The sequence below is a fragment of the Phragmites australis genome, chromosome 4, assembly GCF_958298935.1.
Source record: "Phragmites australis chromosome 4, lpPhrAust1.1, whole genome shotgun sequence".
Taxonomy (NCBI): domain Eukaryota; kingdom Viridiplantae; phylum Streptophyta; class Magnoliopsida; order Poales; family Poaceae; genus Phragmites; species Phragmites australis.
In genome coordinates, this window is record NC_084924.1 from 41,304,656 (window position 1) to 41,375,133 (window position 70,478).

Sequence of the window (70,478 nt, forward strand, 5' to 3'; positions counted from 1 at the left end):
TTACTGCCATCAACGTTACATGGCCCTACGCCATCAATCATGCGCTGTGTAAGTTGCATCAGACTCAAGTTGCTGCAAAGCCTGTTGATCTTTTTTCAGATTTATTTTATAAGAAAAATAGAATCTAAAAACCTTTAGAATATATGGTCTGGTAGCCCGTGATGGGTGAGGCAGAGTTCAGCCAACAGTGCTCATCTGACATATGCATCTGTCTAGTTCACTTAGAGCAGCTCCAACGCCCTTGCCAGTCAATTCGCCATCGACATATTTAGCGATTGATCTAGAAAACAGGGTTCCAGCAGACTCATCATCTGAATCGGCATCCTTGTAGACTGATCATCTCGCCTTGCTCGGTCGGCCAAAACAGCGTCCCCTCCTGGCTCACCATCGTATCGTTTCTCCCATGTACAGTACCGGATGAACAGTGCTGAGATTTTCTAAATATCAAAGTTGTGGACGTATGTTGTTCCAAAAATAAAAAAATTGTATGTATTATATAATCTACGTGTCTAATTTCTAAAATTATTTTCATCCCTAAATTATATGCTGAAAAATAGCCGTTGGAATAAAGCTATTAAAAAAATAGTCGTTGCGAATAAAATATAATATATAATATATGAAGAGTGGGATTTAACTAGTCTACTGGAGCGTGCAGAAACATGAAGGACGAATTTTTTAAAGTAAATAACCAAATGAAAATATGACTTAGTAAAATTTAAGTCTTCTGCTGAAGTTACTCTTAGCACGATAGTAATACCTTCCAATCGAATGAATTCCAGAATGTGCCTACCAGGACACCTGGAAGAGGACTGGAATAATAGTTGCCCCAAAAAAAACTACAATTCGTTTATCTGCACGCGCGCGCCAGGCCTCGCGTGGATGGCCCATGGGTCGGTGGCGAACTCCTCGGAGAGGACCCACGCCTTCTCGGCCCGTACGAAGGACTGCCTTACAACGCGGGCCTTCAGCGGCGCGGCCGTCCGGCACGTCGCACCCGCTTTGGACACCGTTCCGGGCCTCCGGCAAGCCGGTTGGGTAGTGCTACACTGCTACCTGACGACTGAAGCAGCGGCGGCGGAGTCTCCGCTCGACTCAAACGCTGCTTGCCGTGCTACAGACCCCAGCGGCGGGGCCCAAAGACCTCGGGAACGGAGAGCACGGGCAGGTAGCCGGGTCCGGCATGTCCGTTCGCGCCGTGCCCATCCCCACGCCGTCTGCCACCCTTCTTCACCTCCCGGCTGCGTCGATATCGCCTCACTTGGAAATCTAAGCTTCGGGAAACTTGATCAACGCCGCGAAACGTACTCGCCACTTCCTGACAGTGATCGCGTCGCATGAATATGACGGCGGCGAGGAGGAAGAAGAGGCTCTTCCCGCTCAGACTACGGCCGCTCCAGCCGCGGCGCCTCCTCGCCATCGCCTTCTTGGCCGTGACCCTCCTCTTCCTCGTCCTCGTCCTCCTCTCCGTCACCCCTTCCTCGCCACGACCCCGCCGCGTCGTCGTCACAAGATCCTCGTCCTCGCTGCCGCCGTCTAGCTGCGGCGCGGAGAGACTCGGGGAGCTCGGCGATATGATGGTGTCCATGCTCCCCAAGGGCCTCCCCTTCACCGTCTTCGTGCCCTTGCTGTACTCGTTCCGCCGCGTCCTCAGGCTGCGGCCCAACTGCAGCGCCACCGCCGAGGAGGAGGCGGCCGGCGACAGCGACACCAACACACACGTTTGTTGTTGCAGCTCGTCGAAGCTCAACAGTACCGTTATCACCCTGGACACACGCGCGCTAGAGAACGCTGGGTTCAGAGAACCCCGCAGCAGCCTAAGTCTGACGAGAAATCGACAATATTCAGGCTAGCTACAGAAACTGACGCTGAGACTCTGAACACAGGTAAACTCTTGGTGCTGCTCTCCTCAATTGCAGCGTTTTTTGGACTCTATTAAATAGACAAACGAACAAGCGAATACATGGGCCATTTGCCCAATTCTTCAGCCACGATCTCCCGATATGCCATCCCATATCATCGGTTCGTGGCCTTGATTGAAACAAACTAACAGAGCAGCTAACTTTCAGCTAGAAAAAACTACTGACCGATTCCTACGGGTCTGACCTCAAGACTATTTCCTGAGCTCAACCTTTATTCCAACGAGCTAAACTAAGACATGATTATATATTATAACAAATCACCCCCTTAATCATGACTTTCTCATCTCCACTACGCCCATCTTCTCCCGTAGCTCAGTGAATTTCACACGATCGAGAGACTTTGTCAGAATATCAGCAACTTGTTCTTCAGTGCAGATGTGCTCTATGTCCATCTTGCCTTCATTGATACACTCTCTGATGAAATGATATCTAGTGTCAATATGCTTACTTATATCATGATGTACTGGATTCTTGCGGAGCTCTATTGCATATTTGTTGTCAACCAACAGCTTGAACTTCATTGGTTCGGTTTCAGTCAAATCGCCAATAAGCCTGCTCAACCAGACTCCCTGAAATGTTGTTGTGGCAGCTGAGATAGTATGACAACAGACCGAGGTCGGTCATGCTGAACATATTCTTCATCTCCTGCTTGAAGGTGTTGATGACGCCGATTGTTGATCCGGTGATGACAAGATCATCCACATACACCCCCACAAGAAGAAGATCATCACCTTCCTTCCTCCGGTACACCGCATTCTCCAACAGACTTCGCCTGAAGCCGAGCTGCAGCACCACTTCATCCAATTTCGCGTTCCAAGCGCGCGGCACCTGCCTTAGCCCATACAAGGCCTTACGCAGACGACACATTAGATGCTCTTGCTCATGGTGGATGAAGTCGGAGGGTTACTAAACGTAGACCTCCTCCTTCAGATCGCTGTTGAGAAATGCCGACTTAACGTCTATATGATGGACTTGCCAGCCGGCGTGCGTGGCCAAAGCCAGCAGAACGCGGACGGTTTCCATCCGAGCCACCAGAGCAAAAACTTCGTCGAAATTGATTCCTTGCTGCTGTGTGTAGCCCTTTGCGACCAACCGTGCTTTGTGCTTCACAATGTTGTCGTGAGGATCTTTCTTCAATTTGAACACTCATTTGAGCCCAATAGCTCGGTTGTTAGAAATTGCCAGAGATACGACGCTTGCACGTCGTCGGCAAGCTTCCTGGAAGACACACGCACGCGAACACAATTGGAAACCAGAGAAACGCACGAATGTGTGCTGCAATGCGGCAGCGTTTTCGGGACTCTATTGCTTGAATATAAAGGAGGTTACAGACTCGACATCGTCGTGGCCACAGGCTCTCCGACGGGCGCGGCATGCCGTTCGCACGTTCCAGCATGCCGCGTCAACCGCTATGACTCTGCTCCGGCATGAACGCGCATGCCTCGAGCTACAAACGCGCACAACCAATTGACATGATCGTGCTCTGAACCGAAATTGAAACAAACAAACCCAAAACTCGACGCTAAGCGCTCAAGACTTATTCTAACAATTCTCCCCCTAATTCTTGACGCGCAACACTACTGACCTGACAAGTTCTGAAGTCCAATCTTCTCGCAAAGATCCTGGAACTTCACTCTGCAAAGAGACTTCGTGAGAATGTCCCCAAGTTGCTCTTCTGTCCCGATGAACTTCACTTCGATTTTTCCCTGTGCTGCATACTCCCTGATCAAATGAAACCTTGTGTCTATGTGTCGACTGCGATCATTCAACACTGGATTCTTGATGAGGGAAATAGCAGACTTGTTGTCCACCCTTAGCAATGGCATGCTCACTTCTGAATTCAGGATTTCAGCTAGCAGCCTTGCCAACCACACAGTCTGACAAGCAGCAGTTGCAGCAGCAATATATTCAGCTTCACAACTTGACATGGCCACCACTCTCTGTTTTGCAGATTGCCAACTAACAAGACTATCACCAAGGAAGAAAATAACACCAGTAGTGCTCTTTCGGCCATCAATATCTCCTGCTAAGTCACTATTACTATACCCCTCCAAACTTGGTTGTACTCCTTTCTTCCTTGGGTAAAATAGACCCCAGTCACATGTGCCAGCAATATATCTCAGAATGTGTTTCAATGCTAGCAAATGATCCATGTGTGGCTCTTTCATGAACCTACTCACATACCCAACTGAATAAGCAAGATCAGGGCGAGTATTGACTAAATACCTAAGGCCGCCAATCAAACTTCTATAGAAAGTTGCATCCACAAGAGGACTGGTGCTCTGCTTACTGAGTTTCAGTCTGGGCTCCATTGGTATCTTGCATGGATTGCATTCGGCCATCCCTGCCTTCTCCAAAATCTTCTTAGCATAGCTGCTCTGACTGAGGAAAAACCCATCTTCATGCTGTTTCACCTCAATGCCAAGATAATAATGTAGCAACCCCAAATCACTCATCTTGAACAATTCAGTCATCTCCTTCTTGAATTGTTGGATCCCTTCTCTGTTGTTGCCAGTGATCACAAGATCATCTACATAAACCCCCAGTACCAGGCGCTCACCACTATCTCCTCTGTAGTATATAGCATGGTCTGAAGGACACTTCAGAAAACCCAGCAGAGTCAAGCTCTCATCCAGCTTCTGATTCCAAGCTCGAGGTGCTTGATGTAACCCATATAGTGCCTTGTGTAGCTTAAACACTCGATGCTCCCTTCCGGCTCTCACAAAACCAGGAGGTTTTTCAACAAACACTTCTTCCTGCAGATTTCCATTCAAGAAGGATAACTTGACATCCATATGGTGTACCTCCCAGCCCAGATGAGCCACCATGGCCATGATCAGCCGCACTGCTTCCAGCCGTGCCACAGGCGCAAAGACTTCACCGTAGTCGATGCCATGGCGTTGGGCATACCCCTTTACAACCAATCTCGCCTTGTGCTGCACCACTTTTCCCTGCTCATCTCGCTTCACTTTGAACACCCACTTCAAACCGATTGCTCGTCGCCCTTTGGGGAGCTCAGCCAGCGACCAGGTCTGGTTCTCTTCAATGGATTGCAGCTCTTCTTCCATCGCCTTGCGCCAACACGGCTGACATTCTGCATCCGCCAATATATCCGGTTCCTCGGCGCTCACTGCGTGCAGCTCGCCGTGGCCCAGATTGTGGATTGCCTGCCCCGGCAGTGTCACCTTCCCGAGGATGTTCTCCACGGTTCGGAACCGTAAGGGCGCGTCGTCATCGTGGTCGGCATCCAGCTGGTCCCCCAGCTTTGTAGGTGGCGAGACCATGTGTACTGGAGTGGACGCCGTGCCACCAGCTCCCCCGGGCGTTTGCGGTGGTGACGCCGGCGCCGCCGCAGGTTCTTCTTGTGGTTCTTCCCGCCCGGTGATCACCATGTACTCCACTGTAAACGTGTCGCTGGCATCAGCCTTGCCTTCATCTTCATCGTCCCAATTCCACTGAGCATCTTCATTGAACATCACATCTCTGGTGATGTGAACTCGCCGCGTCACCGGATCATAAGCTCGGAACGCCTTGGAGCCTCGTTCATAGCCGATGAACACCATGTGCCGACCCCTGTCCTCCAGCTTCTTCAAGTGGGGCATCGTGTTCTTCATATAAACAATGCATCCAAATGTGCGGAGATGATGAACCGATGGCTTCTTGCCATACCAAGCTTCAAATGGTGTCATACCTTCCACACTCTTCGTCGGCGTCCGATTCAGCACATACACAGCAGTGAGCACAGCCTCCCCCCAAAACCGATTCGGGAGCCCTTTCGCTTTCATCATGCTCCAGGCAGTGCCCACCATGGTGGCGTTCCGCCGTTCCACAACTCCATTCTGCTAAGGGGAGTATGGCGCCATTGTTTGCCTCCGCACGCCATGTTCCAGACAGTAGTCGTGGAGCTTTGCTGAATTGAACTCCCCGCCATGGTTAGTACATAGCGCGCCCATCTTCTGTCCTGTCTCCGCCTCGGCCATGAACTGAAACTGCTTGATTGCTTCAGTGGCTTGATCCTTCATCTTCAACAGAGCTACTGACATGAACCTGCTCTTGTCATCCACCATGAGCAGAAAGTATTGATTTCCGCTTGGTGTGGCTGGCGTGATCTTGCCGCAAATGTCTCCGTGCACCAATTCCAGCACTCGCCCGACGCGGTACTGAGCTTGATCTGGGAACGACGTCCTCCTCTGCTTCCCTGCCAGACAAGCTTCGCAAAGTTGATCCACTTGACTGAATTCAGGAAGTCCGCGCACCAGATCCTCACGGGCCATCCTCCTCATTGCCGGGAAGTTTAGGTGCCCCAGTCGTGCGTGCCAGCGCCAAGCCGCCTCACTGCCTCGCAGTGCCAAGCACACCGGCCGTGCGAGCTCAACAGAGAGCACATACAGGTGGTTTTGGGCACGCTTCACCTTGGCAAGCAGGCGTCCTCCCAGTTCACGAATCGTCATCACTCCGCCATCAATCAGCACCTGATAACCTCCCTCGTCGAGTTGACCCACACTCACAATGTTCGTCGTGACCTGGGGGATGTAGTAGACACCGGCGAAGGAGCGATACTCGCCGTTCTTGCAGACGAACATCACGGTCCCGCGTCCTTTGATCCGCGCGACGGAGTCATCGCCGAACTGCACCGTTCCACAGACTTTGGTGTTCATCTCGACGAAGGTGGCTCGCGACCCCGTCATGTGGTTCATCGCTCCAGTGTCGAGGATCCATCGCTTGGCGTCGCGGTTCTCCTCCGCTCTCCCAAGCTGCACGAAGACCTTCTCCTTCCGGATTTGGGGCGGGGAGCGCGCCGACGCCTCCACAGGCCTGATGTCGAGGTTCGGGACCAGGCACGACACCGCCCGCTCCTGCACAGCCTCACATTTCACCGCTCCGGTCGTCGGTGTGATCGCCGGGGAGTCCTGTACCGGTGACGAAATGGGGATTTTGCCGACACTCGCTCGCAGTAGCAGTAAAGCAGCCTCCTCTTCATGGACCACATGGGCCTACTCTTTCTTCGGCTTCGACCTGCACTCCCGGGCCCAATGCCCATGTTTTTCACACCTCCAGCACTGGTCCGAGGCCACTGGCGGCCCGCTCGACAACGATCCGCCGCCATGGCCCATTCATGGACGCCCATTCGAACGCCCCCCTTCCTCGACGCGCGAAGTTCTTGCCTGAGCCGCCGCTGCCGTCATGATTCTCAACCTCGCGCCGTTTTCTCCTCGCATCCCATTCCTCCTCCGTCAAGTACAACTTGCCATCATGTTGCACTGTTGACGGTGGCGGCTCGAACGCATCTTTGGCGGCCTTCAACCCCCCCGTCGCATCCGCCAGCGTGAGCTTGGACACATCAAGCAGCGTCTCAATTGCCAGCACGATCTGATGAAATCGCTGCAGCACGCTGCGGAACAGCTTCTCCACTACCTTGGTCTCCTCCACAACCTTGCCGAGAGTCACCAGAGTGGCCACCATGCCGCTCAGTCGCAGAGCGAACTCTTCAACAGACTCACCATCCTTGAACGTCGCCGCCTCGAGCTGCCTGCGCAGCTGTTGGGCGCTCGACTTCTTCACTCGGTCATCGCCAACTCGCATGGTCTTGATAGCATCCCAGACTTCCTTCGCCGTTTCTTTTTCGGCGATCGCGGACACCATCTCTGGCGGCACGGCGCTGCACAAAGCATCGAGCGCCATCATGTCTTCCTGAGAATCCACGCCTCCTGTGTCGACGGCGGCCCAGAGCGCCTGGGCCCTGAGCTTGACCTTCATGAGGAGTGCCCACTCGGTGTAGTTCGTTTTGGTCACGCACCACCCGCTGGACCACGACGCCATCCTTGGCGCCGCTCCCCTCGCCTTTCCCGTCGCCGGCCATGAGCGCGTAGTCGATTGCACGGTCTCGATTCCAACAGCGGTACCTTGCCGCGATCGAGCTCCCCCCCCCCGCAACCGGCTCTGATGCCACTTGTTAGAAATCGCCAGAGATACGACGCTTGCACGTCGTCGTCGAGCTCCCTGGAAGACACACGCACGCGAACACAATTGGAAACCAGAGAAACGCACGAATGTGTGCTGCAATGCGGTAGCGTTTTCAGGACTCTATTGCTTGAATATAAAGGAGGTTACAGACTCGACATCGTCGTGGCCACAGGCTCTCCGACGGGCGCGGCATGCCGTTCGCACGTTCCAGCATGTCGCGTCAACCGCTATGACTCCGCTCCGGCATGAACGCGCATGCCTCGAGCTACAAACGCGCACAACCAATTGACATGATCGTGCTCTGAACCGAAATTGAAACAAACAAACCCAAAACTCGACGCTAAGCGCTCAAGACTTATTCTAACATCGGTGTCCCGTCGGCAGCTGCGCAAGCTCCCATGTCGCGTTTTCGCCAATTGATTGCAGCTCTTTCTTCATCGCCTGCCGCCAGCAACCTTCCTTGAGGGCTTGCTCAATGTTCGCCAGCTCTTTAGCCACAAACATGCACAAACCATTGAAATCCATCTCGCGTGCATTCAGAGCGTCGTCGATGTTCTGAACGGTACGAAAACGGAGCGGCACTCCTTCAGTGTCGAGTGTTTTCTCTGTTGGCGGTGTCAAACTAATCGGCCCGCACAAATCACCGTGCACGAGCTTGAAGATGCACTCGGCGCGGTAAAGAGGATGCTTGCGGGAACGCCGTTCGGTGCTGCTTGGCCAATGAGCAGCCACCGCATAACTGCTCGACGTGTTTGATCGCTGGGCGCCGGGACGTCATCGACCATCCTTTTGGCTGTGAGGTCGTGCATTGCCCTAAGGTGCATATGGCCGTAGCACGCATGCCATCGCCACGCCATGTCATCGGCCTTCGCCAAGAGACACATAGGATCGGTAATGTTCAGCCGCAGGGTGTACAGCCGATTGCCACCACGCCTCACTTGCGCCAACATCAAGCATGTAGTGTCAAAGATGGTGAGCACGCCGTCCTCGATGACCACCTTGCAGCCATTTTCGCACCTGTAAGAGATGCCTCCATCATTTGACCATCTGTCGTACCATCACTAGGAGCATCATCTTTCTTTTCCACCGATCCATTTTTAGCCCCTTTCGTGTCTCTTGTTGCCTTGTCGTCGTCTCCATTCTATTCCTTTCCTTCGTAATATGTGTCCATATGTTTTGTGGCACTATCAATGTTGTCCTCCTCAACTTCAAATTTTGACTCAAAGTACAATGACCACATCCATTTGATTCAGAATCGACGCAGGGTTAAGTGCTGCCACATAGTATCTTCCGAATGTGTTGTGTTTGGTAGCCACCATGTCTACCTTCTGCATAGCACCAAACATGGTACAATTTCCCACAAATTTGGAACTTGTTCAGCGCTTTCGGAAGCCCCAGAACACGCATCCACACTTTTGGTAGTAGAAACCCTCTTGTGCCATCACATACTCCTCAAACATTAGCTGGACACCAAGCTCTTTAATTTCAGCACCCCCATATGCCATAGTTCTTTGGAGCTCAGCCTTTGATAGGAAAGGCACCACAAAAGAATTATTATTGTGCTCCTCAACCTCCCAAACCTATTTACCAGGTACAAGACGACGGAGGTGAGCAATGAGTTGGTCGGTTGTAATCTTGCTTCTCACTATCTTTATCAATGCTGTCTTGTGATCATTCTTCACATCTGAGGGCGGGACATGCAAAATGTGATAGAACTCCAATCCTTCTGTTGTGTATCCAATGGAATGTGCGTTTATTTCTTGCAGATAATGAAAATCAAGTTCTATTTTCTGCAAAACATTAGTTTTTATGGCCAGGAAAATGTTTGTAGAGGATGTCCCCATTTGGGCCCTTTACTCATTGCCCTTCACATTGACAAGCATAGATGTAACAATGTCATTTTCTAACTTCGAAAATAATCATTCAAATTAACTTTCATATCAGAACACACTAATTAGATGGATTTTTGAACTTCCAACCGGATCAATCAAGTTTTAGGCTGAGCTTGTAGTTAGATCGACAACTTTCGCTGCATTGCATAGATAACTCACAACCCAAGAAAGCCATCTAGAAAGAACTTTTTTCAGTCTTCGGCAAAATCAAGAGGCTTCACTTGGTTAGACAACTTTCCACAAAATCTGAAGAGTTCAATTCATTACGACGCAAAACAAAAGTAGAGGAGACTCACATTGACTTACCTTTTTTTATATTTGAGAAGATTCAGATTGACTCAGTTTGATTTTATAGAGCTGTATCGCGTATACAGCTAAGCGGAATCATATTTATTGAAAAAAATAATATTTGATTAGTTGTATCTGTCTAGACAGCCTGAGCTGAGTTTCTATTTGTTTGATCGAATCTGAAGCCGCATGAGCATACGTAAGAGTTTAGATTGTGATTAGTTATTTGTATGAAGATGATTTTATAACACTAAAAAGTGAGCTCGCATGTATAACTATACGAGTGGATATAAAAAGCTATACCAGTCAGACCAAACTGCGGAGTGAAGCTCAAATTGAGCTTCACTCTCAGACCAAGCTGAAGACGTATATTTACATCTATCGAATCAGGATAGAACAATTGATGAGACTAACCAAATACACTTATCTTAAAATTATAAGTATCCACCGAGCTAGCTAAGTAAAACCAACCACGTCCTTTGAGTGTGAGCGAGAGAAAACTCAGACAAGTGGCGTTGGGCCTGACCGGGCCGAATCTGTTCAGGTCTGCCCCAAATACTGGGCCAGTAGGCCGTAGTACAGTGAGGACTGCATCCCACCGATTGCCCAGTGGGCCTCCCTCTTCCACTTGGGCTGCTTCTGGATGCCTCCGTGGTGCTCAGCCGCCCGGCCCTCGTGGCTGCTGACTCTGTCAAGCTGCGCTGCCGGCTGCTGCTCACCTGCGTCCGCCAGCTCTTCCCTGACTCGCGCGCGTCACCATGGAAGTCGAGGAGGACGACGACCCTGCGGCGGCAAGCGCGTGGCCGGGTTCCCCCAGGCGCCGCCACCTCCTCCAGTTCCTCCTCCACGCCTCCAAGGTACGCATTATTCCCTGCCCTCCGTTCCCGAGCCCACCCACCCAACCCCCCAAAACCCCGACCGAGCTACACCTCAGCTGCTTCCTCCCGCGATTTCCTTGCAGCGGCTCGACCTCCGGCCCATCGTCAAGTACTCCGCGCTGGCGTTCTTCGCCGGACGCTTCCTCCCCGCACTCCCGAGGTGATCGATCATTCTCCGATTCTTGTCTGGGGGGACGATGGTTCTTATTTCTTGGCCTGGTCGCGGCAGGAAGATGGGGTTCTGTGGCGCGCGAAACGGAGGAGCCGTGAGGTCCTGGCTCCTCGAGCCCCTGAGAGACAGCAACCTGGAGCTCTTCGCGCTCGTCGCCGTGTGGATCGCCAGCAAGGTGATGTCGTGAACATTTACTTGTGCAAACGCTGTGTAATTTCTTGACATGGGCGGCAGTATCACCTTCCTTTCTTTCTGAAATTCTTTGTTCAGATCCATGATGTAAGGCCGCTCTCCGCGAAGAGCCTCAAGGCGCTGGGAGATCGCATCATCGCCGACCAGCATTTCACATGTCGCGATTTTGCTGTGGCCGTGAGTTCACAATAAATTATTTTCTTCCTTTTTTTAATGCTTACTTGTCGTGACTGAAGTTGTTTGCTTTAATGCCACAGGAATTGGTGTTCATGGAGGTAAAGCCTGGCTAAGATTATAACTGGACAAGATGTTAACTCGTTGCTGCTCAACAGTGTTATGTTCTTCTTGTTTGCTGTGTGCCTGTGTGATATGTAGGTAGTGGAGTATAACATTGGATCTTCAAGCATTGCTTTCATATACCTGGAGGAGCTTCTCATTCACTTCAGGTTCTTTGGATTGTTTACTAACTTTTCTAATCTGTAACCAATTGTTAACACTGTTAAAGGCAAACTATGAAATTTTAAAGTGTGCATGGTTGGAATTTATATAAAGATCTTATTTGTAGTGAACGACAATTATAGTGATGAAATGTCTCGTCTCTAAGTTCACGTTTTTCTTAGAGCATCTCCAGGAGACTAGCAATAAGCCGTCCCTAATAAGTTGTTATTGGGGGAGCCCCAATAACATTTTCAGCACTAGTGGGAAAGCTGCTTCAGTAGACTACCAATAATCCTCTTCTCCAATATTTCATTTCCTTCTATTTCTCTTCCCTTGTGCATATGAACTCTATTTTAACTCCATTTTCACATCATAATAATTCAAACTATTATGTTTCAAACACACACAATTCAACAACATTTCAAATCCATACTTTTTCAAATTCAAATTCAAACTTAATTTGCCCAAGAATTGAACCAAATTACGCCACATATCATCCCAAATAGTTCATCATCATACCACATAGTGTATCCAAAAGCAAAAGATCATGAAAACACAAAGTTCATCCCAATTGCTCAAACATAGAGCACCACACACTCCCACTCCCACTGGCCCCAAAGTTCCCATTGCCTCCCATGTTCCTGCCCATCCACCTGCCCATCTTTGATGCCAAGATATGACGACACATTGCATCCACATATGCTCTCTGTTTTTCATCAAGGCCATTCATGTCCATGAACATGATCTTTTGTTCTTACTCCATCTTCTTGGTGAGGATCTCTCCGCCAAAGACCCTCAACTTCTCCTCCTCAACGGAAACCTTGCGCTCCTCATAGGCCGCCTTGCACTCCGCCATGGCCATCTTGCGCTCCTCATAGGCAGCCTTGCGCTCCTCGATGGCTTTGAGCTCCATCAACCTTGCTTCCTTTTCTTGTTTCCTCTCATACTTCATGTCCTTCCTTGTTGTGATCATCTCTTGAAGCGCCTCCTTGTAGATAGCACCCTCTCCTCCTCTCTTCAACCTCTCTTTCTCTTGCTTCCTCCCTGGAGGCCTCTTCCTCATTTGCGCCGCCGAGCTTGGAGTGGTACTTCTACCCTCCCCTTATCATCATCTTCATTAGCATCAACATCTTGCTAAAGTGGGTCGCACGGAGGAGGTGAAGCGGGTCGGGATGCCGAGGGAGCTGCCACCTTTGCCTTCTAGGCCGCCGGCTATGTCTTCCGCACAGCCGCCTTTCGCTCGGTGCCAGGTTGCGCGGGGAGACGTGGCTGCCGGCCGGAGGCGACGGCTGGCATTGCAACGGGGGCGGGGGACTCCAGGAGGTGTTGCTACATGCCGTTGACGGGCTGCCGCTCCTCCGTCGTGGCCAGAAGCGTGTGCCGGCCTTGGCGGCGTTGCGGTTGCCCTGACGGCGCTTGGTAGTCTCCTGGAGGTGCTCTTAGGTCCACATCCATGGTCCATGTATGAGAGATTACACAACAGACAGGTGTGGTGACTTGTCACTAAAATGTATTCCGTTCAGTTTCTCACTGCGGAGAGCAGCCTGTCTAGCTTATTATGGTGCAATTCTTAGTAGAATGGCTTGGTCCAGAAATTCTAAAATGTGAGAAATTATTAAAAATAATCTCATATCATGTTTCTTATTTTCACAAGTGAATCTAACAATACAAATAAGAACACGGAAGGGAAGACGTCCCTCCGGTGTTTCATTAAGTTGGGTGTGATCCTCTAGCGAATCTAACAATACGGAAAATGAAAAATGTACATTATGTTCGTTTGCCATTTTGCACCCAATTCCCCTAGACTGTTCCATTGAATGACTTGTCTAATGATTCTGATTACCATTTCTTTTCTCTAATCCTACAGACTAATGGCCACAAGAAGTATCACCAACCACTAGGCAATATTAAACCTGTATTAACATTACTTTACCATAGTTGGAGAGCAGTGTGGAAGTACTAGAGCATCGATTAACTGCTGCTACTATTTGCTTGTTGTTGACTTCTTGGTCTAAATGAAAGATAAATTATGTTATCAATTAATTTGCTGCTTATTTTCTTCTTCACTATCAGGGAAATATCAAAATTAGGTGATCTTTTGGATCTGGATGTGTGCATGGAGATTTTGGATCTTCTGTATGAGACTGAAGATACCTCGTTGCTTTTTAACTCTCCCTGTTCACTTGCTGCTTCAACTCTTGTATGTTTGCTGCATTCCCATTGCACGTATTTTCGAAAGGGCTATGCACCAATTTAATGCCTGACACAAGTTGTCTCAATTCTTTTCAGGTTGCTGCATATGCTATATCAGTTCCTAAGCAGACATGGGAGTTTCCAATCCTTCCTTGGGGTAAGCCATTAGAAAACTCCAGTTTATTAATGCATGGTTTAATGCTTTTTGTGTACTTGCAATAAAAGGAATCACATTAATAGATGCTTAGAATTAGATGATTTTGATATCTAGTCAAACAATGAGTATCGATTTAATTCAACTTCAGTTAACACTGGCTGTTCCTGGAGTTCATATAGTATTGATGTATGAACAAGTTATCTTTAATGGATTAGGCCTATGGGGCGGTACATTAATACATCTGCATTTTGCAGTCAGATTTGCTACAACATATGATGAAGAGGAAATCATGAAGATTGTTCTGACAATTCTCATGCACGTGCTCAAACCGGATGAGATCAAAGACAAGGACAAGATGGAATTCGATGTCTGATGTTTATTGCGAATACGGTAGAGCACAAGATTGTGGCCCAGTTTTGCCCGTTGTGAAGTACTAACGCCGTCTAACTAAGACTGCTATACATGTTTGTAGGAGATACTGTAGCCTGGTTTTGTCCAACAGTTTCGAGATTAAGATGTCGAATACAGTCCTGTGAACTGAACCATATGGTATTTAAAGGAATACACCTAAGCACCTCGTGATGGTATTATGTATTGAACATATGTTGAAAAATGATGCCTGCTAATCAATCGCGTAAACATTTCCAAGAGTAATGCCTTCACATGGGAGCTCAGCATATATGACCAATGTAGTGGTGCACTGGTGCTGGATCGCTCCTGGCTCCTGCTGTTCTGCCTCTTTGAGCTCTCCAATGGATGTACCGTTGCACCCTCACGCCTAGGTGCACTCTATGAACTTCATGGAGTTTTTTTTTCCTTCCCTTTCTGCAATGTGCTATACCACTTGACAATTGTGAAATAGCGTGATATAGTGATGATACGCTGAGGTAATGGAATATGCTGATGCAATGTATTAAGTTTCTTAAGTAGCTAGCATATCAAGATACAGATGGGCCATCACCTCTCATTGAGATCAGCTGTGGTATTCAAGATATTTGTTTGTTTCCCTAATTGAAAGGAAAGACTGGTGCACCAAGATTCAAGGCCTGCCGAATTGTCGAGTGAAAGATCATACATGGGGTCCAAGGAGTAGTTGATGAGTAAGGGTCAGAGTATTGCTACAGCGTACAACAGGCCATATGAAGAGTCAATATTCTCAAGCCAATGAGAAGCAGGAAGCAAATATGCCTTCGAGTTTATTGATCTATCAAGCATCAAATACTTAAAAGTTTCTCTAGCAACTTCCAGTCATCTTTCGGCTCTCCGTGCTGTACCCAAGGTCCTTGAAGGTTATCCATGAACATCTGGTGCCAAGTCCTTGTCCAACCATGTAACTAGCTACAAGCCTACAATCTAGTTGCAATTGTTTAGTTGACACCATGCTTGGAGCTTTTGCTCGAGAATTCCAAGCACAATCTAAACCCAAGAAAGATTAAAATTTGGGATCAACAGTATCAGTTCGTAGCTATTACGCTATATGGCTTCCTGATACTTCAGTTGTTTGCTTTACTAGTATTACATAAAACTGAATCGATTTAAGTTGCAACATCCAACCAACAAACCAATCTCTTGGTTGTTTCTTCACAATTCCACATCACTTATCAACGTCATCTCGCGCTGTCCGATCGTTCCGCAGGAGCTCCCACGATGGCGTCCGCTTCAACATCCTTAAACCGGAGCCAACAAACAGAGCACTTCGTCAGAAAGAAGAAGAAAGTGAGCTTCCGAAGCGAGGATTCTCGTTGTGAGATCGGGACGGATCACCTGAAGCTGGAGCCTGCAGACCGGAAGCAAGGGCCACACACGCTTTTGAATTGCAGCTCGTGTGTCCCTCTCGACTCTGCTTTTTTCTCTCTCTCTCTCTCTTTCAGTGCGAAGAGCTTGAGCTGAGTGGCTTCAGACATTGAATTCTCATGCCGGATGAGCATGCTTTGTGTTTACAGGAGGAATAATCCATCATGACCTAGCGGCCTAACCTTAGGATTTGGCCATTTGTAGGCTTAATGATAAGCCGAAATCGGTTCATGTTAGCTTGGAAAGTACCAGTGAAGTAAAGTAAAACTCAGGATAATCCCATTTGTTTGTTGATGAATTTTTAACTACTGAAGCATTGACTAGTCTTTTTTTGTTTTAAAAAGAGTAAATTGCACAAAACTATAACTATTTTACATAATAACACAAAACTTATAGTTTTGTACACCAATTTCATACATAACCCGATTTCCGTTATCCATGCTATCGTAATTCACTGTTTACTGGTGTTGTTCATCAATATAAAAATCAGTGGTCTTCTATTTCTTTAAAAATCCTATTCTTTTAAGTGTTCCATAATCCATGTGAAACTCATTTTAATTGAATTCACTCAAAAAGGCTGTGTAGAATTTAAACTAAAATTCTCAAAAAAAAATGCTATTTTTATAACTTCTAACAATAGTTAGGGACTCAAATAAAATTCTAAAAATCTGAAAACATTAACTAATATTCTTATTATATGATAAAATAATTCTTTAAATTATTTCTAGCCCTAGGTTATATGGTGAAAAAGTGAGTTACTTTGAGCATTACAAAGTAACTCACTTTTTCACCATATAAATTAGGGATGTTAATAATTTTATAAACTATTACATCATATAATAAGAATATTAGTGAATTTTTTATATTTTTAGGATTTTATTTGAGGCCCTAATAATTTTTAGAAGTTATTAAAGTAGCATTTTTGGAGAATTTTAGTTTAAATTCTATACATGATTTTTGGGTCAATCCAATTAAAATAGGTTGCACATGTATTATAAAATACGTACAAAAAGTTTTAGGATTTTTGGAGTGAACAGTAACAATAACAATGGATTTTGACGGCAAAGATAATATGTGTGAAATTGGTGTACAATTGTAGTTTGTGTTACTAGGCATAATATTTATATTTTTGTGTTACAAATGACACAATAGTTGTAATTTTTTTGTAATTCACTAAAAGAAACTGTTATTAGGTTGGCAGAATGTCATGGAGACCATGATTTTGGTTGATTCTGTTAGTGTACTGTGTAGTATTTATACTGTTTGCCTTTGAGCAGAGACATAATTGCCTTACTTCTTATCTCCTTTTCATGTCTTTAATTGTATCCAAAGCATTATCTGAATATTGATAAAGCCAAGATGTTATGTCACTGTACATTGTCTTGAATGCGAGTGCTGATTTTTCTGATTGGTGGTGTTGCGCTTTATGTTATTTTCTAGTGAGGGGTAGGAGTAGCTGAGTAGGAGATCTAATAAATGCAACAAAAGGAAAATTTAGAATTTAGGAGTTTTTTTGGCCGAAATACAAAATAAATTCTTGAAGGAAATGCAACTTCAATGGTTTTAAGCAAAGTGCTTGGAACTTAAAGCTTGAAAGTATATTGTTCTGGAAGTAAGGTGTTGAGATGCCCCCCCTTCCTGCATGCATTACAATGCAAGAAACTCATCTGACAGGTGCAGCCTGTAACTAACTACCCATTCCATGCTTGTGTATGATAAAAGAAAAGGCCTCTACTGGTTAATCTGAATTTTGAACTGCCACTGCATGTGTTAGCTGGCTGCAGGTTCATACTTTAGACCTACAAAAGAAAAAAAAACTAATTCCTCACCTTATACTATCCACGAACAAATGGTCATCTAATTATTGGCTAGTGCAAAAGAAATATAACTGCAATATCCAACGAAATGATCCGAAGTTCTGAACTGTCTGAATTATGTACTAATCATTGCAAAGGGGTCAGATACATACACAGACATTAGTTTTTTTTTTCAGTGCTTGCTCATTGTCATGCTGATAACTCCATGAACTAACTACAGCTGACGACATGAAAGGTTTATCTGAAGCAGTTAGGCAGGCAGTCACATTTCTTTCCTTTTCTCTCATTTGACCTGTATTTTCCCAAGTGTAAATTGCATGCATGGATACACAAGTATACAACAAACCCAGCTACCAGTGCAATAGCAGTGTGGCAAGTTGCTAACAGTGACGCAAGGTCTGCTTCTGCTAGTTATGTACCAGTGCCAAATAAATAACAGCAACAGTCTGCAGATAATCAATCAATAACATATACTAACGGGCCAAGCATTGGCCGCCTCTCAGAGCATCAAGTTATTGTAGATACTGTAGCAACATAGCTCCGCCGTCCGATTAGATCCAACGGTGATGCTCTCCCTCATCTCAGCATCCTTCTCTCGCTCTCTCTCTTGGCGGCCGGCGGTGAACGATGCGAATGACATCTCAAGAGTGGCACTAGCAGCTGCAGCATCTCACGTCGAGTCTACCGCGGAGCAGAAAGTCAGCTTCGGACACCAAAAAATTGGCAGTGGCGAGCTTGGCAAAGTCTTCCGATCGGGCTCATGGCGACAACGTTCTGCAGCGACTCCTAGCCAAAGATTTTTCATGCAAGAGCATTTGTAGATTTAGAATTTAAATTCTCCAAAGGTGGCTACTTTTAGAAATTATATCAATTTTTAAGGCCTTAAATATATTCCCAAAAAACTAGAAAAATTCACTAATATTCCTCTCATATAGTGTACTAATTTCTAAAATTATTTTCAGCCCTAGGTTAATAGATGAAAAAGTGAGTTCCTTTATAATGATCCATTTAATTATATTTATTAAAATACTCATGAATTCAAATTTAAATTCAAACAATTCAAATTTGCACCAAATTCATTAAAATACTCATGAATTGCATGTAAACATGAATATGCATGAAATTCATGTACTATTTTGATTTCAAAATGAGATTGGTATTTATCCAAACCAAACATTAAGATAACACATGCATTTTTATACAATTAGATTATTTATAAATAATTATTCTTCAGCTAGACGAATCAAAGATACGTATACCATGAACTATTAGTAATATCGCTTATCCTAATTCATACATATAGTGCTGTGCTCCTTGAAAATATAGGCTAGAGATGAGAGATTGCACAGAAACTACTTTTGTGCAGAAAAAATGTAAAACTGTTATGCTGTGTTTTGAGATTCAATTAAATCTCCATGGGCACAGCTTAGCGCGTCAATCTGCCTAGTTGGCTCCAAATCTGCAAGAAAGTTTTGCCCATTCGAGAGGAAATGAAAAACTTTTGAGCAAATTGGGTTGGAATTATGGTAGGCCCTTGAAAAGATAATGAAAGGACCATTTGTTAAGCAACCAAATCAAATGATATGGGGCTCGGATTGGAGCCTTTGAATTGCAGCTGATTGCTCGAGGGGTCCCAGTTACATCAATAATGATGGCTTTTCTTGACCCTATCATGGAAAATTTTGGGCAGAGGGGGCTCATGCAATACAAAGGCGAGTTGTTGTGCACAAATTTTTTGGCCAGGCCAACCTCCCAATGATGGGGATTTGGTGCAGGATCCTTTAGACCTCGACGTTGCCTTGCCCTACACTTCATCTGCAGCCATACTTCACTAGGAAACATACGTGCCATTTGTTTATTCTTCCTTTTGCAGCAACCGGTTTAGAAGTGGATGTATATTTGTACACTCACAGGCATTTTGCACAAAGGAAAACAGGTTTATGCTTAGCTGGTGATGGACATAGAAACGATCAATTGGCAGTATGTGCACAAAATTGATGAAATCTGAATTGGTTAATGTGCAAATTAGAGATTAACTAAAGTTGAAATATGAAAACTTTTATCTGAATCAGGACATTAGTTTGAATTTGTTACACATGCACTGACATGATAGTACCTGAAAATCACTTGTTTTGTAGACCATTTGTTGCAGTAGAGCCTATCCTACAGGCCATTCCTAACAACGTATATGCGGACAAGACGGCGTGCACAACATAACTTAAAAGGTACAAGAAGGCGTACATAACATTACTTAAAAATAAGAATGTACGAACTTAATGATCAACAGGATTTGTCCTAACATCCATAGATTAATTCATCATAGGAGCACAATTAGTTTTATCTTTCTGAAAGTACTGTCCGGTCAACCAAAGTATGGAAGCACGCACATATGTTTTTCCTTTCATTCCTTGTCCCCCAGTGCAACTACCATGAAAATTACACAAATCATAAACAGCCATAAGTGCACAACATATTTTAATTCAACATATTCTAATTCGTCAAAAGGCTGAAGATTGAAGTACCGACTTGAAATTTGTTGTGGCAAGGTGCAGAGGAAGGAAACGATTATTAACAAATAACAAACACGAACTCCAGAATCTAGAATAAAAGAAAAGAAAGGAAAAGAAACGCATGAAATAAACATGTGCTAGTACTTCCGTACTCGCGTGCATCAGGTTTCTGAATTCTCTGACGAGTTGCGTTTGTTTGACTAAATGAGCAAAGGCAATGGTGGTGTACTGTATCACTGCCCTAGAAACGTCACTGTGACAGAATTAATAGTAAAGAGATCGTGGGTCAGTCTTAGCATGACTCCTCACCTTTCTGCTGTAGCACTACACATGACCATTCAGTGCTTGTTTTGATGCTTTCTAGTGAAGAAAACAGATAAAAAAAGGTCATGTTTGAAACCGAGTAGGTCCTGTTTGAAACCGTGAAGGAAAATATACAGAATCTAGGTCCTGTTTGAAACCGTAAAATAGGCCATGAAGCTATGAGAGCAATTGATCAGCATGTGTGCAGGGCAGAAACTGCACACGGGAACAAAGCACGAAACACTTGGCAGTTTTGTGTGCACTTCACTGTGAAGAGCCTGAAAAGTGGCAGGACTGGAAGAACAAATACTCCTAGAATCTAGATCCAGTAAAGCATTATTTAAGCTAGCTATATACTCTCTGAGCTCACTGGCTCTTCCTAATCTATCGAGGTTGACCTCAGCATCACATGGGCATCAGGTCATGGTTCCTCATCCTGTGCATGTGGATTTTGTAGGTTCAGATTCATTCACAGTCACAGCCTCACACAGGGAGTAATAAACTTTCGAAAGCACATACATTTCTTTAGTCAACTCTTTCTGCAACTGTGATACTCCTACTAGTATGTAATTATTGCTTAACTGTCGGCAGAAACTGTCAACCGGCCCATCGTTTAGTATTCACTGTGATTTTTCTTTAACTATCCTGTAGATCTAATTTACGATCAAGCGTGGTGCTTAGGTCTGTAAATTTTGACGGTTCAGATCTTGTTCGTGCTGCGCTGGACCACTGATCGGCTGAGTGTAACTTGAAATGTAAGATGAAACAAAGCGGTCCATCTAAAATACTAGCTATGTGTGATTGGACTATTTGGTATAATTTGTAACCCCACAAAATTTCACTGATAAAGAGGTTAGATATCTTGCCTCCATAGAATTGATGGTATCTAGTGTGTAGACCCTCCTTCTCCATATCTCTTTCTTTCGCAAAAATAAAAAAATAGACAATATACAACACCTAATTAACTGCAATATACTCGTGCTAATTTGACAAATATGCTACTGTATGTTATCTATTTTTAGATTTTTGCCATTCCTTTCCAATTATGTGTACATTTTTGTCTCAGAAATTCCATAGACGTCATAATCTCATTTCAAACTAAACAATAATGTAGCATTTAAATTTTTATCGATATGACCAAACAATTCATCAGAGAATATTGGCATGTAAAAATGTTAAATTTTAATTATGCAACCATCAATTTTCTTTAGAAAGTGTAAAATCATTTGTACATAAATTTTGGGCTTTATGTCCATTTGAAACACAACAATTGTATAGGAAATAATTCAATTCTAGCGGTAATGGGGAGAAATTCTAGCGTTCTAAAAGGGCTTTACTTTTATATAAGTAATTGAATTATTTTTTAATAATAAAAGCACAGCTTTCGACCTCTGCACCAACAAGACCAACAAGACGTAGATGCGTCCATGATGCACACAATAAGTAATTAAAGCATGCGCCTTTTATTTCTAACTTGAATTACTTAAAGATTTGTGAAATTTTAATTAGGTAGAGTATACACTGCAGATTATGTACACAATAGAACAGTACGCAGTTAAAACAGAAAAACATGAACTGAATTAGTAAAAGCCCTACCTATATGTACTTACAAAACTTCAGATCTTGTCACAACATTCTGCTGACAAAAGACTACTGAAAAACCAAGCAGAAAAAACAATTCTTGTGGCAACCTGTTCCAAACCGCATCAAGAAAACAGGGAGTTTTTGTTGGCTACCTCTTATTATAGCCAAAAAAACACCACAATTATTGGCTATTCACAAGTAACTCCCTCTCCTCTTCTACCTCTCGCCCTTTTCTCCTCGTTTTCTCTCCCTTTTGTTACCAACTGAACTCGAGTGAGATCCATATATAACCGAGCAACTACCACCGCCCATCTCTCACCCTCTCTCTTCCATTGGTACAAGAGCAAGAAGCAAGGACAAAGAGGGAACAGGAGGAAGAGTGAAAAGAGTGAGGCACTATAGAGGTGCCTACTTTGCTTCCAGTTGCTTCTTCTCTCTCATACTGGGGAGAGAGAAGCGGGAGAGGATATGGGCGAGATGGTCATGGCCGGGTATGGCCTGGACAAGGCGGTGCGGGGCAGCGTCAACCTCGACACGCCGTGCGGAGCGCTGCTGCGTGAGCTCGAGGTGCGTTTCTCCGCAAGAAGGAAATGTGATCTGGTCATTTGTTCGCGGCGTCCTTGATTTGCTCTGTTTCTTTGCAAAGAACTGTTCGGATTCGAGAAGAACAGATCACGTCTTGTTGGTTTCTTCATTTGCTTGTTCCTTCCAATTATGAGGCAGTCGTTTTGTATCAGGAATGAAGTGCTTTCTTGTTTCAGAGAAAGTTGCAGTTTTTTAGCCATTTCGAGATTATGATATCTTCATAGTTCTTCAAGACAAGTGCAAACTGTGTACAAAATATGCCCAGAAGTTCAATTTTTTCGGCTGCCTTCGGCTTCTTGTAACCCCCCCCCCACCCCCCCCAAAAAAAAGTGGCGTTCCTTTGAAGAGATGATACGATTTGGATAGGTAACAGTAGGAAATCTGTTGCTTCTGCTGCTTGCAGCTTTCTTCATTTGAGCTTTAAAGATGCTACCCTTAATTTACTGTCGAGTTTTCGTCTTGATTTATGTGTTTCTTAAGAAGCAAAGGGAATACAGATTTATTTTCCCCACTGATATAACCATTCGAATGAGGCCAAAGGAGGCTTAAAATAAATCAGTGATGTAATTTGCAATCATAATTAGGAGCGTTCCTATTATGCCACTGGCTGACATAGCACGAGAAAGAAGAATGTAATATCATGTTATGCTCGATAGCGCTAACTGTGTCTTTTATTTTCTTTTGGGGGCATGTAATCAGCCTGCTTGTTCATCGAGCCACTAGCAGGCACCTTTTTTTGTTGCTTGTTGTGTCCCATTTCATGAGTTAGTAGGTAACATATTTTTAACGATACGCCATTACAGTGTACGTGAACAGCAATCTGTTTACCCTACTTAAAAAGAAAATAGCACTCTATTGATCAGACGAATACATTCATTTTGAGTTTGAAGATGCTTATATTATCTTTTGTTTTGAGTTGCATGTAGCGATCATAAATTGTGTTCAGGTGCTTGCAGAGATTTTCTTACGAATAAACTTTTTATTTTATTTTATACATTTTTCCACCTTGTTTGATCGTCTGACAAGTGAACTTTGTTTTAGCAAATATGGACAGAGATCGGGGAGCGTGAACAAGATAAAGATCGCATGTTCCTCGAACTCGAAACGGAGTGCATGCGCGTGTACCGTCGAAAGGTTGATAGTGCCAATGCAGAGAGAGCCCAGCTCCGTCAGTCATTGAAGGCCAAAGAAGCACAGCTTGAAGCTCTAGTTGCTTCTATAGGGGAAAATACCCCACGATTTAAGGTATGTTTTGCCATAAATTTTCGCCTCTTGCTCAAGTGTTGAGCTTATGGACCTTGAAAATGTTGTCACTTATCATGTAATTCTAAGTTTTGGTTTGCATATCAAGACAAGGATATTGTTAGGTGCATTGTTTAAAACAAGTATGAAATCACTGCCAATGCCATGCTGCTCCGTGTGTAGAATATATGATATTCTGCGGGTTAGCCATCTTTTTTCAGTTAATGATGAAAAGATAGCATAGTGGATTGCGTAGCTGAGTCACACGGCTGGTGTATGGTCACGTCAGATGGGTGCACTAGAAAAACAAGTGCAAAAATTAGCTCACGGAACCGGAATTTTTGTTCATTAGAATATTTATAATTGTAAACCATCTATTCATTTGAAGAATTGTTGAATATGATTCTTTCTTGTAATCTAAGCCTACCTGGATTGTACATCTAGAACTTTCTTTCGGCCACAAAGTGTACTATGAAGCATACTTGTTCAGTGACAACAGTCATGTGAAAATCCTTTTAATAATGGCATTTATGCAAAAGAAGAAGAAGAAAATATCGTGGGGTCTTCTGGCCCACAGCTTCTTCGTGCATCAGACACTGCCGAAAGAAGTTATTGCATATGGAATGTGAAGATAAATAATAGCATTATAAAAGTATGCCAAACAAAATTGAAATATTTTGCTTTTTTTTATTCTGAATACCATGCCATATGTTTGAGAATAATAAAGATTCATGTTTAACTGTACCGGAGCCAAAAAGTTTGTGTCTGACATTATTGTTTAGTCTGAAACAAACCACCATGTTCCATGATTAAGTAATGTGAGATATTTATCTGTAGGTGGATGGAAAGCACACATCGTTGAAAGATCAACTTGCTGCGGTGACACCTCTACTGGAAGATCTTAGGGCAAAGAAAGAAGAAAGAATCAAACAAATATCAAATGTGCAATCTCAAATTGAGAAGATAAAAGCACAAATTTCTGATCACAGTTATCAGAGCAATAATGATTTAGTCAAACATCTTAATGATGATCATGATTTGTCGACCCGAAGGCTTTCTGATCTTCAAATGCAACTGCACAATCTACAGAAGGAAAAGGTAGCAATGATCTTGACTTAAAATGGTTATTTGTGGAACTTGTTTCAATTCAGTTATCAGATAAATCTAAGTAGATGTCATGTGGGGCCTCCAGTACCGACGTCGGCCGCGCGTCCAGGAGCAGCAATCGCCGGCACCGAGTGGCTAGGCGTGGATTTAGGCATGCATGCATGCAGATCGACATGCAAGGATTGCTAGAATAAAGGAGTTTGTTTCCATTTGTTAGCAGGCCACGGGCCTATATAATTCATGTAATCGGCACTCTTTGGGGAAGGCAAGAATGACCAACCCTAATCCTCTCTCTTCTTCCTAATCTCACCTCCATCACCATTGGGCAGCCGGGCAACAACCCCGACGCCATTACCCGTCAAGGCTACGAGCTCCGTAGCCGAGGACCCGCTGTCTTGGGCATCGACGTCCTTGACAACCTGGTATCACGATCCAGGCCTTCCTCACCCAGCCGCCCACCATCGCCACCACCGCCGTCCCGCCCTTCCTCTGCGCCGCCCACCCCACGCCGCACAGCCGCCATGAGCGATCCCAACGCCCTCCAAACCACCTTGAACGCCTTGGCCGCCTCCCTCAAGTCGCTGCAAGCTTCGGTGGAAGCCAACTCGCTGGCGATCCAGCGCCTGCACGACACGCGACAGCCGCCACCCTCGTCGTCCTCCGGCGACAAATCCGCCTCCGGCGAACACCATCAAGATAGGCCTCCACGATTCCAGAAACTGGACTTCCCCAAGTACGACGGCACGTCGGACCCTCTCATCTTCATCAACCGGTGTGAATCTTACTTCCGCCAGCAACGTATCATTTCAGAGGAGCAAGTCTGGATGGCGTCCTACAACATGGACGACGCCGCCCAACTCTGGTTCATGCAAATTCAGCAGGAAGAAGGCACTCCCTCGTGGCGCCGCTTCACCGAGCTCCTGAACCTCCGCTTTGGGCCGCCGCTGCGCTCCAACCCCTTGGGCGAGTTGATGGCATGCAAGCGCACGGGCTCCGTCATCGACTACCAAGGTCGGTTCGAAGCTCTCCTGCCTCGCGCGGGCTACCTCACCGAGGACCAGAAGGTGCAAATCTTCACCGCCGGGTTGCTGCCGCCCCTTAGCCTCGACGTCGAGCTCCACAACCCTCAGTCCCTCGCCGTCGCCATGAGCCTGGCCCACAAGTTGGAGCTCCGCGATCAGTGTGCCGCGGCGGCCGCGCCACCACCACGCCCAGGGCGTGATCACCAGAGGGGCATCCTACCGGCGCCACCGCCCCGTCTGGCGCTCCCAGCGCCCAACACGGCGCCCGCGCCAGCGCCACAGCCGGTCACCGTCGAGGGCCGCCAGGTCAAGCGCCTGTCGCAGGCAGAGATGGAGGAGCGCCGCCGCCTAGGCCTCTGCTTCAACTGCAACGAGAAGTTTGGGCGAGGCCACAACTGCGTCTGCCAACGCATCTTCCTCCTCGACTTGGCGGCGGCCGAGGACGACACTGACTCTGAGACAAACGAGGCCACTCCAGCGGAGCCCCAGATCTCACTCCACGCCATCGCTGGCGTGCGCACCAGTGAGACCATGCAGATGCATCTCATGATGGGCGGCACCTCCCTCCTCGCCCTGATCGACTCCGGCTCGACGCATAACTTCATCGCCGAGGAGGCGGCCGCCCGTGCCACGCTCCCGACCCTCACCCAGGGCCAACTGCGGGTCACAGTGGCCAATGGCGAGCGCGTCCAGTGCCCCGGCGTGTTCCGCAACGCGCCGTTCTCCATCAATGCGGAGGAGTTCACTGCGGATTTCTACGCCCTGCCGTTGGCTGGGTACGACGTCGTCCTGGGGACCCAGTGGTTGGCAACGCTGGGCCCGATTCTGTGGGATTTCGGCGCCCTCACCATGTCCTTCTGGTGTGGCGGCCGCCGGATATGCTGGTGCGGCACGGCGGCTCCCACAGGCTCTGCGATCCAGGCCTGCATCGACGCCGATCTCCTCACCGCCATCCTCGAGGAGTTTGCCCCTGTCTTCGCCGAGCCCTCTGGCATGCCTCCGGCACGCACCCGCGACCACTGCATCAACCTTCTGCCGGGATCCGCCCCGGTGGCTGTACGGCCGTACCGCTACCCCGCCGCGCACAAGGATGAATTGGAGCGCCAATGCGCCGCGATGATGACCCAGGGCATCATTCGCCGCAGTTCCTCGGCGTTCTCGTCGCCGGTCCTCTTGGTCCGGAAGGCCGATGGCTCCTGGAGATTCTGCGTGGACTATCGTGCCCTGAACGCCATCACGATCAAGGATGCGTTTCCGATTCCGGTGGTCGACGAACTACTGGACGAGCTCCGCCATGCCCGCTTCTTCACCAAGCTCGACCTGCGCTCCGGTTACCACCAGGTTCGGATGCGCGCCGACGACGTCGCCAAGACCGCCTTCCGCACCCACGACGGCCTCTACGAATTCCTCGTCATGCCGTTCGGCCTCTGCAACGCGCCGGCGACGTTCCAGGCGCTCATGCACGACGGGCTGCGACCTTTCCTCCGCCGCTTCGTCCTCGTCTTCTTCGACGACATCCTCATCTACAGCGAGTCATGGGCCGATCATCTTCGCCACGTGCGCGCCGTCCTCAGCACGCTCCAGCAACATCAGCTCTTCGTCAAGCGATCCAAGTGCGCGTTCGGGGTCGAATCGATCTCCTACCTCGGCCACATCATCTCCGCTGCGGGTGTCACCATGGATCCCGCCAAGGTCCAAGCAGTGGCCGACTGGCCGCAGCCTCGCTCGGCGCGGGCGGTCCGGGGCTTCCTCGGCCTGGCAGGGTACTACCGCAAGTTTGTCAGGGAATTCGGCACGATCGCCGCCCCCCTGACAGCCCTCCTCCGCAAGGAAGGGTTCTCCTGGACGCCGGAAGCTGCTACGGCCTTCGCCGCCCTCAAGACAGCCGTGACGACGGCGCCTGTTCTCGCCCTGCCCGACTTCAACCGCGCTTTCGTCGTCGAGTGCGACGCGTCCAGTTACGGGTTCGGCGCAGTGCTCCTCCAGGACCAGCACCCGCTGGCGTTCTTCAGCAGGCCGACCGCGCCACGCCATGCGTCCTTGGCGGCGTACGAACGTGAACTCATCGGCCTCGTCCTCGCCATCCGCCACTGGAGGCCATACTTGTGGGGACGCCGTTTCGTGGTAAGGACTGACCATTTCAGTCTCAAGTTCCTCTTGGATCAGCGCTTGGCCACCATTCCACAGCACCACTGGGTGGGCAAACTCCTCGGCTTCGACTTCTCCGTCGAGTACAAGGCGGGGAACACGAACACAGTCGCGGACGCCCTTTCTCGTCGCGACACGGAGGAGGCCGTGGCCCTGGCTATCTCGGGCCCCCGCTTCGACTACATCGACCGCCTCCGACAAGCTACGTCCACCGATCCGGCTCTGGTGGCGCTCAGGGACGAGCTGGCGGCGGGTACACGCGCGTCTCCCTGGTCGCTCCTCGACGGCCTCGTTGCATTCAAAGGCCGCCTCTACATCCCGCCGGCATCGCCACTGCTCCACGAGGTGCTCACCGCCGTCCACGACGACGGACACGAGGGTGTTCAGCGCACGCTCCATCGCCTCCGACGGGACTTCCACTCGCCCAACCTTCGCAAGACGGTGCAAGATCACATTCGCGCCTGCGCCACCTGCCAGCGGTACAAGTCCGAGCACCTGCACCCCGCTGGTCTCCTTCTACCGCTGCCCGTTCCGACGGCGGTCTGGACTGATATCGGCCTCGACTTCATCGAGGCGCTCCCGCGCGTGGGCGGCAAGTCTGTCATCCTAACGGTGGTGGACCGCTTCAGCAAGTACTGCCACTTCATCCCCCTCGCGCACCCGTACACGGCGGAGTCGGTGGCCCGGGCATTCTTCGCAGAGATTGTACGCCTCCATGGCGTCCCGCAGTCTATGGTCTCCGACCGAGATCCCATCTTTACATCGGCATTCTGGCGCGAACTCATGCGGCTCACGGGCACCAAGCTCCACATGACGTCGGCGTTCCACCCGCAATCAGACGGACAGACAGAGGCCGCGAACAAGATCATCGTCATGTACCTCCGCTGCCTCACCGGTGATCGTCCTCGGCAATGGGTACGTTGGCTCCCATGGGCCGAGTTCATCTACAACACGGCGTTCCAAACGGCACTCAAGGACACGCCCTTCAAGATCGTCTACGGCCGTGACCCGCCCACGATCCGCTCCTACGAGCCCGGCGACACCAGGGTTGCAGCCGTGGCCAAGTCCATGGCGGAACGTGACGAGCTGCTCGCCGACGTCCGCTACCGGCTTCAGCAGGCTCAGACGGTGTACAAGGCCTACTACGACAAGCACCACAGGGAGGTCCACTACGCCGTCGGCGATTGGGTCTGGCTCCGCCTCCGTCAGCGTGCCGCAGCGTCCCTCCAAGTTCCGACAACGGGCAAACTTAAACCCCGCTTCTACGGGCCGTACCGCGTCGCCGCCGTCATCAACGACGTCGCCTACCGCCTGGAGCTGCCGGATCGCGCCCGCCTTCACGACGTTTTCCACGTTGGCCTCCTGAAGAAGTTCGTCGGCACGCCCCCGACGTCGCCACCGGCCCTACCGCCGATCCACCACGGAGCGGCGGCCCCAGAGCCCGACCGCGTCACGCGCGCTCGCCTTGCCCGTGGCGTTCGCCAGCTGCTCGTTCACTGGAAGGGCGAACCCGCTTCATCAGCATCGTGGGAAGACCTCGACAGCTTCGTCGCCCGCTACCCCACGTTCCCGCTCGAGGACGAGCTGATCGTCGAGGGGGGGAGAGATGTCATGTGGGGCCTCCAGTACCGACGTCGGCCGCGCGTCCAGGAGCAGCAATCGCCGGCACCGAGTGGCTAGGCGTGGATTTAGGCATGCATGCATGCAGATCGACATGCAAGGATTGCTAGAATAAAGGAGTTTGTTTCCATTTGTTAGCAGGCCACGGGCCTATATAATTCATGTAATCGGCACTCTTTGGGGAAGGCAAGAATGACCAACCCTAATCCTCTCTCTTCTTCCTAATCTCACCTCCATCACCATTGGGCAGCCGGGCAACAACCCCGACGCCATTACCCGTCAAGGCTACGAGCTCCGTAGCCGAGGACCCGCTGTCTTGGGCATCGACGTCCTTGACAGTAGAGCCATAGAAAATGTTTGATTTTAGCTAAATCTCTTTCTTGCCTGTCATATTTGTAAAAGAGAATTTTCTCTCCTTGCCTTTTTGTTCAGTCCGATCGCCTTCAAAAGGTCTTCATATATGTGGATGAAGTGCACTGCCTCTGTGCGGTGCTTGGGATGGATTTTGCAAGGACTGTAAAAGAGGTGCATCCAAGTTTGCATGGAACCAACGCGGAAAACTCAACAAACATCAGTGATAGCACTCTTGAAGGTCTTACTCAGACTATCCTGAAGCTCAAAGCGGAAAAGAAAACAAGAGTTCTGAAGGTGATTTCTCGTAATGAGACTAGGGTGGCAACTCCTTTTTGTTTCGTTAACTTCTCTAACTATTTGGTCAATGTTTTCAGTTGCAAGAGATTGTGGGAAAACTTCACAAGTTATGGAATCTGATGGAGTCAACTGAACAAGAGAGGAGACACTTCACCAAAGTAGCAGCTGTTCTTGGATCTACCGAGGAAGAGATTGCCTCTCCCGGTATTCTATCGTTGGAGACAATTCATGAGGTTCGGCAACCAGCTGTGAGTTAATTGTTTCTTTACAATCCATTATTAAAGCTCACTATTATTATTATTGGATTCTTTAGGTAGAAGAGGACGTCGAAAGGCTGACTAAACAAAAGGCGAGTAGAATGAAGGAGCTTGTTCTAAAGAAAAGGTTAGAACTAGAAGACATCTGCAGAAATGCACATATGGAGCCTGATGTGAGCACAGCACCAGAAAAGATTATCGCATTGATTGATTCCGGTATTTGTCCTGCTGAGATGACATACAATTGAAAATTGCTGGTGATGAAAACTTTGAGTAATCTAAGAACATTCCACATTCAGGTTTAGTGGATCCTTGCGAACTCCTTTCCAGCATTGAAGGGCAAATAGCAAAAGCAAATGAAGAGTCCTTAACAAGGAAAGATATCATGGAGAGAGTAGATAAATGGCTATCTGCTTGTGATGAAGAGATATGGCTAGATGAATACAACCAAGTAGGATTCTTTCATCCACAAAATGTTCTATTTTAGGGTGCATAGATTGCATATGGTTTCTGCCTTTTCCTTTATTGGCAAGTTAGTATTGAATATCCAAATTAGCTGACAACATATAATGTGCATCTCCGCTATACGCAATTTTATTGATGACTTTCAAGTTTACATTGTTTCCTCCTGCAGGATGATAACAGGTATAGTGCTGGCAGGGGTGCCCATTTGAATCTCAAGCGTGCAGAAAAGGCAAGGATACTCGTTCAAAAGATTCCAAGTGAGTCTTGGTTTTTGTATCTGCTAATTTATTTTCGTGAACTGGACTATTGGGATCCAAATTTTGCAAATCTAGATATAATGTTTTTAGTGTAACTGTGCTGATGTACTTCTAACATGCTCAACAAAAACGTCATGTTTCATATGCACAATCTACTAGCATATTTCTATAAAGATCCGCTTACAATCACATGTTTACTTGGTATGGAATGTGATCATAAAACTAATTGTTTTTCTGTAGCTATGATTGACAACTTGATAGCCAAAACTTTTGCATGGGAGGATGAGAAAAACGTTCCATTTTTATATGACGGGGTAAGTCGCAGAGCTAGGCCACCATATTTATCAGACATCATGTGCACTAGATCTGTTCCATATAATGAAGAAACATTGAATTTGCGTGTTAAGGTTCGTTTGGTTGCCATTCTGGAAGAGCAAAAACTCAGAAGGGCGCAAAGGGAGGAAAACAAGAGGCGCTGCCGGGTATAAATTATACCACATTCTGTACCTTTTTTTTGCATTGCGACCACAAGAAAAGAGTCCTTGCTCCTACACTTACTGATTAAATCTTATTACAGGACCAGAAGAAGCTGCAGACTTTATTGCTCAAGGAAAAGGAGTTGATTTTTGGGTCCAAACTTATTCCCAAAAAGACAAGCAGCTTCAACAGGAGGACGAGCAGCCATCATCCGAATGGAAATGGCAGTGGATTCATGACCCCGGTGCCCCGTCGAGTTTCAGCTGGCAGTGCCACCCCTGAGCTTCTAACCCCTCGCTCGTATTCCGGCCGGTACAATAACTACTTCAGGGAGAACAGCAGGTTGACAGCCAGGCCACTGAATTTCTCGACAGTTTCCAAGGAGGATAGCATGTCATCCTTCGCCTCTATTAGTGGCTCGGAACCTGATTCTCCATTGTATTTGCACTAAGTGTGAGATCTCCAAGCGTTTTCTTCTGCTGGTTTCCAGGACCTTGCATAGTTCATCGCTTGAAGTTCTGCTGATCCTGGTTTTCAAATGTGACGTTCCAGGTTAGGGAGGAGATTTGTTGGCGAGAAGGATGGATAGCGTCAAGATTGGACCACTGTGTGTTAGCTGTTAACATTGCTGATGAGTGATGACAGATTGTGACAGGATATTTAGATAAGATTGCTTGTAAATATAATATCTAGCATTCATGGTTCTGTTGTACCTCCTAATTGAGCTGTAAGTCGTTTGGTTAGGAAACACGCGAATGCGAAAGTTGTGCAATGTATTTTGTTGTGTGCTAAGTATGTTAATTCGTTTTGAAGTTCTGTACTTCAGGTTGTGTATCGGTTTGCATGTGAAGAAAAGGGATGAGTTTTTTTGTCAGAAAAAGTGTTGCATCGAGCCTTGTCTTGTACATTTATCTATTGGATCACAGCTGGTGTGCCATGGGAATCTAACGCCCATCTTTTTGTCAGAGTTAGAGTGTCTTGCTTAGTGGATCACAGTTCACACATGCAGCCAATCGAGATGCTTTGTACGCGTCACATGGATCTTCTATCCTCCATGTTACGATTCATTTGATATAGTACTCAGATCTCCAGTAGCTGCAATTTGAGCTCAACAGTCAGCATTGGTGTAACCAGCATTGGCAAAAGAAATTAGTTGTAACTCTACAAGGCAAAAGAATATGAGAATGCGAAGAGAAGCAGGGAAAAGAAAGATGGTTTCTAGCATACATCTTGGTCCTGGATTTCCCGGAAATTATCCAAATGACTGAAATTTCAAGCAGAATCATCCGATGTGTTTCTGTACAGTTCGCCAACAACATTTATCGTTCGGGTGTAAGCACTTAAACCACCACCACCAGCCTATCCAGTCGCTTTTGGCATCGCTTCTCTACTACAAATAGAGAAGCTGAATACGCACCTGAAGGCTAACTTTGTGTACAAACAGAGGAGGGCCTAGATGAGGAACAAAGCTCTACTATCCGAACACAGTCTTCCCACAAGGTATTCGCAGGGCGACTGCAAAATAACCTGCAAGAAAATGATAAAGAAGTTAACCATTCTGTAAGCAATATAAAACAAATCACTTGATAACGAATGAGCGGAAAGGGGGTATAGGCTGGTATTTGGTATAATAATTCACCAGAACTGGAGTTTTATGAGTCAGCTTGTGAAAGGGCGAAAGGCTCATAATGTTGTCAGTTCTTCTATTTTTTGTGAAATAAACCTTATAGCGCATGTCCTCCTATTCGAACAAGAAAATAGTTGTGCAAAGACAAGCACCCCTTATTTCAAACCACTATAATAGTTCCCTTCTCATCACATGGATTACTAAGGACCTTTCAGTTTACAAAGAACCCAGAATTTATTCTGGCTGTATGTGTAGTTTGTATTAACAAATAAATAATGGGGGAAAACTGTTTTTATCACAGTACAACATCATAATAGTTGCGGTATACTATTATTAGCCACGACAAGGATATTCTAGGAACACCAACCACATATGTGACTAAGTTAATTAGCATAATTCATTTTTGAAATGGGGCGTGGAAACCTGCAATACTCTATAGACTACATATTCGAGAATAATATACTCGTTAAACTGTATGTGGCCTTAATGTCTTTCTAGCTGGACCAGAAAACTTCACATTTTCAACCAGTCTGACTTCTGTACTATTCAGCACCTGGTTGCCTCTTACCAATACAACGCAATTTTTTAAAAAATGTTCGATCACTACTACTGATCCACCGTACAGAAGTTGAATTACAATATAAAAACCATAAGAACAACGAAGTCCACCGTATGTTTCTAAACCGATAGTTAAAAATGCAGTTGGTTGTGATTCTTGAGGCAAAATTCTAACATGAATCCAACAAGGATCACATCAAATGATCAAAGTAATCAATCTTCCACCGACTAATCCAATAACATAGCAAAGGGCCATGGATAAGTGAATCACCGGCTGGTGAGGCTAGTGGTGGTGAAGAGAAATTATATCTGAACATTAAATCGCTATTAGGACACAACCAAGTAGAACCGTAGAAAAAACACATAATTCCTGGAACCACGTAGTTCAAGAAATCTGCAAATGCATGAAGGCAATTTCTTCCAATAGGTATTGCTCTAAATGACTTCACAATGATTATTCAGGACTTTAAGCAAATGGTAGATCCAATATCATGCACTAGATGCTCACTAAGAACAAGTTTCTTGCGACAAAAATGTAGTAAGCATGCTTGCTCTCAGCACAACAGGTTCATGTTATGCTCCAAACAACATCACAAACTCACATTGATCCTAACAATTCACATTGGATCGCACAAGCTGACGGTCTAAGAATCCAAGATAGATGGCGATTAAATAACCAACAGGACTATGTTGACTTGTTGCTGATACAGGCATACCATGTTCGTAATTACACACACTTGAATTTCTTCCCTTCCCCCTCTGTGAGATCACGATCTGAAACTACTGGTGAACCTTTCTAAATCCTACTGCAATGAAACAAGCATTGCACAGTACAATCGATCGAGATCACACAACAAGATACAACTTCTAACGGAAGCAATTCGCACCAACCGGAACCCAAGAGCACAGATCATCAGTGCATTGCAGGAAAACAATACCTTTGCTCTCAAAAGTCGAAGCTTTTGAGGTACGCGGGATCCTTCTTGGCCCGCTCCTGGAACTTGCGGAACCACCGGTCCAGGATGTCCGTGGGCACCACCAGCTTGCCGCCATCGGCGCCGCAGAACGACTGCATGAAGTTGAACAGGTTCTCGCCGACGCGGAGCGCGACGCGCTCGGCGCGCTGCTCATCCGGGGGCGGTGGCAGCGCGGCCGCGTCCTCTACGGCGACGCCCAGCTTCGGGGGGGCCACGGGAGGCTCCGGCTCGTCGCCGGCCTCCGGGAGCGGGAAGCTGGCCGAGGGGCGCGCGGGCCCGAGTGCGCCTAGGAACGCAAAGGGGCGGTTGGCGGCGGCTTGGAAGTAGACGGCGACGGCCTTGCCGGGGGGAAGCGCGGCCGCGGCCGCCGGGAGCAAGAAGACGACGGCGGAGCGCGGCGCGGCGGCGAGCGAGAGCGTGGAGAGGTCGAGGAGCCATGAATTCGGCGCCACCTGCGCGAAGGCGGTGGCGTCGAGGGGGAAGGTGTGATCCGGGAAGACGACGCCGAACATGGCGGGTGGCGGGCGCTCTGCAGCTTCTTGGATGCCGCTAGGGTGTTTGCATTAACGGCGGGGCGCGGCGGGGCATCAGGGAGAGCTTTGTCCGGCGATTTGGGGTATGGACTATGGACATGGAAAGCGAGGGTACCTTCGGTTGGGTTCTAGGGGAGAATAGACGGTTCTAGAAGGTTGCAGAGTTTCTGCAAGTTTTGTATCCGATTGATTCTCCACTGAATTTCTAAATCCCACTCTTGTATCTTTATATGAGTAGTCTTTCTAATAATATTTTTTTTTATAAATCTTATTCTCTTTAGCGGACTCTTAATCTTTTTATGTGTCACCAATGAATGGATCTCACCCATCATCTCTACCTTTCTTTTTTCTCTCTTCCTCTCTCCTCTTCACGAGCGAATAGAGCAATACTCAGCGTGGACGAGACGACGGCTCTGGCGAGCTAGAGAGGGAGAGAAATCCTACATGATAGGGAGGAGAGAGAGCAAGCAAGCAAGAAAGGAGAGAGAGCATGGCCCGGAGACCAACATGAGCGCACGGTATGACAATGTTTGTGGCACAATCCTAGTCGTCCATTTCATATTCGACGGCAAGTAAGCACAACGTCCAGCTGTAGCCATGGTGGCCGGCCGCGTCAAGGCGGCCATGGGCTTCTAGCGAAGCTCGGCGACACCTAGATCCTCCTTTCAATGTTAGTGACCGAAGTTGGCGGTGACAACCGACAACCGGAGACACCGCGGCGAAGGTCATCTAGCGACGCCTGAGGTCAGAGAGCTTGTCCGCCTCGTTGAGGAGCTACAAGAGAGGGAGTCGCGCCTTCGGATCGAACTACTGGAGCACGCCGCCCTAGAAGTCGTTGAAGCGGAGGACTAGGAGGTCGAGGACGATGTCGTTGGTGGGTCCGGTGTGAGATTGGGAGTTTAGCTGGTTCCCTACTTTTAGCTAGGATGAAGGGGGATATTGAGCAACTCTAAATATTAGGAGTCATATAAGATATCTGTTGGAATGATTTTTGGGACAAAATCCCTAAATGTAACTATACAGAGTTATATTGGACATATCTTAGAGATGCTCTAATCAGCGCGCACCTACCACTGGTAGCAGTGTAGTAGATGATCTGGATGAGGATGTATCCTTGTATTTGGTTGGTTGTATAGTACTACCTCTATTTTCAAATAGACATCGTCCTAGAATGTGTGAAGTCAAATTTTAAAAACTTTGATCATTAATATACACAAAACTATTAAGATTTGGCATATGAAAGTAATACCAATAAATTTATCATGAAAAAGTACTTTCACGCCATCAAATTTTTATCGACTTTTATCAAGAGTTAGTTATAAAAAATAATTATCAAACGTGTTTGTTGGAGACCATGTCGATGACGTAAATAATAAGTAAAAAAATAAAGGTAGTACAATTTATTGAGGACCAAATCATCCAACTTGAGGGAATATATTATTATTATACATCTGGTTCTAGAAATTTTGGGAAACAAATTCTATAGGACCCGATCCTATAAAATACACTCTTCCCTGTGATGATACGTGTCCACTCCCTCTTTCTCTTCTTCAGCTCAGCCATTGGATCAGAGAATGGATGACATGGATGAGGTTTTATAAGGATCTTTCTGGATAAAATCCTATAGAATTTGCTTCTGAAATTTTGCCAAATGACCTAGTCCTAGACGGCTCTACACACGTGTTGCTCGTTGTCGCCACTTTAAGCGTTCGCTCACCTCCCGGCTCACCTCTCAGCTAATGTATAGATACCAACGATATGACAGAGGAAAAAGAAAATACGAACAACAATTTTTTTAGCATGTATTTTGGATTAAAAGACTTAGCATAGAAGTTTCATAGTTGTAATTAGCAAGTGGGTAAGCTTACTACCATAGAGAGGAGGTTACCATAGGAAGCTCATCCCACCAACTAAATAGAATCTTGTGCAATCCCGTACACTCAACCAATACAATCAATCAAACATGCAGTTTGTACCACTCCATCCAGGATGATATCATCTAGGTGAACCATCACATGCATATTCTAGTTGATGCAAGCAACCAAATACTACTTAACTGGAGGCAAAGTTTGTCGCGGCGCGGTCGAGATGTGGGTAAGACGAGAGGATGTTTGTGAGGAACCGTCCAAATGTATTCCAATTAACCATCAGGACGATTATTTGCTTAATCACGATCACGATGATTAATCGGATACTATCTCGGTATCCCGACACATGTTTTGTGCCCAAGATCGGAGCAAATGCCTTTTCAACATACAACATCACAAAAAAAAAATAAGAAAGAGCTAATAATTAAATTAAATTACAAGTTCTTAAGCATTCAACCATTTAGAACAAAATATCAGAAAAACTATGCAACAAAAAAGTAATATCTATCAACACCAAAAGCTAGGTGAAACCATACGCCTTTAGGCTCCAACGAGAATGCATAATGGGTACATATAATAGCCCGGCTCCAACGAGAATGCATTGAGGCATTAGTAAGGAATCGGTCATATGGTTAAGTAAATTTCATACGCGAAATGCAACTTGACATACACATGTGAGCTTCTATATTTAACCATAGGTATCATTCGATCCCATAATTATTACAAGAACATATGTAACTGGAACCATAATAAGCATATCTGTAAATAGAACCAGCTTAACCATAACCCAGCGTGCCATACCACAACATCCCACATTCACAACTTTACGACCGATGCGGATGGACAGAAACATGCTCATGACCGATAGCACGACAATTTGAATTGTTATTACACCCTATAGGGGGTACAACTTTACCAACACGATCCAAGTCCATCCTTTTGGCCCTCGAGACAATCTTTCTCATACCTGAAACTACCCACTTGCACATCCCTATGGCATCAGGATTATCGCGAGCGTGTTCCGGACACCTCCGGCTCCCCACCACCTTACTTCTCCTTTATTTTTCTTATGCGTCATAGGGACGCAAGACAAGCATCAGCACGACGTATGATACTCGGCTCATTCGTCCATTATCCGAATATGTGGTTGTACGGAAAGTGCTAAAGCAAACATCACCGAAGGACGGTGCTTAAACGATGCAAACAGTTTATGGCATCCGAGCTCCTCTCCCGACTTACCCCTAGCACCGCCCACATCTCACCCCACCCTCACATCTCATACAACCCGCATCATTGTCATTGTATTTGTAAACAATAAGTAAGCCTTAAAATCATGAACAACAGCTGAACCATTGCTTGACTTCTACCGATGACCTAAGTATTGCTAAGCCTATCGAACAAACTTTAAGTTAGACATCAACTATATTATCAAAGCTACAAGGATATGGATAATCAACAACTCAAGTTAGAGGTAATGCAATTCATCAATATATGTTCTACCCATCTAAACCCAACAATAGACTCACTACTCATGCATACATATATAAAGTATAATTTATCAAGTTATACAATACGAGATCCAAAGTAGTAGGTTGAGTATGCTTAGATGCTTGCCTTGCTGCTCTGGCGGTTACTTATACTCCCATCATAACATTAACAGAACTCCGATAGATTGGTGTCGCCTTCACTCGCTTGGACCGTCGACATAATGCTCTCTAAACGAATCAATAATGCATTAAAAAAATAATCAAATGATGAAAAAGTGTGCATATGATGCATGGTTGAAAATTAATAGAGTGTCACGTTTCGAAAACATTTGCAAAAGACTACTAAATGATTAGGGTTCCGAAGTTTGAAACCTCGGCTAAGGCAACCTAAGTGCATATAGATTTAAGTGGCTGGCAGTTAGATCGACATTGAAGTGGCAGTCAGACTGCTGACATGCATAAGGTTTTGGCCTTTGGTGGTCAGATCGAAACTGCCGAAGGTCAGACCACGAGATTCTACGGTCAGCCTGACCAACGACGGTCTAACTCTTGTGTGGAGTTCACTCCAAACCTTCCGGTCCTAACTGGAGATCAGACCGCCATACCTTGTCGGCGGCACCATTGTAGGGTCATTGGCGAGGACTCCGACGAAACCTTCAACTATGAAGTGTACCAAAATGCTCTCTGGGACTAGTGGAGTGCTTATAATGTGATTTGGACAATATTCACTGAGCTAAACTCAAAATACCCTATGGATTGGATCTAGGCTAGGTTGAACTTGGGTCTAAACGATATGAGGGTCGAATCGAACTTGAAAACAACGAGAAAACGGTAGGGGATGCCTCACCTTAGTGTATGGCAGCTTCCTAGCGGATCAATCCACTCTGGAGAAGCTCCGATTTGGAGATCGGGCTCTGAGGTGGCATGAGGGCTTGAGGTTGGATGAGTGTGCCTCCGACAAGGGAGAAAAGTGGAGGAGATCGAGGAAGTCCTCCGAAAGCTTGGGGAGGTTCCCACTATCGATCTCCGGTCATCGTGGACGTCGAGGTGGAGCTCTCCTTCTCTCTAAGGTGGAGTGGGAAAGAGAGTGAGGGAGTGGGTGAGAGAGAGAGAGAGAGAGAGAGAGAGAGAGAGAGAGAGAGAGAGAGAGAGAGAGAGAGAGCAAGAGAGAGTGATCAATTCACTTAAGTTGAGCTTTTGCACTCTGACGGTCAGACCGTGGGAAGTCTCAGTCGGACAGTAAGAAATCCACGTGGCAAGCCTACATGGTTGCCCGCAGTGGTCAGACCGCGGATAGTCCCGATTAGACTGTGGGAAGCAATTTCCCCGTGTTTTCTTTCTTTTCTTGTCCCCAATGTATTTAGGGTTTTCCAAAAGGGCTCTAAACTATCTCCAAGTATTTTTTGAAACATTTTTAAACTCAAATTATCAAACGAATATGCATAAACAATAATGTCATGATGATTATGGATGCTTAATCATGTGATTAGCATTTTGAGATGTGACAAACCTCCCCCTTTAAAAAGAATCTTGACCCAAGATTCGGTGAACTCAGAGAAAAGGTGATGGTGATGAAGTGGAAGGGAATCTTCCACAAATGGAAAAGAATTTTGTCAAAATTCCTCAATGGAACGTAATGATAGTCATGGAACCTTCGCATGAGCAAGCGATCATACCACAGCTAGGCTCGGTCTGGCTGTGACTCGGTTAGTCCACGGGGATGACAGTTAGACCGAAATCCATACAGAGAGCTTTAGGCTTTGGCGGTCGGACTAATGTTATACCAACGATCAGCCCACCAACCAATGGTTAGATCATGAGCCTGGGGCGGTTAGAACATCTGGGAACATAGAATTTTGGGTTCTAAATGCCTCTGGCGGTCAGACCGATAAATCAACAGTGGTCAGACTGCCAAGAGTAAGGTTCTCCCGGCTGGATTCTATCCACACGCTCCCAAGTTGCTTCATCCTCGGTGTGGTTTCTTCATTGGACTTTGATAAATTTAATAGAGTGTCGTTGAGTCTTGTGTTCCGCTTCATCTAAGATTTGAATTGGTCGCTTGCAATATGAGAGATTCGGTTGCAATTCTTGATTTGCAATATCAATGACTTCGGTTGGAATTCGAAGGTATTTCTTCAGTTGCGAGACATGGAACACATTGTGAACGGCGAAGAGGGACAAAGGTAAATCCAATTGGTAGGCCACCTCTCCACGCCGAGCAATGATTTAGAAAGGCCCTACATAACGAGGTGCCAACTTCCCTTGGACTTGAAAGTATCGAACCCCTTTGAGAGGCGATACCTTGAGATATACGAAGTCCTTGATATCAAACACAAGTTCCCGTCGACGGTGGTCCATATAACTCTTCTGGCGGGACTAGCCATGAGGACACACTTGTGAGTAGTCAGAACATGCTCTCCTGCCTCTTTGACCAAATCTAGGCCTAGAAAAGCCCTTTTACCAGATTCAGACCAATTCTATAGTGTTCGGCATCTTCGGCCATAGAGAGCTTCAAACAACTATATTTCAATGCTCAACTGATACTGTTGTTGTAGACTTGTAGGAGAACTCGGCTAATGACAAACAAATTTTCCACTTCTTACCATATGTGAGAGCATAAGCTCACAACATGTCTTCCACAATCTGATTCACCCTCTCGACTTGACCATCGGTTTTAGGGTGGTAGGCGGTGCTATGGAAGAACTTGTTCCCCATGGCTTCATGAAGACTCTTCCAGAGATGAGAAGTGAACTGAGTACCTTGATTAGAAATGATCTTCTTCAGAATCCCATAGAGGCAAACAATCCGAGTGAGATACAACTCGGCATAATCTTTGGCACTGTATCGAGTCTTTACCGTGAGAAAATGCGCTGACTTTGTGAGTCGGTCCATGATGACTCAAATCGAATCATACCTTTAAGAGGTCTTTGTCAACCCGATAATTCCCACTTCTAGGAGGGAATAGGCAATGGTTGGAGCATATCAGTCAGCTTAAGATGCTCGGCTTTTACTCTTTGACATATGTCACACTTGGCAACATGTCGAGCGATTTCTCGCTTCATACAAGTCCACCAGAATCTCGGCTTGAGGTCTTGGTACATCTTAGTACTCCCCAGATGAATAGATAATAAAGAATTTTGAGCTTCATCTAGAATCTTCTTCCTTAGTGCCTCAACCTTCGAACAACTAGTTTCTTCTCAAACCATAGGACACCCTGGTCGTCTTCAGAAAAACATGTGGCCTTGCATTCCTCCATTTTCCCTCTGATTCAGGCCATGCCCTTGTCATCCTTTTGAGCTTCTTTGATCTCATTCAAGAGGGTGGATTTGATCTCCAATTTTGCAAGAAATCCCTCTGGGACCATTTCGAGTCCAAGCCTTTGGAATTCATCACAAAGTATGGTATTTCTTGGCTTGACCATAAGACAATTACATCGAACCTTTTGACTTAGTGTATCTGTCGGAGGGTGAACTCCTGTCGCAGGGATCCCGAGAGACCCCTTTTTAGAGATTCGGCCGGGGGGATGATCCTGGAAAAGCTTGTTTGGGAAATAAGCGGGAACGGAAACAAATGCGATGGCTGGTGGGAGATGATCGCCCTAATGCGAGAAAAATGGGTGCACCGGGGTTTAGACAGGTTCGGGCCGCACGGAGGCGTAACACCCTACTCCTGTGTGAGCGCTATATTTATCCTTGAAGGGAATTCTTCAAGGATGTATCTGGTTCCAAGGGGAGAGCCGTTTACAAAGAGCTTGAGGCTCTCGTGTTCTAGCTTGGCTTGAGCTGGTTCGAGCGTCTGCGTCCTCTTCTTCACACACTTCCGGTCTCTCTTTTACGTGTTCTCTATCCTTTCCTTTTATAGGCGCGCCGACCTCAACATATCCTGAATGGGAAAGAGGGAATGCGAATGCCAAGGTGCCACGGAGAAAGGCGTAATCATTTCGTCTTGGCGAAGTGACAGGGGCGGTGGAGAAAGGCGGCGCGCATTCGACCACCCGCCACTGTGGAAGCCCTCGGGCGCCATAAAGGGGGCCCGCCGGGCAGCCTCAGAGATGACCGGTGCGCCCACCCTGTCTTGTTCTTCCGCCATGGCAGGGTGGCAGACGGAGCGCTTCGATCTTGGCAGCGTTATCCCGAGGCACCCGGATGAAACGGGACGGGACCCGTGCATTTAATGGACCCACGCCCCCCCTGCCAGTGCATGGCAGGGTCTGACACTGGGGCGTGGGCAGCTGAGAATGTCAGGATGTCGGGATGTCAGGCCGCGCGTGCCTATTAAATGCGGCATTGGGCCTTTGACTGGATGACACCCTGACGACGGGACCCTTCGGGTCGTCGAATGATCTTGCGCGAACCTTCAGGGAACCGAGTCCTCGGGGGCTGCCACGTGCAGCCCCGAGCACTCACCCCCGAGCACTTGAGTGAGACCTTCGGGGAACCGAGTCCTCGGGGGTTGCCACGTGCAGCCCCGAGCACTCTCTTCCGAGCACTTCGGTGGGACCTTCGGGGAACCGAGTCCTCGGGGGCTGCCACGTGCAGCCCCGAGCACTCTCTCCCGAGCACTTCGGTGGGACCTTCGGGGCACCGAGTCCTCGGGGGCTGCCACGTGCAGCCCCGAGCACTCTCTCCGGAGCACTTCCTTCTTGGTATTTGGGCTCTGCGGATCATCGGGGAACTAGGGTGCTCGGGAACCAGAGGTGGCGGCCCCGAGCACCTTCTCCCGGGACTTAGCTTCTTCTTACCTTGCAGGGTGGTGACATGTGGCGGATGGCCGGCCTGGTCTCGGGACCTAGGGACCCCTGGTTCTGAATACACCGACAGTAGCCCCCGGGCCCATTGGTAGCCGACGGGACGGAGACTGCGAATGGGCCCTTCGTCGCGACCGAGGCCAAGGCTGGCGCGGACGCCATGTGGCAAGCTTTCGAGAGGTGGCCCTTGCGGACCTAGACCTCAAGTACGCTCCAACGGGAAAATGAGTGGACGCGTGTCCACACAACTTTCGAAGGGTATGATGACCATACGGGCGGCACGCGCGGTCGCCGCGTAGATCGAGGAAAATACGCCTGGCAGCCGCTGATATTGCGTGATCGGTGGGAGATTTGCCTGGCAGTTGTGCCGATCGAGGCGACGCTTCGCCGAGCGAACCGTTTGGGCGGCAGTTTTTGAACTTTGAGATATAAAAGGGGGAATGGATCGGTCCGTTCCCCTTTTTACGCTCTCTCGCACTGGCGCTCCTGCCTTCTTTGTGCTCCGAAGCCCTCAGGAAACTCCCAGGCGACCGGAGCGTTCTCCCTTCTCTCTCCCTTCACCACCAAAAACACCCTCCATCCTGACGAGATGACGAGGGTTGGAGGAGGTCGCCGGGACAAGACTTCGGACAGCATCTTGCCGGAGTCTCGTCTGAGGAACGAGAAGGCGGCGGGAGGAGTCCGGACCGACGGCGCCGGACCCGGACATCAGGCTCCCAGCGGCCAAATGGCGGTATCGGTGAGTCTTCTTTCTTGCTTTTCCATGGGCATTTCCGGCCCGAACTAAGTTTTGATAATTTTCACTTGTCTCCCGTAGGCCGGCCGCAGGCGCTGCTGCGACGGAGAGAGAACAGGCGCCAGGGCCAGAGCCGAGCCCGCCCGCTGCGTCGACGGAGGCCGGCACAGGAACGGCGGAGGCGCCAATTGACGTGGCGGCCCCTGGGAGAGAGGCGGAGGCGGCGGCCAAGAGAAGGGCGCCGGCGGAACCTACCCCGGGCGCGGAGAGGCCGGGGCGGATAACGGTGGAGGTGGATGTTCTGCCGGGGCAGGTGGACAGGGCGGCCGATGCGGGAATGCGGCCGCCGTCCGAGACCTTGGCTCCGGCCGAGCCTACCCCGGGCAGGTAGAGCCCGGGGCGGATGGCGGTGCAAGGCCCTGCGGAGAGCTCGGCCCCCCTGGAGGCACTCTGCGGAGAAGCCTGGGCCCCACCGGTGCCCGGTCAGCCTGCCGATCCTTTCCTGGCCGCCATTGAAGGCGTCCAAGTAGCGGTTGGGCGGCTGGGCGCAGTGGTGAACGCCAAGGAGGGGGAGCTCGAGGCCGAGCGCGCCCGCCTGGCACTGGAGAAGGCGCAGCTGGCGGGCGCCCAGGAGGAGGCCCGTGCGGCAGCCGCGCGGGAGCAGAAGCTCCTAGAAGACATCCGCGCGGAAGCCGCGTGGGAACGAGAAACTCTGAAGACCGCGCGGGCAGAAGCCGCGCGGGAACGAGAAGACGCCGCCCGCTTGGCTGAGGCGTCGAGGCAGCAAGCTGCCGAGGCCCTCGCCAGGATGGGGCAGGCGCAGGAGAGGGAGGTGGCAGTCGCAGCCCGGGAGCAGGCTGCGGAGGAGCGGCAAGCCGAGCTGGCCTGCCGGGAGGGCGCGGCCGAGAAGACGCGCGCCGACCTCCAGCGCTGGGAAGACGACCTCCGGAAGATCAAAGAAGAATTCAAGCGCTGGGAGGAGGACGTCTCCATCCGGGAAGTGGACAATGAGCTATCGGCGTCGGATCTCGGTGCCCGGGAGGATTCGGTGGCCCAGCAGGAGGATGTGTTGGCCCGGTGGGAGAATGAGCTGAGTCGCCGAGAAGGCGAACTGAGTCGCCGAGAGGGCGAAGCTGCTGCTGCGGTGGCCGCCGCGGCTACCAGGGCGGAGGAGAATGCGAAGCACGAGGCGGAACTGGCCGCCCGCGAACGCGCCTTGTCCGAGATGGTGGCCAAGACGAAGCAGGCTGCCGCCCCCGCCGCGGCTGGCGGTTCTTCCGGTCCGGCCGGGGACCAGGGACTCGAGGCACAGCTGCGGGCCGCCAAGGAGAAGCTCGAGACCGCCTTTGTCTCGCGGGTCAACCTCGAGCATATGCTGGAGGACATACTCCGGCGGATGCGACGGGCCGTGGAGAAGGGTGGTCTCGGACGGCTTGTCGACGACAAGAAGGGCGACGGCCCCGCACGACAAGTGTTGGGGCTGCAGCAGGTCTGCGAGCGCCTCGAGACCCTGCCTTGGGCAGTCCAGGAACTTGCCGCCCGGGAGGGACGTGGCTTGGCACGTGCCGTGGCCGAGCACGTCCTGGCCTGCTACCGAAGCAGGGACCCGAACTTCCCACTGGAGCCGGCGCGGGAGGGAGTGGTCGAGGCTGAGGGGGAGGCCGCCCGGGCAGCGGTCCGGAGTACCACCTCCGTGGTGGCGGCCGGCTTCAGGCGAGAGGTGCCGCCGCCGCCAGCCCCCGGGGACGACTCAGAGGATTCAGCCGACGCCTCCGCCGCCGACTAGATCTTTTGTAGCCTTTGTCTTTCTTTTGCCGTCTTAATGGATGTAAATATTAGGAGTGAACCCTTAGAAAACGCCTTGTATATGTCTTGTGAATATAATGGCAGCTTCTCCTTGGGCTCGCAACTCCAATTTCTCTGTGTGTTTGATGTTTCTTCTGGTGTTCTGCCTGAAAGTCCCGGGGAGTACTCAGTCGGGCCGTTCCCGACCTTCCCATCCCCGATAAACGAAGTTGTTCCGATCGCTGACGTTGGCGCAGCCAGCCCTCGAGCTCTCGCGAGTCCGCATTGCCTAGGTTAAGAAATGAAGACACAGACTCCCTTGTCTGGGAGATAGATCGATCCCGCTCGGAACACGCCGTGCCTAATGAACACTTTTTCACTTTCCGACCACTCAGTTAGTAGAAGGGAGACGCGTGCGGGCGAGAATGTGACCAAGAGTCCTCGCGGTCCGGTGGTGCCCGGGCTTAAAACGGGCCAGACCGAGCACTGACAGCCCGCCCCCGAGGCCTGAGCTCCGGACTACCCGAGTAGCTCGAGCGATAGGATTACCCAGGGCACCTGAGGACTCGGTAGTGCTCGGGGTCCTTAAAAGCGGACCGAACACCACAACCACCACGAAGGGCTTCGGTCAGACATTATCGCAAGCACGCTACTCTTTTCTGCAAACTGCTCTGTCGTTCTGGGAAAAAGTAGACACGCGGCAGGGTTTTTTGCGTGCGAGGAAACCACCTCACCGAACAGATTAAGGCGCGAGAGCCCCCGAGAATGACTCGGGAACATAAATTTACTGAAGGTAGATTTGTCTGAATATAACCACTCACCGGACAGCTGTCGGCCTTCCGGCCCATCGATCCAGGAGGGATGTGCTTCCAAGTTCAGGTGTCGGGAATTTAACTCTTTTAACGGGGCGCCCGAGCGCCTGGAGGTGCACGAAGCTCCTAGGGTCGGGTGATCTCGACCACCCATGCCTAAGTGGTAGGACCACCCGAGGACCCTTGGGGCCGACCAAAGACCGGGGCATTGAAGCCCTCGCGGCCGAGCTGCTTGTGATCGCCAGCCTGTGACTTTAAAATAGAAAATAGGATTTCTTTGTCTGACGCGCTCTGCCAGTGCGGTACTTGTTATAGACTACTCTTGTTTTCGACCCGAGACCTCTCGAACATCCAAACCGGCAGACAAGAGCGGGCAGAGGCATAACCCAGAGGTCCTATGGTTTGGTGGCGCCCGGGTATGACAGACCAGACCGAGCACCGACAGCCCGCTCCGGGGGCCCGAGCTCCGGACTACTCGAGCAGCTCGAGCGATGGGATTACTCGGAGCACCCCGAAACTCGGTAGTGCCCGGGAGCCTGTCACGACACCGAACACCACAGCCTACCATGGCGGACGTAAGTCAGCGGCGACTGCTCGCATGCATACCGATCGGGATTCTTTTGTCAGCGGGGAAAGAGAGAGAGCGAACTTTTTCTCGCACAACTGAGCTCCTCACCAGACAGATTAAACATACGGAATCCAGAAAAAGTATTTTGACATAGCGATTGCTTATTGAAATACTTAATGTGCAATATTTACAAGGTTGGGCGACAGCGACTTACCCCACGGGGCGAAGCCGTCAGACTGCTCGGGCGGGGAGAAGCCCCCGGCCTTGCTGGCCTGAGCCGCGAGCACGACCATCTACGGGTAGAAGCGTCGGAGATGCTCGATGTTCCACGGATTCGGGAGTGGCTGTCCTTCCTCCGTCGCCAACCTGAAAGAACCTGCCCGGGGGACCGCGATCACGGTGAAGGGACCTTCCCACACAGGGGATAGCTTATTCATTCCTTCGCGCGACTGGACGCGTCGGAGAACTAGGTCCCCCACCTCGAGAGACCGGGCCCGGACATGGCGCAGATGATAACGCCGCAGACTCTGCTGATACCGAGCCGCCCGGACAGAGGCACGCCGTCGGCGCTCTTCCAGATAGTTCACGTCGTCGCGTCTTTGCCGCTCCTGCTCACCCTCAGAGTATGCATGCACTCGAGGGGAGCCCAGAGTGAGCTCGGAGGGGAGGATTGCTTCGGCGCCATAGACGAGGAAGAAAGGAGTCTCCCCTACCTGGCGCGCCAGCTGTCGGAGGGTGAACTCCTGTCGCAGGGATCCCGAGAGACCCCTTTTTAGAGATTCGGCCGGGGGGATGATCCTGGAAAAGCTTGTTTGGAAAATAAGCGGGAACGGAAACAAATGCGATGGCTGGTGGGAGATGATCGCCCTAATGCGAGAAAAATGGGTGCACCGGGGTTTAGACAGGTTCGGGCCGCACGGAGGCGTAACACCCTACTCCTGTGTGAGCGCTATATTTATCCTTGAAGGGAATTCTTCAAGGATGTATCTGGTTCCAAGGGGAGAGCCGTTTACAAAGAGCTTGAGGCTCTCGTGTTCTAGCTTGGCTTGAGCTGGTTCGAGCGTCTGCGTCCTCTTCTTCACACACTTCCGGTCCCTCTTTTACGTGTTCTCTATCCTTTCCTTTTATAGGCGCGCCGACCTCAACATATCCTGAATGGGAAAGAGGGAATGCGAATGCCAAGGTGCCACGGAGAAAGGCGTAATCATTTCGTCTTGGCGAAGTGACAGGGGCGGTGGAGAAAGGCGGCGCGCATTCGACCACCCGCCACTGTGGAAGCCCTCGGGCGCCATAAAGGGGGCCCGCCGGGCAGCCTCAGAGATGACCGGTGCGCCCACCCTGTCTTGTTCTTCCGCCATGGCAGGGTGGCAGACGGAGCGCTTCGATCTTGGCAGCGTTATCCCGAGGCACCCGGATGAAACGGGACGGGACCCGTGCATTTAATGGACCCACGCCCCCCCTGCCAGTGCATGGCAGGGTCTGACACTGGGGCGTGGGCAGCTGAGAATGTCAGGATGTCGGGATGTCAGGCCGCGCGTGCCTATTAAATGCGGCATTAGGCCTTTGACTGGATGACACCCTGATGACGGGACCCTTCGGGTCGTCAAATGATCTTGCGCGAACCTTCGGGGAACCGAGTCCTCGGGGGCTGCCACGTGCAGCCCCGAGCACTCTCCCCCGAGCACTTGAGTGAGACCTTCGGGGAACCGAGTCCTCGGGGGCTGCCACGTGCAGCCCCGAGCACTCTCTCCCGAGCACTTCGGTGGGACCTTCGGGGAACCGAGTCCTCGGGGGCTGCCACGTGCAGCCCCGAGCACTCTCTCCCGAGCACTTCGGTGGGACCTTCGGGGCACCGAGTCCTCGGGGGCTGCCACGTGCAGCCCCGAGCACTCTCTCCCGAGCACTTCGGTGGGACCTTCGGTAATAACTCGCAAGTCCGAGAAAACTCCGGATATCGGTAACATTCTTTGGTTAAACCCAATTAAGAATTTCTTGCACCTTGCTCGGGTCAATGGCAACACCGTTCCTGGATAAAACATGACCTAGAAAAGCGACTTCGCTGAGCCAGAACTCACACTTGTTGAACTTAGCATAGATTTGGTGATCCCAAAGTCGGCCAAGAACAACACGAAGATGCTTAGAATGTTCCGCTTCAGTCTTGGAGTATATAAGAATGTTGTCGATGAAAACCACGATAAATTTATCAAGTTCCTCCATAAAGACTGTGTTCATCAAGTACATGAAAAATATCAGTGCATTAGTCAATCCGAAGGATATGATGATGAACTCATAAAGCCCATAACAGGTAGAGAAAACTGTCTTTGGAATATCCTCAGGTCGGACCTTGATTTGGTGATAACCCAATCTCAAATCAATTTTAGAGAAAACTCGGGCACCGGTCAATTGATCAAACAAAATATCAACCTGAGGAATTAGATACTTGTTCTTAACGGTGACCTCATTCAACAGACGGTAATCAACATACATCCAAAGAGTTTGGTCCTTTTTCTTCACAAAGAGCAACGGGTATCCCACCTTTGAGAGCAACTCTTGAAGCTTCTTCTTCAATTCTGCCAATTCATTTGGAGGCATCTTATAAGATATCTTCAAAATCGGGGTCATACCGGGTATAAGCTCAATAGAGAATTTCACTACTCGGCCGGATGGCATTCTTGGCAATCCTTCTGAGAAGACGTCAGAAAACTCATAGACCACATGAATATTCAGGAGATCCGTGGCTGTAGCAACCTTCGGGGCATACAAGTGGAGACCACCCTCTCAAGGTGAAGAGAAAACCGCACACCACTTGGATTCTTGAGAGAAACCACCCTCTTGATGCAATCAATACAAGCATCATATTGAGTTAACCAATTCATTCCTAATATGATATCTACTACTCTAGTATCTAGTAGGATCAAATTTGCCAAGAACAGAACTTCCACAATGAGTATCTTGGCCTTAGGAACAACCCGATTAGTTTGTAACTTAGCATCGAGTGTTTTAATGTGAAAAGCAGTACGTAGGGTCTCCATGACTATACTGTTACTCAAAACATAACCCTCCTTGATGAATGAATAAGATGCCCCTGAATAAAAAAGAACAACTATGGGGTGAGAATTCACAAGAGACGTACCAACTAGATGGAGGAGGTTGACTCTTCATCCGCATACGTTGAGAGCTCCCGCCCATGGAAGGTGACAGAACCCTTTTGTGTTTCTTCTCCTTCTGGTGGTTATTTAGCTTGAACTCAACCGTGAGGGATGTGCTCACCAGCTTGTAAAAGTCGACGACTCATGAACCGACAAGCGGTCTTGTATCTTGGAAGAGAGACCACTCACAAAGCGGTATTGCTTTCGCTTGTCAGTGTTGACCTCTTCCTACGCATACTGTGCAAGGTGGTTGAACCCCTGCACATATTCCATCACGGACTTGCCTCCTTGCTTGAGGTCCAGAAACTCCCACCTCTTGATCTCCATAATCCCCTTGGGAATATGTTAGTCATGGAAGGCTTGTCAGAACTCCACCCAAGACACCCAGTGGTTGGCGACGTGCATGGCTAGAAAGTTTGACCACCACGCGCCAACAGTACCCTGAAGCTGATGGGTGGCGAAGAGAGCCTTCTCGTGGTCCTCACACCGTAGAAGAGCGAGCTTCTGCTTGATGGTTCGGAGCCAGCGGTCAGCATCGAGAGGATTCTCAACCCGCGTGAAAGTTGGTGGCTGAGTCTTAAGAAAATCTGAGAAGTCATCCCGATGTGTAGCTCCACCTCTTTCGTGAGGGGTCGTGTTACGCACGAGAGTTTCGAGGAGAGTCGTCTGAGCTTGACTGTTTTGTTCAATTTGCATTAAGACATCCGCCATACTTAGCGGTGGAGGCGGTACATGATTGTTCTCATTAGAACCCTCTGGAAGATCTCCTAGACTTTGGCAGGTTCTCATCCTATTTGAGACGACAGAAAGAAAAATAGAGAAAGGTTAAACTCTGACTTGATAGAAATGGCACCGATCGAACCAAGGTAAATGATGCACACTAGAGCATCATAGTATAAGGATAATGCATGATCAAAAGTGTAGTGCAACATATACGAGAATGTAGCCTAGCTCACAACTCACAAAACTTTCTGCACAAGTGTCAACAGTCAGACCGTCTCCTGGCAGTCAGACCGTAGGCAAGAAGATTGCCAGTGGTCTAACCGCTGCCTGCCTGGCGGTCAGACCGCTGGGAATCTATGCCAGCAGCAGTCCACGCCACCTCTTTTCACACACGACGAACCCTTCCAACTATAAAAGCGATTTGATCCATCAACCACGATCTTTACTTCGATACACTTAGGGACATATTATAGCAAGTTTATACATATTAGCAAGAAAAGGTAAAAAAAAAAACTTTAGTAGGTTGCTTAGTAATGTTGACACCCTTTACTAACCCATGTCTTAAGTGTTTTAAGGCTAATTCATTAAACCAAGCTCTAGTACCATGCTGTATGGAACAGTCCAAATAGTATTCCAATTAATCATCAGGACGATTATTTGCTTAATTATGACCACGATAATTAACCAAAATACTATCCTGGTAGTCCCGGCACTGGTGTTTTACCAAAGTCGGACCTTCTTTTGATGCCTACTGCTGCCAGCAAGTTTTCTCAGAAACTCTCACCTTAGGTTATGAAGCTTTTTTAAGTTGTAGTGTTAGTTTCTTCTTGATAGTTTATGGTGTGAGTTTCTTCTTGATGGGTGGTGATGTGATATTAATTTTGGATTTTTCAGCTTCTAGGGTAGTATGTGTGATGAACACAGTCTTACTCTCTTCATTGTAAGCCACCCTCTCAAACCCTAAACCAAGAGTCAAACCCGTTTTGTCAGCACATATCTTGGTCTTGGTTAAAATCAAATTCATCATTCTCTTGCCCTCTGAGCACTTCTCCACCAAAGAAAGGAGGTACTCATTCTCAGTTAAGAGCTTCTGAACTTGCTATCTAACCCAGCTAAGCTTGTACTGAAAGACAGTACAGGTGGAACAGTTCAGCTGCACGTCCTTCGAATATCCAGCACTCTCTAATCTAGATTTTAACTCCTTTAAGACACTTGTCTTTCTATTCGACATCTTTTGTAAGCAAAAGATAGTTCTTGTGAGCATCTAATAGGGTAGACCTATACTCTTCCTTAAGAAGTTTCTTCTCGGCACTCTTAAGCTGACTAGCGACTTGAGCATGCACATTTCGAAGCTCGGTAAATTCAGCCATGACAATCAAACAACTCTCATATTTCTCAACATCAGACCTAGACCTAAGCAATGCAAGCTCAGTATACACAAACTCATACTTAGGCCTAAGTTCCTTCAATCATGCACGATTTTCTTAAGTAAATTATCCTAGCTAACGAGAGCATCATTCCAGATATCGACTTGGATGAAAAACTAGTCATAGGAAGGTGATACCTCAGAGGAATCGAGCTCGGGGTTGTTGTCGTTATCGTTGTCATCCACCATAAAGCAGAGGCCAGTGAAGTCCTTGTTCTTCTTCTTCTTGTCCTTCACCGGCATCTCCTCCTCCTCCGAGCTATCCTCCTCGCTTGAAGAGATGTCGATGTCGCTGAGAGCTGCTACAAATGCCCTCGAAGCCACCTTGGCCACCTTCTTGACCATCTTGTCGTGATTCTTCTTGAAGAAAGGCTTCTTGTTCTTCTTCTTATGCTTGCTGTAGTCATGGTCACGATCTTCTCTCTTCTTGAGCTTGGGGCGATCCGCCTTGAAGTGAGTGTTATCATCACACTCAAAACAAGCACGACAACCCCCTCTCGTCTGGTATCTTCTGTTGTTGTAGAAGTAAGTGAACTTCTTCACAATGAGTTCAAGGTCCTTATCATCCAGTGCGTCCACCTCCTCTTCTGTGATAGAAATCAAGGAAGACAAAGCTCGGTGAAGTGTTAGCACAAGAGAAGTTAAGTCTAGCCTGATTGCAACCATTAGATCCAAAAATCAATGCCATGTTCTAAGACAGGGGGTTTTCGAGACCTATTTGAGTTGCTTTGGTTATCTCGGTGGACTTGAGCTTGCTAAAGAGTTCATCACAAGTCAATATATCATAACTTGGTGACTCTTCAATACTCGAGATCTTCACTTGCCATATGCAATGATCAAGAGCATAGAGAAACTTGATCGTCCTCTCATGATCATATTAGGGTAAAACACCAGTGAATCTGAGGTTGCTAATAGTTCCATCAAATTTAGCAACATAGCATCAAACATTCACCGGGTCCTTGCACAAACATTTGATATTCTTGTTTGTATGTGTTTTGGTGTCTAGCTTTACTCTGATTAGTGACTTCATAAAAGACACACAGAGTATATCAGATCTCTCGGGCAGTACAGAGGTGTTGAACCCTGTCAAACTTATTTTGACTCAGACTTGTGAACAAAATATTTCTGGCCATGTTGTTAGACTCATACTATTCAATTTGAACCTGAGTCATATGAACAGTAGGGATCTCATAGTTAGAATCAACTGTCTTCCAAATTGTACTTCCATAGCTTAGAAGATAAGTCTTTATGCGCATCTTCCAGTACGAAAAGTCTTGACCATCAAACACGGAATCTTCCAACTTCTCTCTATTGTCGCCTATAGATTACACAACCGGTTAAGGTCAACAAGTGCTCAAACCGGCTCTTATACCAACTATAGGACCGAGATTAATGACTAGAGTGGGGGTGAATAGGCGCATCAATAAATTTCTTTTGAAACTGATAGCCTTTTCCTATTTGATCACCCAACGCACCTCAAAACCTCAGCGGAAGCAAAAACACTAGAGAGACTATTTAAGAAGGAAAGTTGTGAGGTAATTTGACTCAACGGATGATATATGACACATAGGTTACATTCAAGACCATTTCATATGTCTTTGTGCACAAAAGTTTGTAATTTTGAATCAACACGAGCTACCTAGAGAAGAAACCCCCCCCCCCCAAGTTGATAGAATAAAAGCAAGAGAATTCAATACCTACTTGTACACATATGTATGTGAATTTTATTCCTCTAACATCACAGGGATTGACTTCACAAGGTGCTGAAATTTCAACCCAAAACCAAAACAAAAATCGCATGTAAAAGGAAAAATTTGCAACAAAATAAGGACCCAATAGAAGGAGACTAGAAAGAGATGAACTCGAACACAGGAGGAAACTTGCACTTCATTTTAACAAGAGGTCAGCCCTATTTTAGGTAGATTACGAAGTATTTTTCTTTCACAAAAGCTTTAACATATTACAAAAGCTAAGCCTATCTCTCATCTTCCCTAAAACCCTACCTCTCAAGCATAAATAGCTTGCTCACTCCTTCCTTATAGCTCTACCCCTCTATTTATAACCCTAGGGAGGTAGCTTAACCCTTAAGCTTCTTTGTTTCCAAAATACTCCTTGCTTACAGTGATCTCCTACCTACCACTGGGATATTTTGGTCCAATTTTCGCTCCATTCATCGAACGGTCGTGACACCTTTGGGACTTAGCTTTGCCTCGACACTAGCTCCGTGACAATGCCATGTGCACTTCACCCTCCACGTTTTTGAGGTCAAACCACAAAACCGCCTCGTACACTTCTCAAAGCATGACTCACAATTGCTTACTTTGACCTCAAGCAAACATCCTGATATCGACGCGTGTACTTCATTTTGCGATCTTGACCGCTGGCAAGTCTCTCTTGCTCCTGATCCATCGATCCGCCTTGTCACTTGCACTAACATCCCCTTCGCTTGACTTTGCCAACACGTCATCTTCATCCTTACTTTCAAGCTTTGCTTGATTTCTATGTGCACAGCTAGGATCACCCTCGACTCCGCCTGACCTCCTCGATCGTCTGGCACTAAGCACCCTGCTTGGCCCCGATTATTCCGCCATCGACTGCCAAGTTGTATCCATCACCTACACATTATGAGACAAGCAGACATGCATCTCCAAAATACCATGTAAACTTATCATAAGTTAGTTCAAATCAAATCCCTGTTGAAAAAAGATAGTTCAAAGAAAAATGTGAACACCGCATGTTCTAGTGTGCATAGTCTCTGAACACCTGACCATTCGGTGAGTACAATGATTCCTTCTCTGGAAACCTCTTGGAAAACCCTCCGGTGAGTACAAGGTCCATCACCGGTGTCAAGGGTTAATTCCTCACAATGATTCTGAGGTGTACTGGTCGATGAGCGCATGAACGACGCGTACGGTGGGCGTGTGTTCGTGATAAACTCAAGAACACTGTGATTATCCAGGTTTAGACATCTCTAAAGATAACAACCCTATGTCCTGTGTATTTTATTATCAGTGTTTGTGAACTAGTTACAAATTAGTTTTCTTGATCCTTCCTTGTCCGCCCCCTTACAAACTGGGTCCTCCTCTCTTTATATACCAGAGAGAAGGAGACCTTACAAGTGGGCCCACTGCACCGGCCATGACTTGCCCGGTGGGGAGGAGTGTCTAGGGAAGGAAAACACGAGTGGAATGCATTTAATGAGAATAGACTGGCTAGATGTGTACATGTCCCGCGTCCAGTGAAGGCTAATCGCGGGAATCCCTTATGTGGTAAGGATCCTGGTAACGAAGATGCAGACTAGTCACGCGATCGGACCTTGGACCGGAAAAGAATCTTCTTCCAATTGGTATTGACCAATGTGGACCCTCAGATCAGGGGATCCACCTATTTTATACACCGATAGTAGCCCTTAAGCTCCCTCGCGGATGTAGTGGTTTGAGCGGTTCGCCGCGTGGTCGCAGATGAACCTGGTCATACTACTTAGGCCCTAGATGAACATGAGTTCACCCAAGGAGTGGCCATCAACACAATCCACTTTCGTGGTGGACCTACAAAACATCATCTCGAGGGGAGGTTTTAAACTTCCACACACACACACACACACACACACACACACACACACACACACACACACACACACACACACACACACACACACACACACACACACACACAGAGAGAGAGAGAGAGAGAGAGAGAGAGAAACATCATGGAAGAAAATTGATTTCTGCCAGACTTGAGGGAATTTTAGCTCCCAAAGCGCGGCCTTTCCAATTTTGAGACGGCTGAGCTCCGTGTGATGGTTGGGACATCGTGTTGGCCCTATAAATTGGAAAGCCAACACTTGCCCATGAATCCTTCAAGCCATGCCGCTCCCAATGGCGCCGTGAACCGATAAAGAGCCAGACTTTCCACAATCCAAGTGCACTGTAGCAAAGCTGAAGCAGATGTATGACTACCATTTGCTCTCTTACCGCCTTTCTTCAGGGTACCACCCGGGGGAGGACGTGCCTGCTCCCCGCAAGGGGGAGATTGTGTTGTTTGCCTCTCTTTTTTGGCCTGCCTTATGCCGTCCTTTTCTGAATTTTTCACCACTGTCATCTCCTTCTATGATATCTGTCACCTCCACATCAATCCCAATTCTATCATCATGCTAAGCGTCTTTGCTCATATGTGTGAGAACTTCATTGGGGTCAAGCCATACCTCAATCTCTTCAGGTATTTTTACAAGGTCAGGTTGCAGACCGGCCCGATCACTGGGAGCTGTGGATTCCGCCTTCACGACAACATCGTGGGCTCCTACCTTGAGATGAGCCTTAAGTTGTCATGATCGGGCTGGAGGGAAGAATGGTTCTATCTCAAGACAGTGGATTCCTTGGACAACATCTGTGTGTCGAACAGACCAGCACAGGTCTCCGAGAACTAGGGGAACTCTCCCGCGACCACTCTGGAGCTATTGAGCCTCGTAGCCTAGGTCAAAAACCTCATGAACGTCGGGCTAACAGGATCAGATGTTGTCTGTGACTTCATCAAGTGCCGCTTGTGCCCTTTGCGGAAAAGAGCACATCCGACATATGTGTATACCGGGAGTGATGAAGTCACCAGGGAGAGCTCTCTACGTAACATGACAACTGCTTCCATGACGCTCTTTGTTTATTTGTGAAGTGTCTTAAGTATCCCTCTTATGCAGATCTCTCTAATGAGTCCGTTGAGTCAAGTGTCAAATTCCTCATGGCAACAGCCCCAAGGAAGGATGGCTCGCCACGAGGTGCTCCTCCATTGTGCGACCTCTCTCCGTCGGAGAAGGCTCAGCTTAGATTGATATGTTTGGCCTTTTCTCAGAACTTATATCTTTAAGTCTTCTCTTGGGTTAGGGTTTCATGGTTTGCATCGCCGTAGGATCTTCCCGAGGTTGATGTCTTGCGTTCGATAATCAACGAGATCATGGAGACCACCCAAGAAGTTGATATTGCTACCAGCATACCTTCTCTGCTGCCCAGCGCCACTCCATCCAGCCACCCGTCTGGTCGCGATGTTGGCCCAACTAGATGAAGAGGCGACCAGACTACTCAGAGTCGGGCAGTGTCCGCGGGTGGTGGTCTACATAGGGTTGACCAACATCACCCTGACTAGACTTGCTCCGACCAGGTGCACCCTGACCAAACTCGTTCCGACCAGGTGCACCCTGACCAGTCTCACTCTGACCAGGTGCGCTCTGATCAGACCAGGAGCGATCAGGCCACCGCCGGCCTAGCACCATATGCAAGGGGGGAAGAGACCAGCGGAGGGCCCATCTACTGCGAAGGCATCCAAATGTGCTCTCAGGACGCGAAGCCCCGATATTTTGATTTGCTGGGATATCCTCCCTGACCAGCCGACCCTTCGAGCTTTCTTTCTTTTCCTGATTTCATAAATTTGTTGTTGCCATAGGTCCTCAACCCCGCCCATGTCCCTGGTTGTAACTCCTCCACCAGTTCCTCAATGACATGTTTCGACCCCCTAGCCTGCAGCAACTTTGACCTCGGGAGCATAGATTGTGGCTCCCGTGCCTGCTGAGTCAGTCGTGGATCCCGCTTCAACTTTTGACCTTCTCTCCCTGGCCACTCGCTTCCCGGCCTCTATCCGCAAGTTGATTGATGATAAGGAAGCGACAACCAGTAGGTACGTTGAACTCGAGAGGTAGCTGGCCAAAGAAAAGGAGACGCGGCTCATGCTCCAACAGAAGTGTGGTGAGCTCCAACAAGAAAAAGCCGAGCTCACCACCAAACACACCTAGCTCAGGGAGGACGAGTGCACCACTCATAGTATTCTCCAAAATGCTTTTAAGGCGTTCAAGGAGCCCATGAGGAGCCTCGAGCTGGAGGTCATCGAGCCGAAGGACCCGCGCACAACCCAGGCATGGGCCTATGCCACCAATGTTCTCTCAGAAATTTTTTCCAATCTCCCAGGTATTCTAGCGACAAAGGGTGCCAAGGATGTGTCGCAGGCAGTGAGGGATGCGGCGGGGGTATGTCCTCTGGTGCTATCATAGCCATGATCCAAACTTTCAACCTCGACCTCATTCGGGAGGGAGTTGCGGTGGCTGGGCCCGTAACCGAGGAGAGACTACAGGAGGAGTGCCAAAGAGCGGTAGACTATGGGGATCCATCTTCTGGGTGGAGGCCACCGAGGAGTAAATATCAAATAGTAATTTTGGTTCTGTATTATGTTTGGGTGAATTTTTTGATTTAGGGTCTAGGGTTTATGGTTTGAAATGACATGAAAATCCCTCTCACTCTGAGCCCCCGATCGCACTTACAGACAATGCCCACGACCAGTGCCGGTTGGAAGAGGCACGACCAGAACTGGCTGACCCACCTGCTCGCCCCGAAGCCCTATCAACGCTTATTGAAGATTTTGTTGACTTGCGTATTCGGGTGTCCGAGTGTGAGCTAGGATTTGCAGTCGAGCGAGAGAACCTACAGGGTGATCTTGAAGGTGCATCGGTCCTACCACCACTTAGCACGCGTTAGTCCTAGGCTAGCCGGGTGAGACCAAATCGGCTGGCTTCTGTGTGGTATTGACCTATTTTATTGACTAGCTTGTTGGGAGGAGCTGCTCATGGCACAGAGAGACCTAGAGCAGATGGCCAGAGAGAGCGATCAACAGCGAGAATATTTGTATGATCACCTCAGCCGAGCTTTTACACCTTTCGACTCACTGTTGCAGTCTGTTGTTGTTTATGTTTGCCTAACACCTGGAGGCACCGTGACTGGTCATGTCGACTGTTTTTTTGCAGCCTCCGAGGATGCGAGTGGCCTTGAGGACAGGCTACACATAATAGTGGGTGACTAATTGCGGGATATTGGAGCCATTGACGTTTGTCTTGCCTTAGCCCATGTCCACGAGCACCTTTCGCATACAGACCTTATCCTGGTAGTCTTCGAAGGCCTTGCTGGTGCCACGAGGACCACCGAGGAGCTCCATGAACTTGCAGACTCATATTTGCCAGTTGTTCGCTCCCTTCTTTGGTCTGTCTAGTTTGATCCACTACCCTATGTTTTCGGGTCTCACATGTACTAAGTAGACTATTTAGATCTAGCCCCTAGGAGCTGCCTGGGTGGTCGCTTTGTAATAAAAGAACCAGTCTTTATGTAAATTTTCCTATGTTCGAGTGACGAGTAGGTTTGGGGTGCTTGCTAGCAAGGTTCCTGTCACTTAGGATGTCCCTTAGCTCGATAAGCCATTCGGGGGTGACCATCACTCGACCCGATTTAGGACTCGTGGCCTCGTGGTCGTCATCCCCCGGATGCCCATACCCTCGATATTGCGCGAGTATCAATTTTGACTCCCACCCTAATAATATGATCGATCAGGTAGAACCAAACATGTACGCTGCAGAAAAACAAACTATACATCCTAAAAGCTCTAGCCCCTGACCGTCTGGTCGACCAAAAAACTGCCGACCAGGTGGTCAAGCCTATGAATAAAAAAAAACTTCAATCAATGTTCCACGCTTGTCCAGAAGATCCTGCAAAATAGAAAAACAGTCTCACCTTCGAGCAGCCTTACACATAGAAACCGTGTTCCGCAAGTTTGTATAATTTGTGGCCGGCCTCTGGCCACGTCGATTGTGCCAGGTTAGGAAAAGCAGACCACTTTGTAGGACCCCTCCCCCTTGAGGAAGATCTTGTCACGACCTGCCCTATTCCTTAACTTGTCAGAGGTCGAGGTCACCTACGACCAGTGTCTGCTTCTGTGCCCTGTGGTCATGGTATCGAGTTGCTTGAATTTTGAGCACGTTCACGGGACTCTTCGCTCAGGTTTGTATCATCCTCTCGTCAGGCCACCTGGTTGTCGTTCGAGTAGTTGGCCACTCAGGGTGATTGAAAGGTGATCTCGGAGGGAAGCATTGCCTTTGTGCCAAAAATAAGGAAGAAAAGGGGTTTTGGCCGTAGCCCTACAGGGGGTCGTTCGCAACGACCAGAGTACTATGAGTAATTCATCCACCCAGCATCTTGAATAGCTTTTAAGCCGATCAAAGATCCAAGTTTTGATCCCTTGCAGTATCATTCCATTATCCCTTTCGACCTGTCCATTACTTTGTGGGTGTGCCATCAACGCATAACAAACTTTGGCCCCGATCTCTTCGCAATAGTCCTGGAAAGCACTACTGGCAAACTGAGTCCCATTGTCCATAATTATGTGATTTGGACTATCAAATCACACTACCAGCCCCCATATAAACTTAATCATTGTTGTGGCGGTGATCTTCCTGACGGGCTCAGCCTCTCTCCACTTGGTAAATTTATCGATTGCCACAAACATGAATTCAAAACCGTCTAGGGATTTTAGGGAATGGTCCCACCATAAGCAGCCCTCAGACAGTGAAACAACAATAGAGTTGTACAATTTCCTATGCTTGGGCTGGTAGTTTAGCATATCGGCCATGGTTCTAACATGACCCATACCGTTTCACCGACTCGCAAGAATTCTAGAGGGTCATCAGCCAATGGAATCCTTACCAGAACGCTTTCACGACCAGAGTGCGGTATGAAGCGCGGCCACCACATGTGCCTCTGAGAATGTCAGGGAACATTGTGCTAGCCCTTTTTGAGCGATGTATTTTAGTAAAATGCCGTTGCTCCTTTGGTAGTAGAGGCATCCCCCTACCCAGAAGTATTTGTGGTCCTACCACGTGACCCTTTTTGTTGACCCATCATCATCAGGGGCTGTTTGATTCTAAAGGCAGTCCAAGATCTAATCCATCCAGGCTGTACCCAAATAGAGCAGGGCGACCACATAATGGCCACCCAAGGTCGACGACATTGAATGAGGTGTTGCCTCCGGTGCTCCATTTCCAAGTGGAGCATCCCTTCCATATTTGCCCGAGACCACGGTGGGTGGTCATGTGAATCTTTTTTCAAAGAATCTGACCGAGACAGGTGCGCAAGGAAAGGCTAGACGAACCAGCTCATCGGCTAGAAAGTTGTCCTTACGAGGGACGTGCTAGACTTCAAAACCAAAGGTGTGTCGCTCTAGCTTTCTCACTTCGAACAGGTATGTCATCATCGCCTGGTCCGAACATAGGAAACCCTCCACGTCCAGTTTACAGCCAGTAGCTAGTCCCTCATCACTAGTGGGTGTCTTACCCCCGTGCGGATGCTGCTTGTATTCCAGATCAGAGGCCCTCATACTCTGAAACAATATTTTGTGGCCTGAAAATTTAATTGCAATGTGTACCTAAAGGTGTCGCAGGCATGTGGGGTCGAGATCCCTCTAACCCAAAATCCAATCAACGTGCACCGCCTATCGACATGTGTGGTCCTGTGCCTGTTCGTCTCTGGTCGCAAAAAACCCTTACTGCTCTATGACCAGTACCACTCCTGCAACCTGTTGGGATCCTAGAAATAGGGCAACAACTCCATGTCTGGTCGAGGAGTGGTCAGTACAGGAGGAGAAAAAGGGGTCACATGTTGGGATCCTGGAAGGCTATCCTCGTTCCTGGTATCTACCAGAAGTGGTCGTTCTTTCTATTAGAAACTTGAAGAGCGGAATAACCTTTTTCCTATCCTCGAGATGACCCTGCCCAAAAGGCCATACACTCGATTAGTTTCAAGGTACCCTCTTACATGCTTGGGGATTTTGCCTGGTTGATGGCTTCGGATCATGCTGTAGAGGCCGCATTGGCGTAGGGAGTCGCGCAGGTTAGAGGGCTGACTGTCCCGATGTGGTGGGGGATCTCCAAGCGCTCCCTGTTACTGAGGGAGAACGAGATCTTTCCTGCAGTGGAGTCTGTCGTGGTTCTTAACGATCGCGACCATCACCATTCCTACCGACAGACATGGTGCTTGCCACCGTAGTTTGGCATCATGTCGCAAGGTGGAGCCCCCGACATTCGTGTAGCATAACAGCCTTAGCGATGACACTGCCAAAGATTGCTTCCTCTATGGTAGTCCCTCCGGGCGACGCTATGGTGGTTGGAGGTATGTCAGGGCATCCCCGTGTTTGGCGTTGGTCTGGTTCCCCTCTAGGTATGTGGCCTGGGGTTCATCTCTGGCACCTAGAACACAGGAGCCTATGCTGCTCCCTATTGCATGAACTGTCATGCAGAGTTCTCGTTGAGCCTTAGAGCCTTCGGACTCTGATTTAGTGTCTCATACACGGGGCATACTGGGATCATCTGAGTCGTACCCCATGATGAACACCTTGCGGTGACTGGGGTCTCGAAACATGACTCAATGGTTGCTATGGATCCGACCATGAGTAGCCCAATCTAATCTACAACGCTTACTAAAACGCAGAAATGTGCCCTCTACCTGGTGCGTCAACTATCGAGGGTTAATTCTTGATAATGATTCCAGGGTGTACCCATCGACGAGCGTGTAAAATGACGCTTGCGGTGTGCATGTGTTCGTGATGAACTCAAGGACATAGGGATTATCCCGGTTCAGGTCTTCCTAAGGATAACATCTCTACGTCCTGTGTATTTTGTTATCAGTGTTTGTGAGCTGGTTACAAATAAGTTTTCTTGATCCTTCCTTCTCTGTCCCCTTACAAATCGGGTCCTCCTCTCTTTATATACCAGAAAAAAGAAGACTTTACAAGTGGACCCTTTTCTGCTGACTCATACCTTAGCTAAACCTCTCACCCTTAGGCTATTTAAAATAGGCAGCGCACGTGCCCCTTTTTGTTCTGATGAAACAGTTGAGCCCATCCCATTTGCTGGACACCTCCACATCTACATCACCTCGGTCAGCTGGTGCACCCCGTCCCATCATCGGTCTCGCACGCGCTCCTGTGAAACAGTATGACATACCTGCTAACCCGTCCCGTAACGTTTAGTGCTATGGGATGGGGCATGGCACCACTGCGCCAGCCACGACTTGTCCGCTCGGGAGGAGTGACTACGAAAGAAAAAAAAATACTTGAGTGGAATGCATTTAATGAGAATAGACCGGTCAAATATGTACATGTCCCGTGACCAGCCAAGGGTCCTGGTCGCGAAGATGCAGACTGGTTGTACGATAGGACCCTAGACCAAAAAAGAATCTTCTGTTAACTGGTATTAGCTGGTGTGGGCGCTTAGAATAGGGGACCCCTATTTTATACACTAACAACCGTATTATCCGATGAGTACAACTGCATAAGGTCTCATTTTGTAACATCTCTATTAAATGGTCCGGTGAAACCTTAGGTGCTCACATAGCTCATCATCGGATTGTCCGATATGCATCTTCTCTCTGGTACAAAAAATAGACTTCGCTGGAAAATTATCCGGTGTTCACATCCCCTGAACACCAGATCATCCGGTGCAATATTCAAATTTTACTGCCAAAGAAAGAATACTCCAGCGTGCACTATCTCTGATTATTAGACTATCCGGTGCATACAGTTTCTTACGCACCAGACCATCCTATGAGTACAATTTTCCTGAACTCAGAGACAAAAACATAAACATCATTTCCTTTTAACTTTAGGTCAAACATGATTATATTTAGCGAGCTAGCTCAGCTCGTGTCTGGCTCGGCTCGGCTCATTCCAAAATCTAACGAGCTGAGACAGAGGTTTCTCTCATTTAGATAACGAGCCAGCTCGTGAACCAAACAAGCTAGTGTCATCGTCTGCATCACATCCCTCCCTTTTACTGTGTTCATCAGTTTGCTCATTGGTCATCTTTATCTTCGATGGAGAGCTCCTCACTAGTCTACTTAGCTTTTTATTGATCAGCTCCTTGTTACGATACAATTCTTATCTCTTTTTTCCTCCCATCGATCATTCCTTTAGGCTTTGCAGGTATAGATGGATGTGTGGAGAACGTTGTTTCATATATTTTTTGGAGAAATTTTTTGCTCTAGTAGCAGAACATATATATGTGAATTTGTCTGTTGTTGTGGTGCATGCGGGTTTGAAAAACTTTCAAAAGAGATTCAGCTTATAGCAATTATATCTCTGATTAAATTATACAAAGAAGTATTATACTTGTAGATGTCATTGTTATTGTTATATAATTTTATCAATATATTTTTTATGAATGTTTATATTCTTTTTATCTTAGTAATGATCTACTCACTTAAAAAAAAAGTAACAAACGACCTGCGAGCCAAATGAGCCGAGCCGAGCTAGTTTTTTTTCTCTCGTTATGCTAAACAAGCCGAACTCAATCGAGGCGAGTCCAATCGCGTCCAACTGGCTCGTTATTCAGCCTTATTTGTAACATATATATGCTCAAGTAATTCTAAATCATCAAATAAAATCTACAATTTATCAATTACTCATTACCTATAATTTAAGTATATTTCAACGTAGTTTCTCATTTTGTCTCTTTGTTCCTGGTTCTTCGCATGGTCGCAGTGCTTCCAAAACGGCTTCCTAAAACAGGGAAACGGATGGCGACCGAACGCAACGACAACACCGAGCGTTGGGCACTTGGAGTTGAAGACTGTTGACGCAATAATTCGGATTCATGACAATAATTCGGAGATCACAGAGGAGAATAGAATGTTTCTGATACCCTGCTGTGAAATCTGTAGCTGCCATTGAGCGTAGCTACACGAAGAATCGAAAAAGACGAAAGAACAGCACCTCTGTAAAAACCAGAGAGGCCTCAAGAAAATGGAAAGGAACAAAAAAGGACGGCGGCGTCTTTGGGTTTGAAGATCGGATAAGCACAGGCAACAAGGTGAGCAAGGGCGGTATGCGAAAACAGGGGGCGTCACGTTCTCTACAGATCTTAGATCTTCTGCGTGCTGCTCATCAGCTGCAGGCGTGCGTCTCTCCCTCGAAGCATGTACCAAATACTTTACACAAAAAATACAAAATGCGTATTAGTATGTTTTTATGTAATTAGAGGAATTTCGTTTGTGAGCAGAGCTCTTCACACCAACCACCGCTGATCTCATTGGTTTAGTGAGTCAGTAACACCTGTGGCTCATGCACACACACTGACACAAGCAGTCAAGAAGCGTCCAAACAGGAGGTGAAAAAGAAGGGTAGTATTGAGCAAAATAAACAAGTATCAAAACTGTCAATCGGGGAAAAATATATGACACCAGTGCCATAGCAGTGTGTCAACTGTCTATCCGTCCTCTCGTCAGCGCTGTAAATTTCAGATCACCCCTGTATTTATCTACGTATATTTTCCTTTCCCTCGTATTGGAGTGCAGAGTACTCCTACTACCTTCCGTGACGGGAATAGGAAAAGGACACAATAGGCCGAGCCTATCTTTTCCTGCCCACCTCCCAGTTCCTCTCTCTATCTCTCTTTCTCTTTCCTTTCTTCTCTCTCCTCGCTTTCTCTTTCTCTCTCCCCATCACAACCACAAGGAAGTGAAAGAACCCTAGAGGCAGCCGTCCTCTTCAAGGTAAGCCCCCAAAGCTCCCGTTTTTAATTGCCCAGAGCTTGTTGCTAGTGACCGCTCCATGTTCCAAGAGAGGACACGGAAGGTGGATGGTTTTTTCTTTCTTTCCATGTGGGTTTCATTATTTTTGCTTCGGCTGCTGTTTATTGCCATTTCCTTTCTCGGCCAAGCCGGCCCAAATCCGCACCTTTCCGTAGATCCGCGTCGCAAGATTTGATTTTGACGCTTCCGTCTTGCAATGAAGATCTCGCTCGATCTATCGACCGCGGGCTCGGGCTGGTTCGGTGCGGATTTGGGCGCTGTCTCGGACGGTTCCTGGGACCTAGGGTTTGGTAAAAAAATTCCTGTAATTTTGAATTTTCAGGCCAATCTCTTACGGATTCTATTGTTTTAACCTGTTTCCGGAAACTGGTGTTTAGGGGTTGGCGATTGGAGGGCAATGGGGGAGATGGGTTGACCAGAGCCGCAAAAAGATTCAGTTTTGTTCGTCGAATTTTGGTTCCTGGAATTGAATTCGTTTGTTGGAATCGACGAGATGGACGACGACGGTAGCCTTGGCATCCGGAATTGGGGCTTCTACGAGACGGTGAAAAGCAATCTCGGCTTGCAGCTGATGTCATCGGTGGCCGCGGACCGGGACACTAAGCCGCTTCTCCCAAACGGCAATACCTTCTTGCAGCACCATGGGCATCACCATGGCCCGCACCAGCACCACCCACAACACTCGCACCATCCCCGCGACTGTGGCAGTGTCTCCAGCGGCATGCCCAACGAGCCGCCTTCTTCTGTACACATGGACTTTGTGCGCAATGAAGCTTGGTTGCACCCCTCGCAGAATCAGCATCAGCATCCCCGTCAACAGAAGGTTCTCCATCACCTCCCTGTTGGGCCATCTGGGCATGTTGGTCATCCTGGACGTGGTGGCCATGTTGTCCATCACCACCCTACTGGCTACGGTATGATGATGGATGCACATGGAGTGCACACCCTCCAGATGATGCAGCCACAGTCTCAGCCGCAGCCGCAGCCGCAGCCGCAGCCGCAACCGCAACCGCAGCCACAGGATCCTCCTCCATTGAAGGAGGAGAGCATGCCCCCGCCACTGATCGAGGACCATTCTGTGGTAAAGATCGAGCCTGTGAAGAAGAGGCAGCAGGGTCGGCAGCCTAAGTCACCAAAGCCAAAGAAGCCTAAGAAGGTTGCTGCTCCGCCAGAGGATGGGTCTCCCAATAGGCCTGCGTCCCGAGGGAGGGGGCCAAGGAAGACAGTAGGAATGGTGATTAACGGTATTGATTTAGACCTTTCAAGGATACCGACACCTGTGTGTTCATGCACTGGAGCTCCCCAGCAATGCTACCGGTGGGGCGCAGGTGGCTGGCAGTCTGCATGCTGCACAACTTCTATTTCAACGTATCCATTGCCAATGAGCACGAAGCGCCGGGGCGCACGCATTGCCGGAAGGAAGATGAGCCAAGGTGCATTCAAAAAAGTGCTTGAGAAGCTAGCTGGTGAAGGGTACAACCTTGCTAATCCAATTGACTTGAAGACCTTTTGGGCCAAGCACGGCACAAACAAGTTTGTAACGATCAGGTAAAATACAAGCTGTGTTTGTCGACTTGTAGGTTCCAATGTTGCAGCTTTCCCTGGTTTATTGTCTGTATGTACTCTATGTGCCAATCTGCAGGAGCTTTTAGAAGTAGTTTTGTAGCCATGCTCAGTTTCGTGGACTTAATTTACATGCCCATCTCAGAGCTTTGGATACCGACTTTATGGAAGTCGGTGTGTATCGGTTCACAAATTGTAGCATAACAACAAGAGTCTCTAATTTAGATGGCATGGAATTTAGTGCATCCAGTTTTGGCTTTTCTGAATGTTAATGGCATTATGTGGAGTTTTTTTTTCTTTTTCTTGTGAAATACTATTGCAGCACATTTTTTACTAGGATATATTTTTAATTTGCTACATGGTTGCATGCTTCAAGCTTTGTTAATGAAATACTCGTATTACATGTAATGTTTATCATCTGTGCCTTATTAACATAATGCTCTCCGTGGATTTAAGTAAAATCCTTGATATAGCACACTGTCATTGACCTCCAGTGTTAAGATGTGACCAGAATCAAGTCTAGTATTTTTTTTTTCTGCTGAAGGAGTGTGTGTGATAATGTAGTTTGCTCTTAACTTCATTTATGGTGTTTTGATGCCCTGATGACTGATATTAGAATAAATAAGTTATTTTTTAAACCTGGACCATATCTTGGTGGGAAAATTTAGGATTGGCCACCACTCATTGTCATTTCAGGACTTGCTGCCCATTGTGTCTGATACACGTGGCCCTTGGATCTGCATGTAAGGGAGAAATTGGGTAACAAATCCTGAAGTGCTGACGTATGGAATTTTGTAGTGTGTCATAAGCGGTTGGGCTCGTCATATGTTATCACCATTAATATCAATAGACGAGGAAGATTGTTTTTAGAAACATTCTATAACAGCATTTGAGGTATTTAAATGTGGGTTTTGAAACTTAAATGAAGATTTGACTAGGTAGCTGATTTTCAACAGTATGGCAAAATGAATCTTGAGTGTTTTGGTGCAATATTTGGAAAGTTGATTGTGGTGTGTGCTTGGAAATACTCTTTGTCTATAGCTAACAAACAGGGTCAGTTTAGTTTCAACATTTAAATGTTTTGATAACAGTTTCATTGCTTATATACGTGGGGGTGGGTCGGTGAAGCAAAACTAAGTAAACATCTGATTGTTTGGATTACTGAAGGTGATTGCCTTATGGGCAACACAACCGATGTCAAATTGGTTGCTTCCTCTGAATGTTGTATTTTAGCTTTTACTATTTTTTATTGCCCAATGGTCCTTACTGAAAAAGCTTTCTATTCTAGTAGAGGTTACGGGGGCTCAAGTGCATTTTGATATGTTGGTATTGGATAATTCTGCGCATTGCGCGTGGTCATTTAGTAGTATGAGTTAATATGCTTCTGTATATTGACTGAATCACTGTTTTCATCTGAATGTGTATGATCGTTAGAGCGAGGAGCTTTACACAATACATGTATTTGTGACTTGTTACTATGTCCTTGTTTTCATCTGCACGGAGATCGTGTCTATGCCTATTTGCTTTTGGCCTCCTGAGGACTTAATCTAGAGCTGGTTGAATTCAGTCGGTTTTGCCTGTCATCTGTGGCTGAATCTGGTATTTGTGGTGATCATGAGTGCTTTGCAGCTGCAGCTTGTGTGGTTTGTTCGTGTCATTCTCTTAGTCTGGGCAAGTGCTTGCTTGTTCGAGCATTCATTCCTTTTTAGATAATGGAAAAGAGTTTCCAGCATCTGCACTTTGGGAGCATTCATTCGCGAGTCCTGATATTTGGTTTCTGCGTGATTTGAATTGAACCCATTATTGAGAGAAGTCCCATCTGGTTCAGAGAATTGTCGGAACAGTATTTAGCGCTTCGGAAAGACAAGCAGTGAGCGTTTGCTGTGTGCCCTTCTCTCTTATTTTTTCTTCCTTTTGTGCACCAACTATATACTCTTTTTAGCAGTGTTTGTTGTTTATGCTGCTGGGTTTCCTTCAGCCCAGCATTGTTCGGCTGCCTGCCGTGCCCAACTATGCGCAGGACCCAATCAGGGCCTGTTAAGTAGCACAGGATTAGTGCCGATCCCAGGGTCCAAGTTCGGCTGCACGAATAGATGGACCAACTCCTGTAGACTAATTGGGCAGGAGACGACGAATACGCAGGCTCGCCCGGCCGCTTGTTATTAGCGCCGAAAACAGCAGGCATTAGTGGAATCGGGCACACGGTGCCGAGAGGAAAGGCCTCCGGAATGGCACGGGCGGACGGCGGCCGTCCGCGTTGGTTCCCGTGGGCAGACGGCAGACTAAACTGAACTCCTTGTGGGTGATTACCGCCGCGGCGCCAACCCTCGTCCGCTCATCCTCAGCAAACGAGGCGGCGTCCACAAGTGGCAGCGGTGAGCCGGTGAACGAGCGGACGGACGGGCAGAAACTGTAACACGCGCGCGAGGCCCGGTGGGCCGGCAGCGCCAGTTACCCTCGCCAGCGACCGGGTTCGTCCTCTGCGTCCCCATCGAGGAGGCCCAGAACGAATGCACGGCTACATCTGGTTCAGTTGATGCATATAATTTTAAGTAAAAACGTGTTTGATTATTCGTATCTACTGTTTTAGTTTTGTTCGGTAAAT

At 48.0% G+C, this 70,478-nt stretch overlaps 5 protein-coding genes across 11 annotated transcripts; 4 read left to right on the top strand and 1 right to left on the bottom strand.

Annotated features, from left to right (window-relative positions):
- Positions 1-1,334: 1,334 nt before the first annotated feature.
- Positions 1,335-1,850, top strand: LOC133914806 (uncharacterized). Its single transcript, XM_062357815.1, has one exon. It carries the CDS (start codon positions 1,335-1,337, stop codon positions 1,848-1,850), a length of 516 nt encoding a protein of 171 aa, XP_062213799.1.
- Positions 1,851-10,760: 8,910 nt separating this feature from the next.
- Positions 10,761-14,976, top strand: LOC133916561 (cyclin-J18-like). Of its 2 annotated transcripts, XM_062360283.1 has the most exons (10): positions 10,761-10,920; positions 11,025-11,101; positions 11,171-11,288; positions 11,384-11,482; positions 11,563-11,580; positions 11,681-11,751; positions 13,817-13,943; positions 14,033-14,093; positions 14,348-14,483; positions 14,566-14,976. In XM_062360283.1, exons 1-9 carry the CDS (start codon positions 10,822-10,824, stop codon positions 14,464-14,466), a joined length of 789 nt encoding a protein of 262 aa, XP_062216267.1. In that variant the 5' UTR covers positions 10,761-10,821; the 3' UTR covers positions 14,467-14,483; positions 14,566-14,976. The 2 variants fall into 2 exon arrangements, with proteins under 2 accessions (XP_062216267.1, XP_062216266.1); XM_062360282.1 differs by having other exon boundaries at positions 14,348-14,972.
- A 7,347-nt stretch (positions 14,977-22,323) lies between these two features.
- Positions 22,324-32,843, top strand: LOC133916562 (65-kDa microtubule-associated protein 6-like). 2 transcript variants are annotated; one of them, XM_062360286.1, is made up of 12 exons: positions 22,324-22,668; positions 23,728-23,931; positions 24,766-25,026; positions 30,258-30,473; positions 30,554-30,709; positions 30,790-30,949; positions 31,033-31,184; positions 31,368-31,455; positions 31,696-31,769; positions 31,863-31,937; positions 32,033-32,348; positions 32,485-32,843. In XM_062360286.1, exons 1-12 carry the CDS (start codon positions 22,570-22,572, stop codon positions 32,487-32,489), a joined length of 1,806 nt encoding a protein of 601 aa, XP_062216270.1. In that variant the 5' UTR covers positions 22,324-22,569; the 3' UTR covers positions 32,490-32,843. The 2 variants fall into 2 exon arrangements, with proteins under 2 accessions (XP_062216270.1, XP_062216269.1); XM_062360285.1 differs by having other exon boundaries at positions 22,325-22,668; positions 32,033-32,385.
- Positions 32,844-33,127: 284 nt separating this feature from the next.
- Positions 33,128-35,813, bottom strand: LOC133916563 (protein OPI10 homolog). Its single transcript, XM_062360287.1, has 2 exons — positions 35,056-35,813; positions 33,128-33,459 (listed from the first exon to the last, which is right to left on the bottom strand). The coding sequence occupies exon 1, from the start codon at positions 35,604-35,606 to the stop codon at positions 35,064-35,066; it is 543 nt and encodes a 180-aa protein (XP_062216271.1). The 5' UTR covers positions 35,607-35,813; the 3' UTR covers positions 33,128-33,459; positions 35,056-35,063.
- Positions 35,814-66,112: 30,299 nt separating this feature from the next.
- LOC133916564 (protein Barley B recombinant-like) lies at positions 66,113-68,169 on the top strand. 5 transcript variants are annotated; one of them, XM_062360289.1, is made up of 3 exons: positions 66,113-66,271; positions 66,513-66,600; positions 66,688-68,169. In XM_062360289.1, exon 3 carries the CDS (start codon positions 66,804-66,806, stop codon positions 67,860-67,862), a length of 1,059 nt encoding a protein of 352 aa, XP_062216273.1. In that variant the 5' UTR covers positions 66,113-66,271; positions 66,513-66,600; positions 66,688-66,803; the 3' UTR covers positions 67,863-68,169. The 5 variants fall into 5 exon arrangements, with proteins under 5 accessions (XP_062216273.1, XP_062216272.1, XP_062216277.1 ...); XM_062360290.1 differs by lacking the exon at positions 66,113-66,271 and adding an exon at positions 66,277-66,379; XM_062360291.1 differs by lacking the exon at positions 66,113-66,271 and adding an exon at positions 66,284-66,353.
- Positions 68,170-70,478: the final 2,309 nt, after the last annotated feature.

Excerpts from the sequence above, each read along its gene's own strand:
- LOC133914806 (XM_062357815.1), top strand. The coding sequence starts at position 1,335 with ATGAATATGACGGCGGCGAGGAGGAAGAAGAGGCTCTTCCCGCTCAGA.
- LOC133916561 (XM_062360283.1), top strand. The coding sequence starts at position 10,822 with ATGGAAGTCGAGGAGGACGACGACCCTGCGGCGGCAAGCGCGTGGCCG. Across the intron at positions 11,289-11,383 it reads CCGTGTGGATCGCCAGCAAG|ATCCATGATGTAAGGCCGCT; the intron begins GTGATGTCGTGA and ends TTCTTTGTTCAG. Across the intron at positions 14,094-14,347 it reads GTTTCCAATCCTTCCTTGGG|TCAGATTTGCTACAACATAT; the intron begins GTAAGCCATTAG and ends TGCATTTTGCAG.
- LOC133916562 (XM_062360285.1), top strand. The coding sequence starts at position 22,570 with ATGGGCGAGATGGTCATGGCCGGGTATGGCCTGGACAAGGCGGTGCGG. Across the intron at positions 22,669-23,727 it reads CGCTGCTGCGTGAGCTCGAG|CAAATATGGACAGAGATCGG; the intron begins GTGCGTTTCTCC and ends ACTTTGTTTTAG. Across the intron at positions 30,474-30,553 it reads AGAAAACAAGAGTTCTGAAG|TTGCAAGAGATTGTGGGAAA; the intron begins GTGATTTCTCGT and ends CAATGTTTTCAG.
- LOC133916563 (XM_062360287.1), bottom strand. The coding sequence starts at position 35,606 with ATGTTCGGCGTCGTCTTCCCGGATCACACCTTCCCCCTCGACGCCACC.
- LOC133916564 (XM_062360289.1), top strand. The coding sequence starts at position 66,804 with ATGGACGACGACGGTAGCCTTGGCATCCGGAATTGGGGCTTCTACGAG.